We start from the raw sequence: 72,089 nt of genomic DNA on the forward strand, positions 1-72,089 counted from the left end.
AGGGCTATTAAATTATATAATAAAATCTGCACATATACATTTATTAAGAGGGACTATAGCATACTGATTAAGAGTAAGGACTTTGAACTTTGAAGATATATTTCACATCTATTTATTAGCTATGTGGTCTCCTTAACTTCAGTTCCTTATCTTTAAAATTGGATCTTGGAGCCACCACATAGAGTTGTAAAAGTTAAATATGCATATAAAGTACTTAGAGTGATACCTGGCAGAGAGTAGGTGCTCAATAAAAATAGATATCACTCATTAATATTACCACTATCATTATTCTTATAACTCCATGCTGGAGAAGCAAAGAATAAAACAAGCACCGATGGGAATTCAAGGTGCTAGAGACAATAAAATGTTTCTTTAAAATGCTTAAAAGCCAACCTAAATGCCCATCAACAGATGAATGAATAAAGAAGATGTGGTACATACATACAATGGAATATTACTCAGCCATAAAAAGGAATGAAATTGGGTCATTTGTAGAGAGTGGCTGGACCTAGAGACTGTCATACAGAGTGAAGTAAGTTAGAACGAGAAAAACAAATTTTGTATATTAACGCATATATGTGGAATCTAGAAAAAGGGTACAGATGAACCAGTTTGCAAGGTAGAAATAGAGACATAGATGTAGAGAACAAACGTATGGACACCAAGGGGGGAAAGCGGGGTGGGGGTGAGTGGTGGGATGAACTGGGAGATTGAGGTTGACATATATACACTAATTTGTATAAAATAGATGACAATAAGACCCTGCTGAAAAAAAATAGTAAAATAAAATTTAAAAAAATTAAAAAGAAAATTAAAAAAAGAAAACAAAATCTGAAATATGCATTGTGTGTTCAATAATTACTTATTGGGGACCTGCAATGAGAAAGCACTCTTGGGGCAAGAGAGTCTGAAGATAAATAAGAACACAGTCTCTGCCCTTTGTGAACTTACCATCTGGAAGAGACATCAGGTATGTTTACAAATAATGAAGGGGTGATGGAAGAGAGATAAAGCTCTATATGTGGGCTGTGTATGGAAGTAGTCCATCTAAAACTTCCTAATGGCATCATCAATGCAATGGTGCCTGGGGTGTCCCAGGGAACCAGGTATTTTTAAGGAATGTCTTTTACTTTGGAAAATCAAAGTCCTAGAAAAGAAATCTGTATTATTGATTTCTCTTTCTCTAAGGCGCTTATGGAATTCTTCTTCATAAAATGAGATGTTTTTAAGTGTAAATAAATAAATAAATAAAATGCTTAAAAGCATAAAAATAAATCAAAACCATTGAAAATTTTAAAAGATAGGGAGAGGAAATAAAAGTAAAAAATATTCATTTTATTAAATATATGAAAATATAAAATGAAGTACTGATATCATATATGTAGAACCAGTACATTATTATATGAGTATCTATATGTATAACTTATGTATAATATATATCATATATCAGTACATTATTATACCAGTACATACATATAATAAAAACACAAAGATGAATTTAAAGGCAAAATAGATACAGCTGTGGAGAGAATTACCATGAACACAGCAAAAAGAGATAACGATAAGTAAAGAGGTGAGGTTGAGAGGCATGGGGAATAAAAGAGGAAGGTCTAACAGATGTCTAGTAAGATTTCCATAATAAACAGGGAGAATGGGGGTAATGTAGTGAAGAGATAATTAGAAATAAAGACTGAGATGATGAATAAATGAAAGACTGAAATGATGAAATAAAGTGAATCTTCATATTCAATAACTATACAAAGTAGGATATAAATAAAAAATTTATTCAGACAATAGAACAGTTTATAGGGCATAAATAACATAGTATCAATATGAATGCATTTCAAAAACACACTGTTGAGTTTTTTAAAAAGTATCAAAAGTGTTCATCTAGTGTCGACTCCATTCATATAAATTCAAAACTGTGCAAGAAAACTGTTTACAAATATAAACAAAATGTAAAAAAGGGCTTGCCAGGTGGCGCAGTGGTTGAGAGTCCGCCTGCCTATGCAGGGAATACGGGTTCGTGCCCTGGTCCGGGAAGATCCCACATGCTGCGGAGCGGCTGGGCCCGTGAGCCATAGCCACTGAGCCTGCGTGTCCAGAGCCTGTGCTCCACAACAGGAGAGGCCACAACAGTGAGAGGCCTGCGTACTGCAAAAAAAAAAAAAAAAAAGTAAAAGAAAAAACTTATTTCATTTTTATTCATACAGTTTAGGGATATAAATGTAAGGCAAAGTTCAAAACCATATTTGGAAATAATATACACTGGATTTAGTAGGGCTGAAAGGGGTATGAGATTTAAGCTATATCTCAAATATTTTATGTCTTTGAAAAATAATTTAAAAAGGGAACTGTGGCCAATATAGCAAAATATTAACATTAGTTTATTGGTAGTGTTTGGTGCATTAGGATATGTTATATTCTTTTCTGTGCATTTAAAATATTTCAAAAAATATGTTAATCATTGAGCCCTAATGAGATTTAGGATTTAACAAAAGACAATTCTTAAGAGAAAATCCTATGGGGAATTCTTCATTAATTAGGTGGTTAACACAGACGTTTGGAAACAGAAAAATTTTTTTTCCCAAAAGACCCAAATAAGCTGAACTACAAGGAATGTACCTTATCTCTCAGAAAATTAGGGAGCTATGTCAGTCCTGCCAGGAACTGAAACTGTGGTTCCAGAGAGTCTAAGAATTTCAGTACTGATACATATTCTACTAAGGGTAATTTCAAGAGACATTTATAAACCAGATGTTCCAAATTCAACCTTTACCAGCACAATTATAAAAATGATTTAATGTAGAGGATCTATAAATAGTTTTTCCTAAAAATTAAAAATGTCTTTACTGAGAACATAAATGTTAAAGTTGAAACAATGAAAACAAACACATGCAAACTGAGTAAACCCAAATCACACAAATGTTCTTTCTCTATGCTTGAAGGCAAGCATCTGTTTCCATAAGAACAGAAAAAATATTCAAGCTACTGTCAAGCAGTATGTAGTGATTTCACTATATTTTCTGTTTACAATGTGGTTAAGGTTCAGTGATAAAAGAAATTTTATAGGGGTAAGAATTGTGTAGAATATGAGATCAGACCATGAATCAGGTCCCCTCTGTTTTCAATCCTCCCTCTGCTACTCTTATGCTGACACAGCATAACCTTTCTAGAAGCAGGAGGAGTGAGCACTGCACTTTTCATGGTGTCATCTTTCAGTCATAATGTTAGGCTATGGTCCTTTCTGCTTGATTCTCATGACTGATGGAAGGAGCTGATCAAATTTTAAAAATCATTACACCAAATGATGTCTTTCAGCATTACACCAAAGACAGTCTGTATCTTATTGGCACAATAAGAGAGATAGAAAATGGGAATTAGCTCTCTATGTCTTTACAGTGCTGTTTCCATTATTAAATTTTTGTTTTGAAATTATGCACACACATATATATTCATTTTATAAAAATTATGATGTGCTTAAGAGTATCTATGTCTATACCTGTATCTATTTCTAAAAGCTACAGTCTCACCACTTAGAAATAATCATTGTTATTCATATAAGTATTCATACTTATTATTCTTAAGACATAAAAGCTCTTATTTTCTTTCTTTCTTTCTTTTTTTTTGTGGTATGCGGGCCTCTCACTGTTGTGGCTTCTCCCGTTGCGGAGCACAGGCTCCGGACGCACAGGCTCAGCAGCCATGGGCCACGGACCCAGCTGCTTCACGGCATGTGGGATCTTCCCGGACCGGGGCACGAACCCGTGTCCCCTGCATCGGCAGGCGGATTCTCAACCACTGCGCCACCAGGGAAGTCCCATACAGTCTTGATTACTGTAGCTTTGTAGTAAAGTTTGAAGTCAGGGAGCCTAATTCCTCCAGCTCCATTTTTCTTTCTCATGATTGCTTTGGCTATTCATGGTCTTTTGTGTTTCCATACAAATTGTAAAATCTTTTGTTCTAATTCTGCAAAGAATGCCATTGGTAGTGATAGGGATTGCATTGAATCTGTAGATTGCTTTGGGTAGTGTAGTCATTTTCACAATATTCATTCTTCCAATCCAAGAACATGGTATATTTCTCCATCTGTCATCTTTGATTTCTTTTATCAGTGTTTTATGGTTTTCTGAGTACAAGTCTTTTGCCTCCATAGGTAGGTTTATTCGTAAGTATTTTATTCTTTTTGTTGTGATGGTAAACAGGATTGTTTCCTTAATTTCTCTTTCTGATTTTTCATTGTTAGTGTATAGGAATGCAAGAGATTTCTGTGCATTAGTTTTGTATCCTGCAACCTTACCAAATACATTGATTAGTTCTAATAGTTTTTTGGTGGCATCCTTAGGATTCTCTCTATATAGTATCATATCATTTTCAAACAGTGACAGTTTTACTTCTTCTTTTCCAACTTGGATTCCTTTTATTTCTTTTTCTGTTCTGATCACCATGGCTAGGACTTCCAAAACTATGTTGAATATGAGTGGTGAGAGTGGACATCCTTGTTTTGTTCCTGATCTTAGTGGAAATGGTTTCAGTTTTTCACCATTGAGAATGATGTTTGCTGTGTGTTTGCCATATATAGCCTTTATTATGTTGAGGTAGGTTCTCTCTATGCCCATTTTCTGGAGAGTTTTTATCATAAATGGATGAATTTTGTCAAAAGCTTTTCCTGCATCTATTAAGATGATCAGATGGATTTTATTCTTCAATTTATTAATGTGGTGTATCACATTGATTGATTTACATATATTGAAGAATCCCTGAATCCCTGGGATAAATCCCACTTGATCATGGTGTATGATCCTTTTAATGTGTTGTTGGATTCTGTGTGCTACTATTTTGTTCAGGACTTTTTCATCTATGTTCATCGGTGATATTGGTCTGTGATTCTATTTGTGTGTGTGACATCTTTTCTGGTTTTGGTATCAGGGTGATGGTGGCCTCGTAGAACGAATTTGGGAGGGTTCCTCCCTCTGCTATATTTTGGAAGAGTTTGAGAAGGATCAGTGTTAGTTTTTCTCTAAATGTTTGATAGAATTCACCTCTGAAGCCATCTGGTCCTAGACTTTTGTTTGTTGGAAGTTTTTACAGTTTCAATTTCATTACTTGTGATGTCTGTTTATATTTTCTAATTCTTCCTGTTTCAGTCTTAGAAAATTGTACCTTTTCAAGAATTTGTCCATTTCTTCATGGTGGTCCATTTTATTGGCATATAGTTGTTTGTATTAATCTCTTATAGTCCTTTGTATTTCTGCAGTATCATTTGTGATTTCTCCTTTTTTGTTTCTAATTTCATTGATTTGCATCCTCTACCTTTTTTTCTTGATGAGTCTGGCTAAAGGTTTATCAGTTTTGTTTACCTTCTCAAAGAACCAACTTTTAGTTTTATTGATCTTTGCTATTGTTTTCTTTGTTCAGATTTCATTTATTTCTGCTATGATCTTATGATTTCTTTCCTTCTACTGACTTTGGATTTTCTTTGCTCTCTCTCTATTTGCATTAGGTGTTAGGTTAAGTTGTTTATTTGAGATTTTTCTTGTTTCTTGAGTTGAGATTGAATTGCTGTAAACTTCCCTCATAGAACTTCTTTTGCTGAGTCCCATAGGTTTAGGCTGTCATGATTTCATTGTCACTTGTTTCTATGTATTTTTAAATTTCTTCCTTGATTTCTTCAGTGATCTCTTGGTTATTTAGTAGTGCACTATTTAGCCTTCATGTATTTGTGTTTTTTGCAGATTTTTTCCTGTAACTGATTTCCAATCTCATAGCGTTGTGGTCAGAAAAGACGCTTGATACGATTTCAGTTTTCCTAAATTTTCCAAGGCTTGATTTCTGACACAAGATGGGATCTATCCTGGAAACTGTTCCATGTGCACTTGAGAAGAAAGTGTAATCTGCCACTTTCGGGTGGAATGTTCTATAAATATCAATTAAATCTATCTGGTCTATTGTGTCATTTAAAGCTTGTGTTTGCTTATTTAGTTTGGATGATCTGTCCATTGGTGTAAGTGGGGTGTTAAAGTTCCTGACTATTACTGTGTTACTGTCGATTTCCCCTTTTATGATTGTTAGCATTTGTCTTGTGTACTGAGGTGCTCCTATGTTGGATGCATAAATATTTATAATTGTTATATCTTCCTCTGGGATTGATCCCTTGATCATTATGTAGTGTCCTTCCTTATCTCTTGTAAAAGTCTTTATTTTAAAGTAAATTTTATTTGATATGAGTATTGCTACCCCAGCTTTCTTTTGATTTCCATTTGCATGGAATATCTTTTTCCATCTCCTCACTTTCAGTCTGTATTTGTCCCTAGGTCTGAAGTGGGTCTCTTGTAGACAGCATATATACGGGTCTTGTTTTTGTATCCATTCAGCCAATCTATTTCTTTTGGCTGGAGCATTTAATGCATTTACACTTAAGGTAATTATCGATATGTATGTTCCAACTACCATTTTCTTAATCGTTTTGGGTTTGTTTTTGTAGGTCTTTTCCTTCTCTTGTGTTTCCTGCCTAGAGAAGTTCCTTTAGCATTTCTTGTAAAGCTGGTTTTGTGGTGCTGAGCTCTCTCAGCTTTTACTTGTCTGTAAAGCTTTTGATTTCTCTATCAAATCTGAATGAGATCCTTGCTGGATAGAGTAATCTTGGTTGTAGGTTTTTCTCTTTCATCAATTTGAGTATATCCTGTAAATTCCCTTCTGGCCTGCAGAGTTTCTGCTGAAAAATCAGCTGATATCTTTATGGTGATTCCTTTGTATGTTATTTTTTGTTTTTCCCTTGCTGTTTTTAATATTTTTTCTTTTAATTTATTTTTTGATAGTTTGATTAATATGTGTCTTTGTGTGTTTCTCCTTGGATTTATCCTTTATGGGGCTCTCTGCACTTCCTGGACTTGATTGACTGTTTCCTTTCCCATGTTAGGGAAGTTTTCCACTATAATCTCTTCAAATATTTTCTCAGACCCTTTCTTTTTCTCTTCTTCTTCTGGGACCCCTATAATTCAAATGTTGTTGTATTTAGTGTTGTCCCAGAGGTCTCTGAGATTATCTTCAATTCTTTTCATTCTTTTTTCTTTATTCTGCTCCTTGGCAGTTATTTCCACCATTCTGTCTTCCAGCTCACTTATTCGTTCTTCTGCCTCAGTTATTCTGTTATTGATTTCTTCTAGTATATATTTCATTTCACTTATTGTGTCGTTCATCTCTCTTTGTTTGTTCTGTAGTTCTTCTAGATCTTTTTTAAACATTTCTTGTATTTTCTCAATCCATGCTTCCATTCTATTTCCGAGATTTTGGATCATCTTTACTGTCATTACTCTGAATTCTTTTTCAGGTAAGTTGCCTCTTTCCTCTTCATTTATCTGGTCTTGCAGGTTTTTACCTTGCTCCTTCATCTGTAACATATTTTTGTCATCTCTTTTTTTTTTTTTATTGGTCAGATTGTGTTCCTGTCTTACTGGTTGTTTGGCCTGAGGCTTCCAGCACTGGTGGCTGTTGGGTAGAGCTGGGTCTTGGTGCCAAGATGAGTACCTCCAGGAAACCTCACTCCAATGAATATTCCCTGGGGTCTGAGGTTCTCTGTTAGTCCATTGGTTCAGACTCAGTGCTCCCACCACAGGAGCTCAGGCCTGGCCCTGGCTTGTGAACCAAGATCCCACAAAGAGTAAAAAATAAAATAAGATTAGAAAACTAACAGATATGTTAGAAAAAAAATAACTATATAGATGAAACAACAACAAGAATATAAAACAGAACAACAGTAGTAAAAAAGAGGAGAAAAAAATAAAAGCCAGAAAAGGCCTTGGCTGTGGGGGCTAGGGCTTAGGCAGGGGTGGGTTTTAGGTGGTAGGCAGGGCCTATGCTTAGGACGCACAGGGCAGGAAAAGACCCTGGAGACGAGAGGGTTTGGCTTAGGCTCAACTCAGCAGGAACGACCCAGGAGTGCCTCTGGCTTTGGAGGACAGAGGACCAGGTCCAGGACCCCAGCAGTTTCACTAGGCCCAAGTGAGCAGGGGAAATGCTAGGCATGTTCTCCCCATCCTCTGATCCCAGAGGTCTTCTCCCCATTGTCCCCTCTTCTTCCTCCCCCACTCCATTCCTCCTATGCTCCTAGGACCCATGTGGCCGGAGGCAGCCTGGGAGGGTGGAGGACCAGGCCCAGGCCCAGCAGGCTTCCTGTGGCCTGATTGGGCAGGGTAAATGCTAGGCACACTTCCACCTGATTCTCTGAGCCTCTGAGGGTCCCTCCAGGCATGGGAACCCCTCCCCTCTCCCAGACATCCCTCAGGGGCACCGGTCCTGTCCAGTCTCCACTTCTCCTCCCCACTCACTACCTCCCACATCCTACCCAGTTGCGCAGGGGTTCCTCCCATCTCCTTGGGCGTCAAGGTCCCCCACCAGTGTCTGGCAGGTACCCTAGCTGTAGGGAGACTCAAACTCCATGTCCTCCCCCACCTCTGTCTTGACCAATCATATTTTTCTTTTAAAAACATTACTCCATGCCCTTTTTCTGGACAAATAAATTCCATACAAGAAGTTACCAATACTGAATGAATAACACAACACTGTACAGATGCATCCTCAATAGCTTACAACTGCACGCCAATTTGAAAAATTGGGGTCTTTAAGTAAAAAGATGATAATGATGATGATCATTATTATGATATACTGATACTACTATGTAAAATACTGAGCCTGGGTTAACAGACTATGAATTTAGTAGATATTAGTATTGAAATGCCATTTTGTGGATTTCACTCAAATATATAAACTTGATGTTTCCTTTTGAGAGTCTTATTTGAGGTTTATAAATAATAAAATCAAAAGATTATATTTTAATGTGGTTGGTTATTTATGGATACGAACATTTGTGAAAAATATAAGTATCTCTTATAGAGCTATTTTTCCAGCATGTCAATAGCATAGGGTCATGTGAATAGTTGCAAAACTGAGGAATTGTTAAATTGATATATTATAGGAATAAAAATTAATGCTAAGTATTTTTCTACTAACTCTTGCCAAATTTATAGATATTATCAATCCACCTACCTATGATAGATAATACTTAATTTTCTGCATGTGTTTTTAATTGTAAAATAAAGACTTCCTGACATTATAACAGTTGCTATAAAAGTTGACATTTAAGCAAGATCTATTACACAAGATGTGAATGTAGAGGGTCTTGTGTTTTACCAATTACTTTTATTAAAATAGTAGATAAATTGGAAGTAGCTAATATTATAAGCTGCTTTTCCTCCTGTTATTGAAGCCATGTAAAAGTGATGTTAGGAACAAGGGCTGTTGGGAAAAGCTGAAAGAGATAATATTCTTCACCCAAGTAGGAACCTCTGCCCAGACCAACAGAGTGTTCTGCACAATATCATACTCCTATGTACCATATTATCAATTACAACAGATGGTATAATTGGGAGGACAAAATAATCATTAATTACAAAGCACTCTTCCCCAGGCTTTCAGAAATAAAACATGCACTGTAGGGAGTATGCTTATGTAGTCTCATCCAGTATTCATGAAGATCAGCTACTCTCAACCTAAGATGAATGACAAAAAGGAGTATTAACCCTGTAGTTATAAATCAGCCTTACTACAAGTTTCTTTCCCACTAAAAGATCAAAATATGTCTTATAAAACTTGATGATCAGAATCAACATATTTGCAACTGGTTGCTGCTGGTTTAATGTTTACAGTTTTAAAATAAGATGTATTTAAAACCAAGGAATGATGGCATTTATTTTGAGGCTTCCTTTTGATGCCAGCAATGTTTACTAAACACCTGCTATGAACTAGGCATGAATATAGGTGTTAGTGACACAATCGTGAGCAATAGAAACACAGACCCTATTATCTTGGAGCTTGTAGTGAAGACAGGGGAAAAAAAAGAATAAAGAAATAAATACAAATACAATAAATGCTATGAAGAAAGAAGAATGAAATAAGAAAAAATGAAGGAAGAAAGGAATGCTACATAATATGTGGTCAGGGAATCTTTTCTGAGATGGCAGGGATGATCTGAACTATATACAAATGCAAAGAAACTAGGCATATGGTGGTCCCATGGGTAGGACTCCACACTCCCAATGCAGGGTACCCAGGGTTCGATCCCTGGTTGGGGAGCTAGATCCTACATGCTACAACTAAGAGTCCGCATGCCACAATTAAGACCTGGTGCAACCTAAATAAATAAATAAGAAACTAGGCATATGGTTATCTGGGGATGTATATTTCATACAACTAGCATGGGCTATACCATTCCTGAGGTGAGAGTGAGTGTGGCTAATTTGAGATAAAATAAAAATAGCTAGTTTGACCAGAGATGAGGTTAGAATGGTCAGCAAGACCAGAGCATATAGGTCTATACACAACACATAAGCTCAGATTTTATTTTCAGGGAAACAGGAAGCCATTTGAGGATTTTAAGTAGGAGAGAGTAATACAGTCTGATTCATATCTTGACTATATCACACTGGCTGTGTGAGGTAAGTGTAAAAGCAGAGACCTCTCATCCACAGGTGTGAGGTGAAAGGCAGTTCAGAAAAATGTGACCGTAGTGGAAGTGGAGGAAAGAGCATAGATGACAGAGAAGCCAAGACAAGTGAATGAAAAGGAACGAGATGAAAAGTGTAACCAAAGATGATTCCTAGTATTATGTCTTGAGAAATTTGGGAGAAGATGGTGCCATTTTCTGAGACAGGGAAACCTAGGAGAAGAGATAAATTGGAAAGTTAGTAAATCAAAACTGCCTTGGATATTTGGGGTTTGAGGATACCTATTATAGTTGAAGGAAAAAATACCAAGAATGGAGTCTGGAGCTCAAGGATGAAGTCATGACTGAAGATGTGAATGTGGGTGTCATGGACATAAAAAAGGTATATAAATCCTAGGGACTGGAACCAAAAAGATCAAGATTGTTGGAACAGAGTGAGCACATAACAGGAAATAAGGTTCATATGGGGCCTTATAGGTCATGTTAAAAACTTTACTTTCACTCCAAAGGAAATCGGGAGTGATTGAATTATAGGTTTTGTGTTTTCAAATATCCTTGCTGTGTGGAGAACATGCTGAAAGGAGTAAGATAGAAATTGGAAGATCTGTTATGATGTTATTGCAGAGGCAGGTGAAAGTACAGTTAACAATGGAAGTATTTACAAGTGCCCTGATTCTATATATATATTGGAAGTAGAGACAAGAGAATTGCCTGAGAGGTTAGATGGAGGGCTTGAGACAAAATGCTGTGTCAAAAATGACTCCCAGGTGTTTTGACCTGGGCAACTGAAAAGATGAAATGATCATCAACAGAAAGGTAGAAGGATGTGGGAGGAGTGTATAAGGGTTCTCCTGAGAAACAGAACCAATAAAAGATATATATAATATTGAATATATATGCCTGAGGTATATATAGTCTGAAGGCTTGAGAACCAGAAGAACGGAGGGTGTAAACTCCAGTCAATAGGAGGGGAAAATGTGAAGGGCTGTCTCAGCTCAACTAGTGAGGCAGAAAAAAGGGGCAAATTCCTCCCTTCTCTGCCTTTTGTTCTATTCAGGTCCTCAACGGGTTGGATGATGCCCTACCACATTGGAAAGGACAATCTACTTTACAGAGTCCATCAATTTAAATGCTAATCTCATCCAGAAACATCACCACAGACTCAGCCAGACATAATGTTTAATCAGGATACCCCATGGCCTGTCAAGTTGACACATAAGATTAACTATCACATGCAGCTTTGGGTAGAATATGGGGAGTTCAGTTTTTATGTGTTTACTTTAAGGTATGTATCTAGATTACCAGGTGGATAGTTTTATGCTGATGAAATTGGCAGAAGAGAAAACAGTAGTCCCAGTGGGTTAGTTACTGCCCCATTGTCATATAAGTTTACCAGGTTTAGCATGATAAAATAGAGCATATTTCACTTATGTACATCTTAAGCATAGGGGCTCTTCCATGAGAGTAGACAGTTGCCTGAATATTCTATTTAGTTTTTTCATCTTGGAAATGTGTACAGGTATGCTCTGAGAGATTTAGAGACTTGGTCTCTAAATTTCCTAAAGTTTGACAGCCATAGTCTGTGAAATAGAATTCATGTCAACAACCATTATATCTATGGTGACTCTAGTAAAGATAGCCATTTATTCACTGTCAATAGATGTTCCCAATCATAACGTAATTTTCTGTATGATGTCTGATGAATAACCTCAGTCTTGTAAGGGATTTCATCCTATGTTCTAGCATTGAACTTCCGTTTTACATGTTCCTATATTCAAACTACATATATAGTTTGGATGCAGATGGTGATTTTCATGGGGTGGGAGGAATTTTCTAATATAGGTGCTCTCAAGGAATGACATTAGAATCACTACACTGATTTGTCTTAGAATCTCAGGTTGGGCTTCTACCATTATTATTTAAAGTAAAGAAGTGTGATTTAGACTGTCACTATTCTTTCCCCCACTCCACCATACAGTAATTCTTCACAAGCCTATCTTGACTTCCTGTTTTATTAGACAAAGGTTTGATTCCATCCTAAAACATTAGCTCAGAACGAAGTAGCCATATGGGACACATTCTACTTTGAGATAAATAATGCTGGACAGCTTCTTATTTGATATTTTTCTTTCTATATTCTGTTTAAAGTTTGTCTACTACATAAACAAACTTCAAGTAGGACATAGCAATCTATAGGCTGGGTTAAGTTCAGTTCAGCCAAATAAAATGTTAAATAACTTAGTTAAAGCTTATCTACAACAAAGCTGCCAAGTGAGAAAAACTGGGTCCCAGAGCTTCTCATAAAACAGACGTTCTGGTGGGATTTCTTGTTCTTATTTCCTTATGACTTTTGGATATTCTAAGAACAGCTTTCTGTGTCTTTTCTTCAAAGAACAAGTGCATAGTGGCTTGATAAAAATAAAAGAGAACTAATGATGATTACTATTTTTGGTTCTCAGTGGGTTTCATTCAGCATACTTGGTTTATGCATTTTAGAGTGGAGAACACTTAGTAGAAATAATCTGTGTGTTTCTATTTATGTTGTCCATGTTTATTGCCTTGTATTAAACCTAAGGGGATCTTTAAGGCCACCAACATTTTTGTGATTTACACTACATCTGAGTGAGAAAAAGAAATTAAATTATCTTCTACAAAGAACAAATACTTTTCCTATTTGCTCTACTTATTATGTCCAGGCTTATTTTTACAAGATGATTTGAACTATTTCCACCAAAGGTGTATGAATACTAAATTTTATATCTTAACTACAGTAGAGAGATACTATATAATAAGATGAAATAAAAGAGTTCTGCATTTTTAATGCTTTTACTTTTGATCAATAATGACCTTATACAAACCATGTGTTCCCTATGATTTTCTGATATTTCCTACTTTAATGTAGAGGAATATTAACCTCTTTATTCAGTGAAAACATGAACTTCTCAGGAATTACTTAAAAAGATAATTAAAAATAAAAGAGAATAATAGATACAATAAATAATTTAACATAATACATGTAGGCAGGAAGGATGATTTTCTATGTGGGGGTATAATCTGATAGCAGGGAATAAAGCAATAAAAGATGTCTCATCTTTTAAAATATGTAAATAGAATATGTAAAAATATACCAATACTGCATGTGTGTGTATTCACTTACTGGGTAAAGCCTGAACATTACTGATATAGAAAGTTTCACGATACTGTGCAAAAAACTAGGAACATAATACGTTTTTACCATTGGACTAAACGTAATGCTTGTTTATTTATTTATTTTTTTACCTGCATCAATTTATAAACTTGTTTAGGTCATTATCCTTAAAATATTGATGTTATTTTATTATCATCTAAACTTGTTACTACCTATTCATTGACAACTTTCTAAAGACTGAGCCAAAGAACAGGTTGGTTCATTGGGTGAATTCCCTACTTTCTTTTCCTGCTTAACTCTAACTAATGACGTATTGCAGAAAGTTACTCCAATTAAAAAAATTTTTTTTCCCAAAATAAGAAAGAATAGTCTTATCTAAACTCTGGTGAGTTATTACAAGAAAAGAAGCCCATTCCTTCTGTTCTCCTATAATTCTTGAAGTCAATTGCAGCTTTTTCTCTTAATTTTAATTGTTAATTCATATTTATCAAAAAAGAAATATATAATAACAAGGAGCACAAAGCAATCTTTGTAGCTATCCCTTTAGCTTCATATCAATTTATAATTATTACAAGGCACATATATAAAAATAAATAAATAAGCATATATATATATATTTATATATATATAAACAAGTAGAAGATAAAAAGCATACATGATCACCTACCCAGAGAATACCACTGTTAATGTTTCATTGTTTGCCTCCCAGTAGCCTTTCTGGGTTTCTAATAATACACACACATATACATACACACCACACACAAAGAACATAAATTTCTCATGTCACAAGCTGAAGAAGGCAACAACTCCAGCTTTCATTATTTTTCCATATCAGGGATTCATTTCTGTCTTGAGTTTTTCATTTACTCTTGGAAATAATTAGATTCTGGCCATGTCATTCTAGGACACTAAAAAACATAAGGGGATATTTTTGATTTAATTATCTAGGTACTCTACACCACTATGTCTGTTCTACTCCTAGGACATCAACTAGATTGGTGGGTACTCTTTTTAGGGGAAGGTTGTTTTGGACGCTATTACTCCATGGACTTCCCCAAGGAAGCAAGATGCCCATCCCTTCTGTGCTTAGATATTCAAACACATCGACCTGTTCTATAATCTCTCCCCAATGATTGATGTCTGCAGAGAGGTGGGGTGGGGGAATGGGGACAAAGTGTAGGCCCTCTCAGTTAATTCTTTTTCCCCTCCCAGACTCAGATTTTTGAAAAATCTTGATGTGGTAGCATATACTACCACTTCTTATAGACTCTACAATTTACTTTGCAACATTTTAAGGCTTAAAAGTTTAAATTTAAAAAAATTCAAGTTTTTGCAGCACAAATTTGTTTCTGTCAGCAATAACTGATAATTTCAAAGGCTACCTAGAATTTAAATGCTGTGAATTAGCTTCTTTCACACTAGTACATCATACTTATCATCTTTTCTCTGCTATATCTCATCATCATCTTCTAGTTTTGTTGTTGGTAGGGGAAAGGTGTGGGGTTGAATTAGATAATGAAGAACTGCACTTTAAAAAATATTTCAAAATATTTTCCTTGTACTTAGTCTTTAATATACTCTAAGTATTTTAATTTGTGGATAATCATGTGCACAGGGCCTTTTGTAACATGTTTTTATGACTTAACTATGTATTGTGAACATCTCTCTCACATACTTTTAAATGGCTACCTAGATATCAAACAAATATGTGCGATTATAAATAATTATATATATATATAATTTTGGTCATTTGAAGTTAAGCTTATACAACCAATCTTGTTCCACTGAGGCAGTTCAGTACCACCTAGTTTTAAATTGAGTTTGATGCTTTTTATTTAGGTTAGCTTCTATAAAACTTTTAAGGATTTTAAGAAAGTACTTGAAAATGTTTAGTGTGTTTTCTCTAATAATTACCATATTTCACTCTTATGAGGCCAGCATTTAAAAAATAAAGTCACTGGAACATTCTCAAATTATGTCTGTGCTTTACATGTAAACCATTGACTAAAATAAAATTTGTTTATTAAAAAAAGAGAAAATAATTAGTTTGAAGGTACATGAGTAAGACAGTGTCTCACCCTAATAGTTCACAATAACACTAAAATATATTCTTGCTCATTTATACAACATTACATTTTGCTATGTTGCTGGATGTTTGAAAAATGCATGATCCATGACAGTCCTTAAACATAATTACCATATAGTAAGCTCACAATTTAAAGGATAGTGAGAATGTTTATGGTAATGTGTAGCATATTCTGCAGGCAGAAGGTTAATCTGTGCTTTCCTTTATTTTTAGATGTGTAATATTTACTGCTGTTTTAAATTTTTTCTTAATTGAAAACCTGAGAATTTTTATTTGTAGTGATTCTAGTTGAGCTGATTCTAAGTATTCATTTTGATTGTAGTCATTTGATCCATCTCCTGAAAGATTATATGTTCTTCAGGTAGCAGAAACTGTTAATGAGGGCTTTTCCTGGTTTTCTTTGCAAACTTCATTAAAGTTCAATCTTAGTTTTCCAAAGGAATAAAAGTGAACCCTCTTTTCTTATGGTTCTGTACTTTAGAAGGTCCTAGACACACTTTTCAGAAGGTGGAAACTTTCAGTATCTAAGCACAGGTTGCCTTATTGCATTTGGTAAATATACTTTAAATATGGTTTCATTTACTGGAAACAAGGTAATTTTCTGGAAGCATTTGAAATCTATCATGATATGTATAATAGTCAGATGTACTTTTTCGGTATGAAGCATTTTTCTTAATGGGTACTTGTTCACTATTCTGTGCTATAGCTCTTGCTACTGTGGAGAGAGCAGGTCAATGGATAAGTGAATGGGTAGTCTTGAATATCAAGTGAAGGAATAATCCATTTTAGTGATCTTTGTCTCTGTCAGAGGTAGTGTCTTATTCTAAAAAAGTCAACACGTTCTGGGCTTCCCTGGTGGCGCAGTGGCTAAGAATCTACCTGCCAATGCAGGGGAAATGGGTTCGAGCCGTGGTCCGGGAAAATCCCACATGCTGTGAAGCAACTAAGCCCGTGTGCCACAACTATTGAGCCTGCGCTCTAGAGCCTCCGAGCCACAACTACTGAGCCTGTGTGCCACGACTGAAGCCCGTACACCTACAGCCCGTGCTCTGCAACAAACAGCAGCCACTACAATGAGAAGCCTGCCCACCGCAACGAAGAGTAGCCCCTGCTGGGCGCAACTAGAGAGAGCCCGTGCGCAGCAATGAAGACCTGACACAGCCAAAAATAAATAAATAAATAAATTTATATTAAAAAAAGTCAACACATTCGTCTATTTCTATATATTTTATAAAAAGGGGAAACATCCATATGTTTACTATGTGCTTTGAAATACATGGATACAAGTAAAATAATTCAACATTAGTATAATTATTATTTTGTTAATAAAATAGTTTAGAACTCAGCATGATAAATTTGATGAGTTGCAAAGACAACTGATTTTACAAGTTTATTAGACTTACTTTTAAAGTCATAAATGAATGCCATTGTCTTTATAATGGAAAACACAAATTCTCTTCAAACTGGCATTTGGTTGGAAAAGATAAAACTAAGTTATTTCCATTCTGTTGTTACAATTTTAAAAATGATTTATAAACTATGTTAGAGAGCGCACAAAACAACTCATGATGCCCACATACACTTATCCATTTATGTATATTTCATGTTATCAGATAATGAGAACATCCCTGAGTAGTTATATAATAGTTGCTAATGTTTATTAAAGATAAAATACCATATAATATACCTTATGAAATATAAGTTAAAAGACACAGTATTACATTGAAAGTCTTTGGAAGTCATCTTAGTGTAAATATTCTTAGTCAATTTGCCAAGCATAACAATATTTGCTATAACCGGCAAATAATGTCAAGTTTATAAATTTTTTCTTAGTTCATTTTATTTGACATGGAGTTTTTTTTAATTTTAACATCTTTATTGGAGTATAATTGCTTTACAATGGTGTGTTAGTTTCCGCTTTTTAACAAAGTGAATCAGCTATACATATACATATGTCCCCATATCTCTTCCCTCTTGTGTCTCCCTCCCTCCCACCTTCCCTATCCCACCCCTCTAGGTGGTCGCAAAGCACTGAGCTGATCTTCCTGTGCTATGCGGCTGCTTCCCACTAGCTATCTACCTTACGTTTGGTAGTGTATATATGACACGGAGTTTTCAAAGTAAATATAAGCTTTGGACTCATAAAAAGTTCAGAATTCAGTTATAATCAATAATGTGCCACTCTTTTTTGATTCATCTAGCAATAACTATAGATGGAGAAGAAGTATAACAGTTTTTGCTGTGATTTTTCTGGAAGAAACATTTTGAAGAAATGAAAGGTGGGAAAGCAGCATGACATTGGGCTGAAGGGTACTTTTTAACATGTGAAGTCAAGTTGTGAGCTTCAGCTCTTACCTGTTCAAACTCAGCTCCCCTTACTCATGTGCACAGAAGTTCTTCAAGGTCACCTTCTCACTGTGAGAGGAGAGCACTAAATATTCTCCCCATGATTCTTTTTTAGAATAAATTTTAGACAAATAAGTCTTGAATGAAAGGTTATTTGGAATTAATCAATGAAAACTGGAAAGGATAAAAAGGGATGTTTGGGAAATGTATTTTTTAAAGGTAAGGGGAAAATGACAGTAAGTGAAAAAAGAGATGATTTATTTGATGATCTTTTGGGGTTGGGTATTCTATAGGTCTGATTTATGAAAAAGGAGTAATAAATTCTAAATAATGGTATAATTTATGAAGGGTTTTGATGTGTATGTGGGTGTGTAAGTGTGTGTATGAATTCTAATTTGATATCTAAGATTTTGTCCTGAACTTTGTTAGTGTGGAAAATATTATTTTCTAGTGTTGCTACAGACTCAATTCTAAAGAGAAATATTTGGAGCTAGTATTTACTTTGGGTGTTAACAAGTGCTTGTGGGTGTACACCCTGTCAGAGTGGACTCCACCCTGTGTTTCATTGCATATTCAACTTGGTTTCCTTCATGCTCTTTGGACTAAAAATTCAACCCTCTTATAGGAAGTTTGGGCATTCCTTGAAGGTCAGAGTTTGACAGATATTTAGGCCAATAGCCAGCCTTCCTCTCCCTTAAGGTTTTTTGTTTGTTTGTTTTTTCTAGTGACTGAAGAAATAATGAGAATTTGCTAAGTCTAGCAGGCAAAGATACAATGTTTTTGAGTAGGGATACCTGAGTATGCCTGTGGACTTCTTGGAAGAAAATAAAACTAAGAAAATGGCTAACTATAACTGAGTTAATACTACATACATACATACATTGTTGGAAAAAGGAAAATTAAGGAGAATTATTATAGATTAAGGATGTTGTTAGATTAAGAAATAGCTAGTTTGCTATATCCTATTTATGATTATACTTACACTGTCACCTTTTCTTATTTTTAGTGGTATTCTTTTCCTTGAGATCCACATTATGTAACTCAAAAATCTCACTTGCTACATTTGAGATCTTAGAAACACTAAGAATTGTTAAAGTTTGAAATAACAAAAAGGAAAATATCCTACATATCATGAGAAAGATTCTGTATTATTTTCTATACATTCTTTTAGTATAAATTAATCTAAAACAGAGTTCTTCACTAAATTCCTCCTAAGTTCCATGCATGTCTTTTTTTCTGCATCAAAAACCTCTCTACTTTCACTCTTCTAAACAAAACAGAACCACTCTCAACTAAACATATACATTTATTCTTGCCTTTTAGAAAGATGCAATAGTTGAAGCCAAGAAAATGAACACATATAGTTTAATCATGTAGACCAAAGAACAGGGTATACCCAGGGTCATAGTGCTAACTTTGTTACTTGTAGGCAGCCAATTTATTTTCACTTCTGTTTTAATGTCTTAATTGAGAAAATGGAAATTATATATACATGTCTTAGCTTAAGGTATGTACAGGTGGGTATGTATGCATGTGTGCGTATATTTGAGAATGTGTTTATATGTGCACATGTGGAGGCTATTGCAGGATAATGCATGTGAAATACATGTGAAGAGCTTTGTTCATTTGTTTGCTAGCAGATGCTTACTCAATTTCAGATACCATTATTAAGTGAGTTACTCCTGTCTTTGAGAGTTCATTCAATTCCCATAATACTCTGCTGGACTTATATTACTATGTTATGAAGAGAACATTATAAATAATTAGAATTAAACTATGATTATAAATGCAAATGAACAAATTCTACATGAATAGTGGCTTGCATAGTGCTTTCTCTGTTGATTTAATAATTTCCAGTGGTTTCTTGGTTATTTTTGACAATCACCTCGGCTCCACTCTGGAAAGAACACAACTTTTCCACTGAGAGGACCATCCAGATGCTCCTTCACTCCCCATCCCTACTGTAGTCTAAACAACTAGCTGCATTTTACCTCCTAAACAAATTTGTAGTCATCAGTGTATTTTCAGTGCATTCTTGGTGTGCAGAAATAAATTTTGCACTTTCTAGCCACCACCTGGGAGCTACAGACCACACTATGAGATCTAAAATAGGCATTAATTATTGCCTTAAATCTCCCTCTTTGGGAGGAATATACAAAGAATATTTAGCACTTAGCTAAAAAGTAGAAACATATCTTAGGAAATGCTCTCTTCTAGAGTCAAGGCACGTGTGTCCTGTTTGGCAATCTTTATATACTTTTCCCTAGCAGATCAGTTTTTATCCTTTAAAGCTCTTTAGAATAACATTTGGATACACATCATAATAGTGTAAAGGATTAGAGTTCTATTTTCTGTAGTTAAAAGAAATCTGTGTTAACAAGTGACTTCTTATCATTGCAGATCATTTTAACTTCTCATTAGAATTGGCCAAAAGTGACAGACGCATAGCAGCATTAAACAGGCTAAAACAAAGACAAACAGAATGGATTTTGGTCACTGTGCCTTTCCTTACTGATGAATTATTATGTATGCAGACATTGTACTTCTAGCTATGTAACCACAATTTCCTTTCTCCTCACATTATACAGCCTAGCCATTTACACTATTTTATAGTGAGGAGGTTAACAGCAGGATCTTGGATAGGTCTGAGTCCAAGACAGTATTCTGCTGTTTTCCAGATCCATGACTTATTCTCCAAATGCCTCAATTTTTTCAGGCTTAAAATAGATTAAACAATGGTAAATTAAGCACTGAGTCAGATTGTACATTTGAATTATTTAGCATAGCTTGGCACTCAATAAATACTACATTTTGGACAGATGACTATGATAATAATTGTGATGATTAGAATACCTGAAAACAAACAGAAGTAAAGCAACCAAAAGTAAAGGATTATAGTGTTAAGAATCGGATTCCTAGTCACTTGTCTTCAATACAGGCAGAAGACTCAAATCATGATTAGTGTACTATCGTTATCTAGGTTGAAGGAAAAAAAAAACAACAGTTCTGGTTCCCCCTTCTCACTGATTTCTAAAATGAGGAAATGTGAACACTGTTCTATTATTTCCCATCTCACAGATCAAAATTGGACTATAAATAGGACAACTCCCCTCCTGCAAGGAAAGCCTTACAGGACAGGGCCTCTCTTTTTGGCCCCAAGTTCATTTTGTGGACCTGAACAAATGATTGTTATCCTTACTTCAGAGGTGGAGAAAAAGGTCTATAGTAATGAACTTTGAGTGGAGAATTTTTTAGGGATTTCCTCTGATGTTTCATTAGGCTAATGATGTTGAGAATTAAGTCATAATGCATTCCTGTTGCTGAAAAAGAGGTGAGTAAATATAGTGGATGCTGTTTTCCTGTTGATCTTTCAAAGGCAGTTTAATTAGCTAATGGTCGACTCTCCAAAGCCAAACCTAGATAATTGGACTGGGGGCGGAGTAAACTGACTTTGACAAGTGTGCTTATTTAGAGAATTATTTTAATTCCTTTGTTCATTACAGGGACCCTGTAAGACAAGGCAACCCTGGGATTTCATGGAGATGCAAATAATTGCTCTGATTTATTTTTATAAATCTGTCTTCAGTTTCACAGCTCATTATTAGTCTCTTGTGTGCTGAAAGTATAGGCATCTTATGGTGCATAAAATAATTAAAATAAATCTAAGACATCTTTTGCCTTTTGTGGCATATAGAATTAGTCTGACTTGTTTTAGGGCAACATGAGGATCTTATTATGATAGTTGATTTTATGGTCTTTAGGAGAAAGTTCCAATATCCTAACCAAAATCAAATTAAATAACCTTTGTTCTCTTTTCAGTGTCTCTAATCACTAGAGTAAGACAAATCATAATTTTCCCTACCCTAATCGGTTAGGTGAATGTCCATATTTATGTATTTCTGTGTTTGATCAATGTCACTGCATCATTTTCAGCCCAAAACACCAAAAGAAAAAAAAAAACCCAAAAGGAAACAAAAATGACAATTGGAGAAATTTTAACATTGAAAGCTTAGTAAGACATCTTAATCCTTCAGCTGGAGGAAAAATAGAAAACTCGATTAGCACTCAATTACCAATTTGCTATATTCTGCAACAGCAATCAACAATAAACAATATATCAGAACCGGCATACCAATTGAACAAAATACCTATTCTTGGATCTCTCAACATAGAAAAAGCAATAGACTGGAGCAACCTCTAAAAAGAATTATTAGTTTCTAAATCAGATGAGATTAGTATAACTGAAACTTGAATCATCAATATATTCTTAATATGAATATATATGCTTTTATCATAATCTCTGTAAATAAAAAGAGCATTATAATACCTATATGCACTCATTGAAGATGAGGATAATTAGAATAGAGAGAAATATAAACACTTAATACACAATAAATTTTAATTGAAAGTGCACTATGTGTAGGAACATTGCTTAATAACAGAAATAGCAAGATGACAAAGATATGATACTGATACTGCTATTTAGGGACTCACACCTTGATGAAGTGAAAAGTAAGCAGATAAACTGTAACACAACATGGAAATCTTACTAGCATACACATGAACCAAGTGATGTATGAGCCTAAAGGGGAAGCAATTCATTCTGCTTCTCAACAGTGCTTTATTATTCTGGTGTTCTGGGTTGGCAGAATCTGAAACTCTGACCATGGTATTGATCAGTTGATCTAAATAATTCACTAGAAATCTGGTGTTTGTATTTTATAATAGAGATAAAATTTTATCTAAACAAGGAACATAGATTATTGTATTTTAAATCTCTACTACTTTTATTGCATTGGGTTTGTAATTAATTAGGTAGAAAGTTAAGAATGGTGCTTTCAAAATCTCTTCTTACCAATTCTGAAAACATGAATAGATTCATGTATTTTAGGAAATGTAAACTGATTCACAGGAAATCTGAGTGTGTGTGTTACACATGTTGTATTAAGTACTTTGTTGTTATATATGTACATATTTATCAACATCTCCTCCATGACTAGTTAGTGGAGTTTTTTGAAACACCATGATAATAAGGTCAAAGTCATGGATGTGGGTTTCCCTCATTTTGTTCCATGGCTACAGATAGATTTTTCATCTCTGCTAGGCTTCTTGAACAAAACTACATCTGATCACAAGGAAAGGTACTTTAAATAAATCAATGCAAATCCATCAGCCGTGCTTACACCTGGCGTTGAATAAGTCACCCAGATAAACTTGTTTGCAAGCAAAATGGGATGAAAAGAATGTCCTACAAATGCTGAGTGTAATTTTTTTTCAAAGTAGTTTGCAAACCTTTTCAGGAGAGGATGCTGTATTATACTCTCATGTCCTCTACATCCACCAGTGTAGTATGATACACAGCTACTTTTTTTGTTGTTGGATGCATGACTGTAATACAATAAAAATCTCTCTACTTTGATAAGAGAGTGGCATGGCCATATATACACTACCAAATGTAAAATAGATAGCTAGTGGGAAGCAGCCGCATAGCACAGGGAGATCAGCTCCATGCTTTGTCACCACCTAGAGGGGTGGGATAGGGAGGGTGGGAGGGAGGGAGATGCAAGAGGGACAAGATATGGGGATATATGTATATGGAGAACTGATTCACTTAGTTATAAAGCAGAAACTAACACACCATTGTAAGGCAATTATACTCCAATAAAGATGTTTAAAAAAAAAATCTCTCTACTTTGAAATAAACTAAAATACATAGTGATCATTTTAAAACCTACATTTTTTGAGTCCACAGATGCAAACTCACATAAATTATTTAAATATCAAAGGAATGAATTTGAAGGAATATATTTTCATTGAAAAAGAAAAAGGAGAAATACAATTGATTTCTCTTTAAGTACGGCTTGAATAAAATAGTCATCACTAATGTGAGCTTTTATACTGGCAGTGGGATTTGTGTGTGTGTAAATACAGCAGCATAGAAATTCTGATTACCACAATCCTTTTTATTGAAGCTCCATTGTACAGTGAAACAGAAAAGCTTGATGGCTTAATTCATATCCGGTTTGCATTTTCCTCTCTGACTTTTTTGGTATGTACTTTAGAGTTTTTTGTCCTGTATCTCTATTTCCCCATCTTTAAGGATAATAATTTGTAAATAGCCTTTAAAAAATGAAGTATTAGAGTTCCAGCTTTAACCTCAGACTTCTTTGTACTTCACATATTATCACCTATTACCTAACTTCAAACTACACTTTATACTAGTTCCTCTATCTCTCTCTAAAATTTTTTTCATCTCTAAAGCTAACAAAAACTCCTCTCCGACTTCTGTCCCACTAGAGATTGTCTACCTCTCTATCACTCTTTCAGTTTATAGCTTTATTTCTTGAAACAGTAATTTAACTTCTTTTTATTTTCTTACGTCATATTTACATAAATTGAGTGCATCTCCTATTACTCCTTTAAAATGACACTTGGTAAGATCACCAACAATCTTTCATTTGACACAATTTGTAGAAAAATACTGCTGCTTATCTGATCAAACTTTGCTTAAAATATCTCTTCTTTTAGGGGCTTCCCTGGTGGCGCAGTGGTTGAAAGTCCGCCTGCCGATTCAGGGGACGCAGGTTTGTGCCCTGGTCCGGGAAGATCCCCCATGCCGCGGAGCGGCTGGGCCCGTGAGCCATGGCCGCTGAGCCTGCGCGTCCGGAACCTGTGCTCCGCAACAGGAGAGGCCACAACAGTGAGAGGCCCGCGTACCGCTAAAAAAAAAAAAAAAAAAAAAAAAAAAACAAACTCTCCTTTTAAAACTACCCCTGTCTCAATGAAACTATTTCTCTCTTCAGTTCTTTTCTCTATGAATATTCATTCTCCATCTTTCTCTGACCCCTTGATACTTCCAAGGGCTCCTTAGAACTATGTTGCTTCATAATCCAATTCACTCTTCTTGCTATATAATCTTTACATTGATATGGCTCCTAACGCTCAAGATAAGCTGGTGGCTAACCATTCCAGATCTATCCTAGACTTGCCTCCTAAATTCCACACATACTTTAAAATTACCTACTGGACATCTCGGCCTGGATCTCCAATAGGCAACAGAAGTCAGTAAACCTAAAACTTTCTCCTTAAAGACTGTTCTTATTTTTGAGTAAACTCACCTAAAGTAAAAACTTAATTTCTCTAGTCATTGTAGGATCTACCTACTCCCTTTATAACTTCATTACTTAATGGATTATTGTCTTCTAGTTTCAACCCCCTATGCCAATTATAATCTTTCCCTGTTTTTATTACCAACTTGTTTAAATGCAGATTAATTTTTACTCAGTTGACTCTATCCAATCTACTTGTGTCTAATATTTCTCATCCAAAGAAACCTTCCAAACAGCTCACCATGTCCCTACTCATCTTGGTACTGGGTCTCTGTACCATCCCCAAGAAAAACCTAGTTTCAAATAGAGATTTTTTTTTCCTTACACTTTGTCTTAGAGAAGTTAACAACTGTAGTCCTTAGAAATAAAATGGCTGATCAACTTGACTATAATATAGCTATCAAGTCTGTGTTTGAAATCCCAACGTGTAATTTGTCTTCTATATAAGTATGTAACGGCTTTTAAGAGTACGGCCTCTGGAGGCAGACTGGCTTTTTGTGAATCTTGACTTTTCCCTTTATGACTCTGAAGAAGTTACTTATTGTCTGTGTCTCAGTGTCCTCATTTGTAACGAAGGAGTAAAAAACCATACCTACTTCTTTGGGTCATTTTGATAATTACATTTACTACATATGAAACTCATACCAGTGTCTGGAACATTGTATGTGCTCAAAAATACTCACTAGTATTTTTCTAAGGGTATGCTTTAAAGATGAGTTGTGTGTTTTGTTTTGGTTTTTTTTTTTTGGTTGTTTGTTTGGTTTTGTCTAGAGGAACCTCAGATCCTGAATGTCCACCTACACTTGATGTGCATGGGCAAAGCAGCCTCTAAACCACTCTTGATGCCATTAAATTGCCCTTTCCCAACTTCCCAGGTCACTCCCAACTTCCCAGGAGACAGAAACACACTCAGTGAGCCCTACAGGGATGAGAAATGGACTATAGACTCTCTTTAACCACATTTGGTCTACCACTCCTACTCCCATACCAAGTCAGTGCTACTGCTCTTGCATAAGGAATCTCAAGTATTGTACTTTTTCTGTCCATGTGTGAATGGATCAGCTTTTGGACACAACTGCAATCAAAATTCTCAAAATCCTTCTTTGTCATCAGAATTCATTGTAATTTTCCTAGACTAGATCTCAAGATCTAGAATAAGAAAACTTGCATGTAGTTTTTATTAATAAGGAATCAGTATTACTCTCTCTGGAACAAGAACACATTAGTATAATATAAAATTAGTATACTTTCTTAAAATCCTTATTGGTTCCTACTATCTTATGGCAAAGCTCAAATCCTTAGAATAAGATGGGTCATTCATAATCTACCCAGCTCATTTTTCCAGAATCATTTTCTAACCTCTCGTATGTACTCCATGTTCAAGAAATAACAAATACTTGCAAACCGCTGAGTATACCATGATTTTTCTCATTGTGTGCCTTGCCTACTTCCATCGCCTGCACCTTCTCCCACCTCTTCTATCTATACTTACTACAAACTTACTTATCTGTCAAAATACAGTTTAAAATTAACCTCCTCTGAGAAATTCAGAGTCTGTGTTCCTGGAAAAAGGTCCACTTAGATAGACACCTTTTGGGCCAAACCAAGAACTTCTTCCTGTCTCCTGCTTGATCTTTGTATGTACTTATGTTATAATGAAACTGATGACTGACATTTATGGTAGCTCTTTTTCTTGATTGAGAGGCCCTGTAGGCCAAGGCCCTACAAGGGCCAGTGACCTTGCTTAGTGACCTTGCTTGCTTAAGGTTTAATCCTCAATGCTATGCATGGAGTCCACAAGGTAAGGACTAGAGAAATGTTACTAAATAGGTATATATCCATAAAACCTACATCATTTTCCATTGTGGAGAGAGAAAAACGATTATTGAGAAATTCAGAAGACTACAAATATTGAAAGTTGGGTACATTTATCTTGGTTAATTGACTAATTTACTAGAGAGTATTGGAGGACATTCTCCACAGTTCATGTATGACTTGTGCAGATTCTGTCTGTCATGTTTCCACACATCTTGTGATGCATGGACTGCCTTTGTTTTAACCATATTTTCAAGCATGTTTTTATAGCAAACAGCTTTGAAGGTAGAGATAGTTTTTCCCTCTGGTCAAAGGTACCATCCAGTATAATATAGATAATGCCTTCCTTCAGGACAAAGGTCAGGAAGGTTACTTACTGCCCAGTATAAAAGATTTGGGTTCCCTAAATGCAGGCTTCCCATCCTACAACCAAACTCAGTGTGTGTTCAGATGTTGCCTGGTCCAGTTTTCCCTTCATGTATCATTAAAAAGTAGGACCTAGATAAAATAAATACTCTAAATTAAAATGCGTTTTATTTATTGCTAGTGAAAATAGTACTATAAGCTTGAAATGAGTTTCTGAAATAGGCAAAATCCACACTCAGGTTTCCTATTTTCTGTCTTCACTGCTGTTGCCCAGATAGTTACCACTGTGCTTATCATTGGAGTGTCTATTTCTTCTTTCTTTATTTGAATTGCTGTTGAGGAAAAAATAATAGTATGATTAGATACAGATATTATCTTGCTACCTCTAAACTCTTATTCCTTTTTGAGTACAGCCCAAATTGTTGCCTCGTATTTCCTTTTGCAAACCACCTTCCATAATCCTAGCCTTACTCCAAATAATAGCAAACAAGAAAAGGAAGAGAAAGATAAATTGACAACCATAGATTCTATCTTCCGTAACAGATATGTGTGTTGTTACTTTTAGATATTATTAATAACATTTCATTTTAATAATCTCATAAATCCCATGAAGTTGTAGTAATTATTCCCATTTTATGAATAAGGAAAGTGAGACTCAGAGGGTTGACTTAATATGCCCAAGAAAAAGCCCAGTAAGTAAGTAAGTGGCAGAAGCTAGGAGTGTTAGACCCTGAAATTCACCAAAAAATAATTTCAAGAATTTCATTTTATCCTTAGGTCTTCCAACAAAAATTCCATTCCTGCTTTTCCTTGTCACTTTTCACTATAAATATTTAGTCACTGGGCTAACTCCTCTACCTTCTATCCAAAATTACTTTCCTCTCTCTTCTGTTTATACTCTCTTTTTTCTCTTCAATCCCCTGTTCTCATGTAAAGAGTTTATATTTGAAATATAATATATCCATAGGCCACACTAAGCATTATGCAACCTATGGAGATATTATATTTGCTCAGCAGAACATTTTCAAAATTGGATATTTTATGAAAGAGTTCAGGTTAGCAACTTTTCTTGAAGATTGACAAGATCTAATAACACTGGACCCACATTTCTGTATAACCATCGGCTTGGGCTGAACAGTGGCAGTCCCCTTTAAAAAGGGCACTCTAAAGTGTGCAGTAGGCTCAGTTGCTTCCTTTGTCTCACACCTGGATGCTTCCTCATTTATGTTGTAGGCCAGGACCCACAGGCATTTGAATTTGTGGTGCCTGATTTGTACAGTATTGGTTAGCTGTACAGATGGCAAGGAACTACTTCCCTGTGCCAAGAAATTATTACAGCACATAGAGTTGTTTCATTTAAGAGCTTTCTGGTGTCAGTGGAATAAAACACCCCCTTTACAGTCTATTAAGTGACAGGAAAGAGATCACTTGCTATTGTTGTGAGAGATGCTATTGTTTAGCATTTTGATTTTTGTGAACTTATGAAGAAATTTGTGGGATTTCTTGATTTTTTTTTTTTTTATTGTCAAACACTTACTTCAGTGAATAAATTGTATCCTCTGGGATTTACCTAATGAGAAATTTGACAAGCCATTTATCTTTTAAGTAATTTTTAATGTCTGACCATTAGCTCTAGCAAAGAAAAGTAACTTTAGTGTTACAGATGACAAATCACATTAGTTAAAACCAGGAACTTCTACAGCAAACTTTATGGCAACACCATTGATTTGTCTCTGTGGTATATCTTGTATATTGAATGGCACATTTGACATGTATAAGTTGCTACTAAATGGGGAAGAAAGAATTTTAAGTGTATTTAAACTTCATCAATGAGATTAAATTAAAGCTAATAGAGATTTTGTCTTAGGTTTTTTCTCATATTAATTAAAAATCATTTCTTTCTTCATTATTGCATTAAGATATTTATTCTCATTTGAATTTCCCATTATATTAAAAAAGAAAGACGACAGAAGTCTTTAAATGCAATAAAGTATTGAGGCTCCAAAGCCTTAATTTTAATACTTGACAAAAACATTCTACAGACAAGTATCTTTCATTGTATATCACAACACAGAAGTTCACATAGAAATATTCTATGTACATTACCAAATTTTTCCTGAAATCAGACAAGAAAATAGAATGTGTTCATAATTATAAGCATTTCTTACTTCACAGTATTCATCAAATCTAATACTGAATTTATAAAATTAAAGGAGCTTCAAATTTATTTGGGGCAATATTACTTGTACAACAGAGAATTTTGGGATTGTATGTTGTGATTTTGCTCCCATGTTGACTACAGGAGATGGTGAGGGCAAAGATTCTGGAATCAAACTGATCTGGATTTAATATTCTGGTTATACTATATTCTGTGAGTTTGATCCTTTACTATTTCTTTAACTTATCTTGCCTCTGCTCCATTCTCTCATTCCATTTAAAAAATAAACCACGATGAAGAGTAGCCTCCGCTCACCACAACTAGAGAAAGCCCTCGCACAGAAACGAAGACCCAACACACCCAAAAATAAATAAATAAATAAATAAAATTTATAATAAATAAATAAATAATTATTTTTGTCTTAGATGCCTTTATCCAAAATAAATTGAGTAATGAATTCATTGTTCAAAATATAGGAAATTCTCAATAATTGATTGTTAATTCTTTTTACTTATATTTATTAAAATATCAGAGAACAAAGTTTTAGAAAAAATAACCCAAATGTTATCAATTAAACTACTGAAAACATGCAGGATCACATACAGAAAACAGTTGTATTTAATTTGAAAAATTAAATTTTAGTTAAATTAAGATGTAACTAATGCCTTCAATAATTTTAGAAATTAAAATACTTTTCTATATAATTTAATAATCACAGAAGATATAAAATAGAAATTTAAAAAATTCTAATCTTACAAATAACATGTGACACATTTATGAGTAAAATTACAAAAGAGCTAAAAGAGATGAAGGCATATATCCATGTTCATGGGAATATGATGCATCAGTAAGATGTGCATTTTTTTCCTTGACTCATAATTTGATAGTTTCAATTAAATTCTTTTTTTGTTTGTTTCTTAGTATTTACTTATTTATTTATTTATTAACATCTTTATTGGAGTATAATTACTTTACAATGGTGTGTTAGTTTCTGCTTTATAACAAAATGAATCAGTTATACATATACATATACCCCCATATCTCAATTAAATTGTAATCAAAATTTAAAATAATTTTATGGCTTTGATAGCAAAGCCATGAAAGAGCAAAAATGTTTTTGAAGCAAAAGATTAGGATGAGGTTGCCCTAAAAGATATAAAAATCATAATAAAACTAAATTAATAAGCATACGATGGTACCAATACCAGGTTACCATGTAGCAAATGTAATGTAATAGAAATTCCAGGGTGGGTATTGGCAAGGATAACAAATAGAAAAAAACAAAAGAATAGAATTTAACATAAACTTATCAGCAAATCAATGCAAACATAAGGAGACCCAATATATGACAGCAGTGAGATCAATGGGGAAAGGTAATCTATTCAATAATGGTACTGGGGCTGTGCTTACCTATACGGAACAATGAAATAGGATGTCTATTACATAACATACTCCATGCGAAGTAAATAATTCTTTGTGATATATAATACTATAATGGTTTTAAATAAAATAAAGAACAAAAAGGGAAACATTAATAATACTGATTATATTAATTTTTTTCACAAATAGAAATAAAAGAGTAAAAGTAAGTAACTTAATGGGAGAGGCTGTCACATATAATTAGCAGTAAACTAATATAGAGCATGTACAACATTTAAAAATCAATTAAAATGCAAAACGATTGAACAAAATATAAAAAGAGACATTTCCTAGAAGCAAGAATATGCGTAGCTAATACAAATAAAACAAAAGGTCAATCTGTTCAGAAATTAAAGAAAAGCAAATTAAAACCATAGTGAGAAACCAGTTCAATCACTTAATTGGAAAAAGACCTGAAAAGTCTGAAAATAGTCATGGCCATTGCTTACAACCAATTAGAATGTCTTTCAACCATTTGTAAAACAATTTGGAGTTATAGATACATTTAAAAACTGTGCTTGTATTAAGGCGCAACTATTTTCTTCCTACATATATATTTGTTTGATAAATACTTATACATTTGCACCAGGAGACAGAAGAATGTTGATATCAACATTATTTCTAATAGCAACACAACTAGGAACAACCTAAATGTAAAACAACAGGAGGATGGATTAAAGCAAATGTAGTATATACAACAATGGGAGAGAATGAGACAGGGAATTCATGAGAATGAGACAGTGTAGTTCATGTTGTGAACTACCACATGTATCATATGTTTGCATTTCACCAACAAAATATTGAGCAAATAAAGCAAATCACAGAAGAATTAATTTAACATGGCATCATTATTTGAATTTCATCATTTAAAAATTTAAATAATATAAATATTAGCATATGTAGCAAAACTATATTTAAAAACTAGGGAATGAGAAATATAAAATATAGTAGTTCTGTATTCAGAAATGTTAAACACAGTGGGAATGGGATATGATTTGCCACTACTTATTTGTCAAAATAAAAAATTTGGATAATTTCTCAAATTCCAGGTGTAGAGAAATAGACAGCCTTATATGTTTGGAGAAAGTATGTAAGTTTTTTAGACACTTTTGCAAAAAGCATGATCTCTTTTATACAGCAATTGTATTGCTAAATCTACAGTCTATAGTTACATTCATCCAAAGCAATAAAGATGTATACATTACGATATTTATTATGGTATTTAATAGAATATTAACTGGAAACATTTTTCAAAGTCAATTATTAGGATATAAGTTATGTTAGATGTATGGAATGGAATACTATGGAATCATTGGAAAGCATTAGGTAGATCTATATGTGTTCATATCAAGAGATAAACAACCTATAGTATAATTTTTTTGAAGTATGATATATATAATACTACTCAAATGCTTTTGATTTTTTAAAATTTATTGAGGGTACCCCACTCTTCTTTTTATAGTTATTTTTAAGATTTTCTTATTTTTTTCAAGACATAAATAAGGAAAAACTTGTTCTAAACTTGTCATTTTGAAAGATAAAATCTAAGTATTATTTTAATATTTTGTTAAATGACATATTTTAAAGGGATGAGTAAATAAATTCAGTATGATAGCTTCTGACACAAAGGTTTCACATTGAAGGAATTCTCAAGAAGAATTGGCAACAAACTCCAACTCATATACAGAATGTATCTTACACTTAGATTTTAATGAAAAACAATTTGAAATAAATTATTCACCAATAAGATATGGTTAATTACTCATGGAATGTACATGCAATGGAATATTATGCATCTAATAAAAATGTCAGATAGGTATTATATCCCCTATATATAAATAAATGAAAAAGTATGCAGTACAACATATATCATATGATCTTAGTGAGGAGAATGCACAAAGAATTTTTAAAGGATTTGAAACAAACCACTGTAGAAAATTTTATTCTTTCAGGTTTAAGAAATTGTATAGAAATCCTTATAGTTTGATTTATTTTTTACAATGAATATCTATTACTTCTATAGGCAGTAAATAATAAAGTTGTTTCTATTTACAAAAACAAATCTTCACAACTACATATGTAAATAATATTTTTAAATACTTTAAATAATTCTCAAATTCTAAATAAATATTGTATTATATAGAGACTGTGAAAATGGAATTACAAAAAATAAAAGAATTTTTGTTCAAAATATTAAGTGCCTACTCTAAGTTTGGCCCCCTTATTGGCACTGATATAGCAAGCAGCGCATCGCAGGATGAAGGCTGGGGTTTTGGGGAAACAGAAGTCAGTATAGTCTGTGAAAACTGGTTTAGCCCCGGGAACCTGATCTGACCCAGTATAGGGAAGCTGTGAGCAAAAGTTAAAGTGGCCATTTTGATAGGAACTGTTTTAGACAAAAGGCATATTCAACATCACCTTAGGGCCCAGTTAAAAGGGTAACAGCACCAGGGAGAGGATTTTTCTCTAAATTGTTAGGAAGTAGTTTTGGCAACATAAGTTACCAGGACAGCCCATGGCAGAGGACTTTCTTTGCCGAGTTGACAGCTGCAGGAGATAGCAATTATACTGCTAAATATGTTTCTAAATTAAACTGCTAAGTATAGCTTATAGATAGGCTCACAGAAGGGGCAAGTCACCTTCAAACAGTCTATTGAGAAACGGAAGACACCCAAGAGGGAAGCTGGACTTGTGGAAGAGCATGACAAAGGCTGCATGCCATTTCTGAGCACCTATAAGACATACTCTGTGACTTGGGAAAAACCTTTTAAAGGAGAATTTGCAGGAAACCAAAACTCTAGCATGAGCAAGTATGAACAAAAGCCAGGAAAGCCACTTAGGATTAATCATTTAGCGCCACAGGGTGATGAGGCTGAGCCTTTGGATTGAATGTAAAAGAAAGCAAAGAGAATTTTTCCAGAGGAAAGTTTTCCGAAAAGATAAATCTTGAATTTTAGCGGGGTGGTGGGGTCCCAAAACTAGATGCATCTGCCTTTAGGCAACAATAATTCTGAAGACATTGACTAGTCCTTTGTTTTTTTACTTCAGTTTTAGTTCTTAATGACATTCTAAATCTCTGACATATGTTGCCTCAGCTGTTTTTAAGTGACATAAAAGAGAAAAGGAAATTGAGGAGTACTGATGTTTTAAAATGTCTTTTTTTCCTAAATAACTCTTAGTGTTAATGAATACTAGGCTTCCTTAACCAGTAAGTAGGGGAGTCAATTGCTTACTCTTAGAATGTGAATCAATACTTTCAAACATTGTGGGATGATGTGATAAACTACCACATGACATACTTCTAAATTATACGTTAGTTTACAAACATCTCTCATCATAATAATATACTATTTTTAGGCCCTGATATATACACACTTGTCCAGTACATACTACTAAACAGTGAGACAGATATAGTGTCACCCCATAAGACTATGCTGTTCAGTACGGTAATCATATGTGGCTATTGAGCACTTAAAATGTGGCTAGTCCGACGTTAGATGTGTTGTTAGTATAAATTTGACACCGGGATTTGAAAAGGCAGTATCAAAAAAGACATCATTAATGAATATTTTTATAATGAACATTTATTGAAATAATAATATTTTGGATAAATTGGGTTAAATAAAATACACTTTAAAATTAGTTTACCTGTTACTTTTTATTGTGACTACCAGATTATATAAAAATGTATTTATGGCTTGCATTTTACTTCTAATAGACAGTATTACTCGAAAAGACTAAAATCAAAAAAGAGGAAGAAAAATTTCTAGCCACATCCAGATAATTATATCTCTAGTCTTAACTATGTTCCAAAAGTGGGTAACAAGAGATGCTGAGACATAGCAAGTTTAAGCAGTCATACAAACTTCTGGAACAGTATCCAGGTGTTTTTTTGGTGCTTTGTCATCACTTTTGCTTGTTGTATCTTATATCAAGGAATCTTTCAATGTCCTTGAAACAATTAAATCGATTTAGCTTACGCTTTCTTAAAAACAAATCATTTCTTTTCTTTGGTTTTGTATATGCAGAAAGAGACTCTGAAACAATTTCACAATGGTTGTTGTTAAGAAAGTTATTAGATTTTTTTTGAGTGAAATTATAATCTAAGTGCCTTTCATACCTTAATGATGGTGTCTTTAAATCTGAATTCCAAGGTGACCTGTTTCTTCCATCCTCTTTAGTGTTTATTCAACATGAGACAATTAGTGAATTCTAAGGGTTCATATCCCCTGTTTTCTTTGGAAATGGTTTTGCTGGTAATCAGTGTTAGGAGATTCACTGGCATGTTCTACTGTACAAATAATGTTGGCTGGGGAAGGATGCTGATTATTTAACATCAGCGTTTGACAGAAAGCTTGTGTTTATAGTGTGAAAATGTACAGGCTTAGAAAACTGCATATTCAGATGTTAGAAGGGGTTTTTAGGGAAGGGTCTTCTGCCAGATCAGCTTCTAAATGTTGGAACTGGCTTTCAGAGAGTTCACAATCTTTCGGGGTCTGTTGGCACATCCATCACAATGTGTCATATGATGAGGCATAAACTAAGGCTGCAGTTGGGACTGCATAGTTAGATGTTGTGTTGACGTGCCAGGAGGCATAGGCACCTTAGCTATTCCTGGTTGACAGCCCCATAGAATAAGATAAATGCCAAGATCTGTTAAAAAGATGGGACTGTGGTTGGCTTAGAAGAAACACAATTACATGTAACATAAAGTCCATCTTATAATCAAGCTGCAACCTACCTTTCCAGGGCTAATTTCTCTTCCTACTATACTGTAAGCTCCACGAAGGAAGAGATTTTGTCTGTTTTCTTTACTTTTAACCACAGTTCTATAATAGAACCTGGAATATAATGTTCTCAATAAATTCCTGTTAAATCAAAATTATCTAACTAAGTCTCAGAACTGGCTTTCTCTTTATTGTATATGCTTCTCCGTGTATCAGCTTTAAGGAGCTGGCTACCTAAAGGGTATCCACATGACCTTCTAAAATCTTCTGGGATATCTAATAATTAAAGATGAATTAGTTATTTGTATTGTCATATTTTTTCTTAGAGTCACGCTAAGCTTTATATGGTGTATGATTTATTTTAAAAATGGCCAGTTACCTGATCTGTTTGCCTTTACCGGGTGAAATTCCTGTGTACAGTAGGAAACTCCTACCCACATACCTTACAGTTGAGCACAGAGAGTTGTTTAAAACAGGGATCCATGTCTGCATTTATGGAAGATAACCTTTTCTGGTCTTCAAGATAATGTTCTGAATTTCTAATGTGCAGGTTTTAATTTGTATTATAAGGCACAAGCTTAGGCTTTGAAAGGATTACTGAAAATAGAATTATGTAAGTTTTGTGGGTTTAGTTTAGTATTCCTATGACCATTGGAGGAATAATAAAGCAGGGAAATAGGAAGGTATTGCTCCAGGGAACCTGTTTATGAGTCTGGTAATTCTTTATTTTGTATTGTGCAAGGAGTGACGTCAATAAAACATGTGAAACAGTATTTGTTTCTGAAGTCAGAATTATTTTTAAGAATGAAATTTTAGGTAAGTGGTGGGGTATTTTTTTGACCCTAAATGCTAATGGGTGTTTTGAAGTACTTTCCTGAGTTATATAAGAATTCTCATTTTATTGACATCAATTTGGCAAATGATTTCTAGCCCAACCATGAAGCAAGCACTGTGATGTACTTATTCAAAGATTAACAAGCCATGGTTCCTGTCCTTAAATATCTCATTCTCAAGCAGGAAAGGCAAACACACGCACAAACACACACACACGTGCACACACACATACACACACGAGGCAACAGAGGGAGTACTGACCTCTTTTGAGAACAAAAGGCTAAGGGAGCACTTCAGCTTCATTAGGTGGGCTCACAGACATGGCAAACTTTAAATTAGGCATTTGAAATATAAAGAGGGTTTAACCTCATTTAGGGAGTCTGGAGGTTGGTGGTGGGGTTACTGGCACAGAACATATAATGGAAGCAAAGGAACAGATAAGTAAAAAGGTGTGATGGGTCTAACCATGATACGGAAGTGCATAATTCTGGAAGGCATGTTCCCACTGTAGTTCATGTGAATGACTATGCCTTGCAAAACTCCAGGGGTATTGTTCACATAGTTTATACGAATGTATCCACTAGAATTGTGTAACACAGCAGCCCAGGGTTCTGTCAACAGCAAATAGTTTAGCCATTTGTGATTACTTGAGGAAGAATTATGGGAATTGAGTCTGTAAATATCTGTAGTATGAATTTTACAAGATATAGAGCTAAGGATTATTAATTTAAACAAATGCGGCTAATTAGATCATTAAGATGAAAAAATAGGTAATTATAAATTATTTTGAAAATTGTAATTGTAAAGCTAAAAATATCAATAGAATTTGAGTTTACTTACATTGTTTCTTCAGGATTTAGTCACCATCGAGTCTGAATTAATATTTCATCACTTAAAACAAAATAAGTCACAAATAAGCCTCAGTATATTTATAGAACACCCTGAGCATGGAGTTGTTATAAGATATTTAAAAAATGAAGGTTCGAGTGCCTATGTGAAATTATCAGGGAAATTAGAGGATAGAGAGTAGGGAGAAAACAAGGCACAGAGATTTTAGAACATTGTAATTTAAGATATATTAACAATAGTGCCTAAGACTTTTCAGGCAACCTTGATTCATTAGTTCAAATGTTTCTCTTTGTATTACAGCTCTTCCTCTACCCCCCCATACCCTTTTTCACTGAATTGGATATTCTTTAGCTGCCTTCTAATTACGGGATATGTGACATTCATCTATTCAAGAGAAAATAGCAATTTTTTTAAGTAGCAAATATAATCTTTTTAGAAGTGGCAACCTGAGGCATTACTTGTGTGGTCAACGGCAAACCCTAAGTAGATAATTGCTGACTGGTTGCTTCTCAGATTGGTTGTATGTTTGGAGCACTGTGTGGATATTGGTCTGTTTGCTTTCAGATGAATCATTCTCCTAATGGACTATCAAGTATTTGGATAAATCTATCAGTAATGCAGACAATGGCTCCTGTACTTATTGAAGTGCCTTCAAACCAATTTGGTAAATTACACCCACTGTGAGAGTTAGATGGCATGTCATGAAAGATCAAGCTTTTTGGTAAAATGTCATTTCTTTGAAAGTCTTATATCCCCCTTTTAGAAATAAAGTCTTTTGAAAGAGAAAATATACCATTAATATGTATTTTATATGTTATCTTAAATTCCACACAGAAATGTACAGCATTTAGAAAGTTCAAGAACACATATGAGAGCTGGATAAAGAATTCTCTTTACTTGTAAGAAATTTTTTAAACACTACTTTTTTTTCTCACTATTCTTTTTATCCACCATAAACAGGCAAGTTTATACACAGCTATAGTAGAAGTAGAAGAATTGTTCCAGAGTAATAGCCTCTATTATCTGAACATTTGAAAAATAAAATCAAAATTATCATTTTTCTCTAGCTTTGAACTCTACTTATGGAGCATGCGTACTAAATTAATACCAAAATCAAAATATGCTTGCACTTATTAAAGATTCTCCAAGTGTTTACTTGGCAAAAATAATAATAATAAATAAATAATTTATAAAAAATAAATTAAAAATAACTTTTTATTAACCACGGGGCACACAATTTTAAAAAAAACACTTTAAAAGTTTATGAGGTGGTGTATGTTTCTAATTAGAAAAGTAATATATGTTCAGGGAAGGAAATGTTGGAGAATGCAGAAAAAGGGTAGTACATTTAATATTCAACTTATTAAGGGTTTTAATATAAGGTACAATTACTGTATTTAAACTTCAATGTGAAGCATAACTTTCAGTCCTTTATTCAGTCTGGTAGTAACTAAATGAAGCATGGAAAGAGATAATTGGCAAAATGCTCTCTCTTCTCAGCAGCTTTGCAAGATGCTTACAGACATCTCCATCTAGGAGAGGAGAGGATAGGGAATCTGTTTGGCTTTGTGAGAACTGTGTTAACCTTATCAATCTGCATTCTTATACCCATCATATTTTACATAAAGTCTTATTTTCTTTACTGTAAGTAAATTTTTAAATGTTTATTTTATTTTTTATTAAAGTATAGTTGATTTATTTACTTATTTTTTATTTGGCTGTGCCCCACGGCATGCGGGATCTTAGTTACCTGACCAGGGATCAAACCCAGGTCCCCTGCATTGGGAGCACAGAGCCTTAACCACTGGACTGCCAAGGAAGTCCTGACTGTAAGTAAATTTTAATGTAACTTTTGGTTTACTTTCATTTTTGCAATGAAAAGAACCCATAAATTCTATCTTATTATCTGAACAAAGGTAATTGGTAAGGTAGGTATCTTTAGATTTGAAAGATGTAATTGGGGACGTCCTTTTGAAAGAGTTTGATAGAATATTTAAAAATAGCCATGCACAGCATCTATTGTCTTTTTAAAGTCTTCAAGTAGAGAAAAATCCTGATGTCCAAGATAGCGTTAACCAGTTTCTCACTATCCAGCAAGGATTTTAGTCTGAAGATCTCAAATGGAGGCAGAGAATAGTCTGCCAAGGGGATTGATATGAAACAGGCTTTTCATACTGACTGGGAGAGGTGACTGCAGTAGCCACTATAACAACGGGAAAAAAACATCAGCCAACAGTATGGGCACTCTGACCTACTATCCTAAGTGTACACCTTGAGAGGCTTAAGGCAGATCTTGCTACTATTTTACAAACTTTATCCAGCTTAGTTATTTTAACAAAATGTATGGAGAGAGCTTACCTCAACAATTTAACCAAGTTAAAAGTTAGATTTAACTAAGTTAGAATGATTTTAACTAACTTAAACAAGTTAACTAAGTTTAACTAAGTTAAGAAGTCTAACTTGATAAACTTCTAGGCTGGTATCTTATTCCTACAGCTCTGCCCTAGGGATGTCGGCAACAATGCTGAATACTCATTCAGTAACTTATGAAAAAGATCATTTATTTAAAAAATATCTCTGAAACAATATGGTCTTTCAAAACAATGTTGTAAATATACTTTTTTTTGTGTGTGTGTGGTTCGCGGGCCTCTCACTGTTGTGGCCTCTCCCGTTGTGGAGCACAGGCTCCGGACACAAAGGCTCAGCGGTATAGCCAGACACAAAGGCTCAACGGCCATGGCTCATGGGCCCAGCTGCATGTGGGATCTTCCCGGACCAGGGCATGAACCCGTGTCCCCTGCATCGGCAGGCGGACGGACTCTCAACCATTGCACCACCAGGGAAGCCCGTAAATATACATTTTTGATGCAGAAGGATCCCTAAGACATTATAATGAGGAGGTGAGAGCATAAACTCTGGAGTCAAGAATGTCAGTTCTTGTACCCTGGTTCTGCCACTTACTAGCTGTGTGACCTTGGGTGAGTTACTTAACATCTCAGCACCAAATCTTAGAATGATATACTAAAAGTTTCTAATGGGAACATCTCGAGGGAATAGTACTGAGGAAATGGTTTTGATGGTGAGGGGGACTTTATGTATGCTTTTAAGTCTTTATGTAGAAATTTACATTTTTATTATATGCTTGATTTATTTTTATATAAATAAGTACATTGGAAGTAAGACATACTTTTTTTTTATCCCACCACCACCCCACCCCCTCTTATCCCCCTTGTTGTCCATATGTTTATTCTCTACATCTGTGTCTCTATTTCTGCCTTGCAAATGGGTTCATCTGTACCATTTTTCTAGATTCCTCATATATGCATTAACATACAATATTTGTTTTTCTCTTTCTGACTTACTTCACTCTGTATGACACTCTCTAGGTCCATCCACGTCTCTACAAATGACCCAATTTCATTCCTTTTCATGGCTGAGTAATATTCCATTGTATATATGTCCCACACCTTCTTTATCCATTCATCTGTCGATGGGCATTTAGGTTGCTTCCATGACCTGGCTATTGTAAATAGTGCTGCAATGAATATTGGGGTGCATGTGTCTTTTTGAATTATGGTTTTCTCTGGGTATATGCCCAGTAGTGGGATTGCTGGGTCATACGGTAGTTCTATTTTTAGTTTTTTAAGGAATCTCCATACTGTTTTCCATAGTGGCTGTATCAATTTACATTCCCACCAGCAGTGCAAGAGGGTTCCCTTTTCTCCACACCCTCACCAGCATTTGTTGTTTAAGACATACTTTTAAAAGTTCCTATTTATATAAGACACACTGAGATGTGTATCACCTTAAAACTGTGTGTGTATGTGTTATATACCTTGACGAGAGTAGGGTACATTTGTTTTTGCCCTTTTATTTATCTATATTTGAGAATCAAAAACTCTGGAAGGAGTTCTTTTTTCTGTTGAATAAAAGATATAGAGTCCAAGATTACAAATTGTTTAAATTCTATGCAGACTGATATTAGGGATAAATTTAAAACAATGTTTTTTTTCAGGTTTCAGTGCCTAGGGGTGAAAATTAAGAATCAGAACAAAAAACGCACAGTTTTATATCATACAGAATGGAAATAAAAATTTCTATAAGGACAAAACCAAGAACAAACAACAAAAACAAAGGCTGTAGTTGTCACTTAATTAAAAAGGGTGCATTTGCCCAGAGATTGTGTTCTGTGATCACTCAGCACTTATTTCAGGTCCTCTGTACCCTGGAGGTTTGTGCTACGATAACAGGCATGCAGCTGGCCAAAGCAACGGGCACAAGGAAACCAATGATGCATTTTCTAGTAGAGGTATTGTATTAGGTCTCTCCAGACTGATCTATCTAAATCTATCTCTCACCTATCAAGATAAAGATTTTAAGGAATTTTCTAGGAACAGTGTGTGTTATATGGGTATCCTTATAATCACATATCCAATTCATCCTAGGGAAGAATTAGGAACTACAATAGTCATATTTTCCTTGAGAATAATGTAAACTCAAAATACATGATTGTGGGCTTCCCTGGTGGCGCAGTGGTTGAGAGTCCGCCTGCCGATGCACAGGACATGGGTTCGTGCCCCGGTCCGGGAAGATTCCACATGCCGCGGAGCGGCTGGGCCCGTGAGCCATGGCCGCTGAGCCTGTGCGTCTGGAGCCTGTGCTCCACAACGGGAGAGGCCACAACAGTGAGAGGCCTGTGTACCGCAAAAACAAAAAATAAAAATCAAAAACCCACATGATTGTAATTTTGTAGGATGTCATATAGACAATTGAAAAACAATGAACAGGGATAATCAAGGCAAATATTTAAGGCAATTTACATTGTCTCCCTAGGTCTCCTCTTCCATCCATGTCCATCCTTCCCACCTGTTGAATTCCCATTTTATCCTCCAGTTCCACCTCCCAGCAGCATCAGCTTTTTCCTCAGACTTCTTTATCAAAAGTTGCCTTCAGAGACTTCATTTATATGAAAAGGGCAATTACAATAAAGACTTAGAGGGTTGCATCCCTCTATGGTATGAGAGATCAATCTTAAGCTAAAGGAATGAGTTTTGAAAATAACTCAGTGTTAAAAGAACTAAACAGTGTTGTTTCCCTGTGGTTTTGCTGGATTTCCTAGGAAAATATTTGTATTTTGTACCCATTTTGGTTCAACCAATGAGTACGACTTTGCGCCAGAAGTGAAACAGAATTGAAATAGCATTGTGAGGTAGAATTGTTTCAGTAAATCGATGTGGTTTTCCCCAATTTAGGATTTGGTTTTTATTCTTTTTAAATAGAATTTATAAATTATATAAAATATATTAAGCATAATATCGGTATATAATAAATTAGTTAATTTTAATTGTATTGTTTTCATCCTTCCTTCTTCTGCAAGGGAATTAGCTGATAGCAGTCCTTAATTTTGACTTTACAAAACTATCACCAAATTTTGTCACTGTCTAGAATTACTTCCAGTGACTATTTAGTGCATCTATACTGGCGCTCCAAGTCAGAATAATAGGATTTAGGTAGAATGCCAATATACTCCTCAGTCTTTCAGTGTGACAGCAAAATCCCTGAGCAATTCCCATTGGTACCAGAATATGTGATCTTGCTATCCATTAGAATTTTCTATTTCCTAAATATTCAGTGCATTTCACACCACTATGTCTCTGCATGAATTATTTCTTCTTAAAATGATAGACTTCTCCTGGAGAAGACATCCTGCCTTAACCTAAATAATACCACTAGCAAGATTTCAAAAGACAACTCATTTTATTATTAAACAACCTAATGCTAAAACATAGTTTCCCTTAAGATGAAATATGCACCCCTCTCATAAATCTGTATGGATCCCTTCTGAAGAAACAAAATCCTTGTTTATTGATTATAGTTATGTATTCATATATCTACTTTTCTTCTTTTTTTTTATTTTGGGCTAAACCTCATTGTTTCTTGACCCCCTTATAATTCTAATTATTCTCCAAATGCACTTAACTTTTTAAAATCCATCTTAAAATTAAAGTAAAATGAAAATAAAACTTAAGGTTAGTGAATAAGACAGTTAAATTGTAACACTAGAGGCTACTATGGCATTGTGAAAAAATCTTGGTCTTTATAGTTATACAAACTTAGTTTATATCCCAGATTTGCAACTTACTGGCTCTGAGCAATTGACTTAAAGTCATCTGTAAAATGATGAGAGCGATATGTCAACTATAATGGTTATTATGAAAATAAAATGTAATAATCCATGTAAAGCCCTGGTACATAGGAAGTACTCAATTATCTTTATCAATTCCTCCATTTACTTGCTCCTTTACCAAGGAGAATTTACTTCTGTATTGTAAAATAACTATTCTCCTAAATGTTTTACATGCCATTGTGTTTTATTGAAACATATTAATTTTCTTAACTTTTTATATTGAAAAAATTTTAGATTTACAGAAGAGTTATAGTGCAGAGAGTTCTCATATGCCCCACATACACTTTTTCCAATGCTGACATCTTATATAACTATGGTACATTTATCAAAACTAAGAAATTAACATTCATATAACACTATTAACTAAACTACAGACTTTATTCATATGTCACCATTTTCCACTAAAATCTTTATCCTGTTCCAAGATTTAGTTCAGGACTCCATGATATATTCAGCATGTATTAATTTTTTAAAATTCAGATCCCAATCTCTTTTATGATATTCTAAAGAGCCAGTTTTTAACTGCTCTGGACCTATTTCAAGGTTTTATTTTTACTCTTATATTTTACTTTGGTTTATGTCCACCATTTCTATATATATATATATATATATATATTTTTTTTTTTTTTTTTTTTTTTTTGGTGGTACGCAAGCCTCTCACTGTTGTGGCCTCTCCCGTTGCGGAGCACAGGCTCTGGACGCGCAGGCTCAGTGGCCATGGCTCACGGGCCCAGCCGCTCCGTGGCATGTGGGATCCTCCCGGACCAGGGCACGAACCCGTGTCCCCTGCTTCGGCAGGCGGACTCTCAACCACTGAGCCACCAGGGAAGCCCTATATGTTATTTTTAATCTTGATTCTATCACATGTGGCATTAGCTAAGCAGCTTGACATTGTGTCATCATGCTGTTTTTTTTAATTGTTTTTTATGTCTTTGCTCAAATCATTGATAAAAAGTTTGAATATGATGGGACCCAAAAATGACTCTGTAAAACATCTCTTGTGAACAAACTGAGCCACTGAACTATCTCAAACTAATCAGCTTCAGCACAGAAAAACAAATAAACAAAATGAAAAGGCAACCTATGGAATGGGAGAAAATATTTGCAAGTCATATATCCAATAAGTTGTTAATACCCAAAATATACAAGAAACTCATACAACTCAATAGACAAAAAAAACCCCAATAAAAACAACAAAAAAATCTACAAACCCAAATTGACCAATTAAATAATGGCAAAAGATCTTAAACATTTTACCAGAGAAAACATACAAATGGCTGACAGGTACATGAAAATGTGCTCAACATCATTAATCATCGGGGAATGGAAATTAAAACCACAATGAGACATCTCTTTACACTTCTTAGGATGTCTGTTATAAAAAAGGCTAGAGATAACAAATGCTGGTGAGGATGTGGGGAAAAGAGAACCTTTGTGCACTATTGGTGGAAATCTAAATTGGTGCAGCCACTATGAAAAACAGCAGGAGGTTCCTCAAAAAGTTACAAACAGTACTACCATCTGATCCAGCAATTCCACTTCTAAGTATATATCCAAAGGAAACTAATCATTGTCTCAAGGAGATACCTGTACTCCCATATTCATAATAGCATTTTTCACAGTAGCTGAAGTATGGAAACCACCTGAGTGTCCATTGACAGATGAATGGATCAAGAAAATGTTGGGAGAAATGTTAGAATGTCAAGCAAATTGAGGCTATTAGGATGATAATTTTGAATGTCAAATCTGATCATCTCAAAGAGTTGACATTGTTTATCCAAGATTAGAGACAGATCAAGGGACCTAGGGGCAGTAATCATCTTCTTAAGTTTTCTCCAGCCATAGATAGACATTCTAACCAACACTGCTTTATAGACAAGGGTCTCCAAGTCTGCATACTATTCAACTGATATTCTTTATAATAAGATATTCTTTATAATGTAATCTGATATGGTTAGATGAAAATCTTCACACCTATTCAGATTTAGCAAACTTCATTGATTTCTCAGCAGAGTCTGCATTTCTTTAGCTTTAGGCAACAATTCTATATTCATTTTAATGGCATCCCATTGAATCTTGACTATCGCTCATATTTTTTCTTCCTCTGAAATCACAACTCTAAAGTTCTGCTAATCACAACTCTAAAGTTCTGCTAGTGAAACTTTCATAAACATATAAACTATTCTAGAATTTTCTCAGAATCTACCTGTCATTTCTGGCTTCTATTCCTGCCTTCATTTTGAAAGCATTTAACCATCATTAGTCTTATGGCATATTTTCCTTTTATTATGAGTTTGTTAGGATTACTGACAGGTGTTCTGAAATTACATCTATGAATTCATTTGATATTGTAAGATAAATTTTCTGAGTTTAGTGTCCTAATCTTATTTAGACAATTACATGTGTTCTCATCCTTTCCTCACCCAACTTTTACCTCTAATTTTTAACTCTCTCTAATTCTTAGGGTTTAAATGTTATATGATAAATATAAGTTAAACCAACAAAAAAACAAATAATGCAAAAGGACTTTTGTTACTAAACAAACAAAAAAATCCTTAAACATATTGCAAGCTATAAGTATATGTTATTTAAGCTCAAGAAAGGACATCATGTTGTTATTCATATGAAACCTTTAGGTATCCTGCCATAATGACATGGAAATATTAATCTGTCCCAGAAAGCAATTTTCTTTTCTTATGAACAAGAGTAATTTGTGACCCATTAGTAAAGAAGGGGAAATTATTTTAATGATAGTAATCATGAAACAAATTTTAATGCTAGTGTACTTACAAATAGTCAATATTCTGGTCTACAAAAAAGTTTCATCATGATTATATGCAAAGCGCAACATCTCTATGCTTGCCATGGAGAGTGCAAGTATAACAGATGATAGCATACAATTCCTAAAATATATTATTTATAGTAAATTAGTAAAAGAAGAATGAGTTATTATACATATTGTTACTCAAACTAGGTTTAACATATGTATATATGTTTTATCACCAAATAGAAACATGGTTTTAGTCATAATTAATAGCCTAAGTATGTTAAGATATTTTTACCAAATTAACATTACTAAATAAAGCAAATTTTCATAAACTGTGTATGTGCATACTGTGAGAATTGCAAATGACACCATTTTTGAGAACTTAATTTGGCACTTATATTAGGAAAAAATACACTTGAAACACCTAATGTTTGGCACCCTATGGTGAACTTTTGCTGAGATCTGATAATGCTGGGCACCAGCAGCCTCTTGGAGTGGGAGCACATCACAGTGTCACACAGCACTCCAAGCCTCCAGGCCTCTGAAGGCCTGTTTCTTTGGTTCAGCATTTCTGCACTAGGATGGCCCAAGAACATGAAGTTGAGGATACCCTTCAATCACTGGGTCCTCTGCTTTATTATTTTGCAAACACAATAGCTCTTTGCTCCTTCAGTATTATCTTCTACATTGTATTTATATCTAAATGTCTTCCATTTCTTGAAGCTCTGGGAAAGAGAAAGTGATTCAGGTACTATATCTTTTTACAGATTGCTTTCTGATAAATACCAATGTGATTGGCAAAAACAAATGTGAAGTATAAATGTATTTGTCTTTCACAGTTTTCAATTTTAAATTGAAGTATCAATATTTAATTTTCTTACAAGTTTTCTGGTGTGTTGTATTAAGTACAGTTCTAATTTTATTTTATTTTTTAAAGTTTTCTCAACATTTTATTAAGTGCATATTTCATAATACATATTTGAAAACTGCCATTTTAAACACAGAGTCTACTGAAGTGTATACATCATTTTAAGAGAAATAACTGACTTTCATATTAAAAATAATTCTCTCTTTTGGATGGATTATGGAGACTTTTTCTCATCTTTATATTTTCCTCATTGAACTTATTTTTATAATTAATGAGTAGCCCATTGTCTTTAGAAGTGGATTTATACTGTAACATTTAATTTTTAATGTAGGATCTCATTCTTATAAGATTTGTGCTGAGGTAAATCTAATCAGGCAGAAGTAAGAACATATAAACAAAAGTCCTTTATCAGGACCAAATTACTATAAGATAACTCTATCCTAAAATTCGACAGTCTAAAACTATAGATGTTCAAAAGGAGCAATATAATAGAATCAGTCATTTTAATACTTCTTGCCATATATGAAATACATTTCAAATTTCAATATTCTTGTCAGATATAAATAAATTAAAAATTTTTATAACATAAGCCAATAAGAAAAATAACATACTACTTTAAAATACACGTAATTTTTCAGAAATGCTTTTGAGTTAAATATTAAACTTAATATATTTTTGAAAAATGTGTGTGAAAACAGCTAATTAGATAATTATAGAATTTTTAAACTTTTTTTAAGCTTTGAATGTACAGAATTTTGATGAAACCATCTATAGAAAACCATCTTACACTGTTTTAAATTGATTAAAAAAATAATGATACGGGACTACCTCATTTCTCAAATGCATATTGATGTTATATTAAGTGTTTGAAAATAGTTTGATTTCCTCAATAATCTAAGCCAGAAAATGTGCTGTATCAACGTTTTTTAAATGTCCAGGCAATATTTTCAGCTAGCAAGTATATCTCACTCCCCAACTCCCACCCCAAGAATAGACAGTTATACTGACATTACAAGGTCTTAATTCAGTGAGTTAGAATTAATAATGTTCCACTGTATCTTGTAATTGGTGGAAATCTGTTTACTTCTACTCTGCACTCCCTTTGTGCTTAAATGTTCTGTTGACTTCACGATGAACTTCGAGGTGAACTTCAGAGGTTCAGTGAGAGGTTTATTCATTTTGGCAGAAAAAAGGGCTGACTCTATACATAGCTAACTTTTAAACTACATTCCTGTACCTTGCAAAACTACCAACATTTTCTCCACAACTGGCTATTTTCCATTTTTGATACGATGAGAGCCAAAACAAGAGTTAGTTAAGAAACCAGAATTCTTTTCAGCTCTGGAAATTAAAAAAAAACCTCTAGGAGAAAATTTTGGTTGTATGCTCACTGTATTGATTCTCCAACCTAATTTCATTTTAAGGTAGAAATTGGATTATCTTTGTTTTTTCTTCCTTTGAAAGCTGTTGAACTCACTATAAATACAAAAATCTATTTAATTTACCTATACTAATCAAGTAAGTGATCTTTCTATTGGTATTTGAGGAAGGAAGATCAAGTGTAATTCCCAGTGTCATATATACACAGAGCTGTATATCACTTTGGGATGCCAATTTCAAGACTTGAGGCACAGTATGCTTTCACTCATCCTTGGCCTCTACTTATTAGACAAGTTAAGTGCAGCCCAAATTTGAAAGCCTGGGGATAAACTATTGTCTTTCCATTTTATTTATGGACACGTTTAGTAAAACATGAACTTTTCCCCTGAATGTTTGAAATATGGTAGTTTTAACACACCCTGTGTCTACTACCTTCTTCTTCTTATGCATATTCTCATGAAACATTACCATCTGAAAACTTTAGGGGGAAATTTGTAGATTCCAGTAAATAATTGTGTAATTCAGTTAATAAAGCCAAAATATTCATATTAAATTAGGAAACTTAGTTTTCTTATATTTGGATATTTTAAGCAATGGAGAGAACAATATTGTCCTCAATCTCTGATTACTATTTCTAGAACCTAATATAGAATTCTGAACTCTAGACCCATTAACATGTGAAGTATTCTATGAGGGTATTGCTGTGAAAATTAAATGTAGCTGATCATTGTAATGCTTTTAAATGCTCTGCCATTCTTAATTCACATCAATCAATTGCAATCATTAATCATGTTGAATGCAGTGGTTTGGGTGAACACTTAATATTGATTCTAGCTTAAATTTCACTGCAATTATAACTTAATGGTAAGTAGTATGTGTAATATTTAAATATAATCTAGTTTAAAGTGTCAATGAAGTGACAGCAGCAAGAAAGGACAAGTCCTGTGACCCAGACAGAAATTATAAGTAATTTTTTTCTTAAATGGAGAAGGAAAGAAGCCAATGGATCAAAAGATCAAGAGGAAGGGGATGTTTGATGGTACATGTTAAGTACAGTGTTTAGCTATGCTAACACTAGCATATTTACAGAGGTGCTCTAAGACACAAATGGAAAAACAAGTGCACCAACAAACAGAACAGGAGTCATTCAGGTGTTAGAAGATGACAGATTTCAAAGGCCTGGGCATTTTCTGCTAAAATTCAAGATTGCCTTCCTAAATGGAAAGTCCAGACACTTATTTATTAAAAAATCCTACATTTAAAAAAGAAAACTGGTCACAATTTATCTCCTGCTCCAAATATATTACTCAGGTTTCCCTGAGACAACAAGTCAACCAGCTTTGTTCAAGTCCCTTAATTACACTGATTCTAACTTTCCTCATCTGAAAATAAATGTTTTAATCAAATAATTCATAAGGCTTAAGGCATAGTTTCAGCAGTTTGAGTTGATAATATACATACATATAGACTTATTTGAAGGGATACTCTAAGGAGTGATGCTCAGAATGTGGCTCCCTGACCAGCAGAACTGGCATCACCTGGGAACTTGTTAGCAATGCAGATTATCAGGCCACACCTCCTACATGCCAAATTGGACAGGTGATTCTGACACAGGCTGAAGTTTGAGAAGTATTGCTTTCAGGCATGGTATGCTTCTATGTTAGTTAGGAACAGGAGGAATCAAATGCAAAATGGTTAACTTCTCTCTCCAAAATCCCACCAAATTGACAATATTTAAGAGGAAAATAACAAACAGAACAAGTAACTAAATACTCAGCAATATCAACATTCTGGGAAGTTATCAACTTACTATATCTGTGAGCAATTTCTTGGAAAAAAAATATAGATAAAATCAAAATGATGCCAAAATCCAATGGATTTGAGGAATTATTTACCAAGTATAATTAAAATAGTAAACTTTAAAACAAGTTAGTTTCTTTTTCTGAAGAACTGAAAAATCTAAACAACAAGATTCTTGTGTTGGGACCAGGGATAATAAAAGTGCTAATGGGAAGTTGATCCAATTATTATTTAAAGGCTGAGGAAGAGCTGATCAGTCCCATTTTCAGATGAAGAGCCATAGAAAGAGCTGTGAAATAGTTTTGACATTGGAAATGGTCAGAGATCCAGAGACTTCTGAATGTGCTCCAAGTAATATTAAGCATTATGGAAAGAAGAAAATATATTCCCAAGTGGGAAAACATACTGCCAACCTGAATTGAATGTGTAATCCCTTCTATCTCCAACCACACACTTATGCATAAATTCATCAAAGCCACCATTGTCATGCATTAATCAGATGTGACATGTACATGCAGAAGAAGTGACAGGTGCATAGGCTACTAATACCACTACTACCAGCTATATATATACACATACTCAAATCCTAAGTATTTTAAGAAATCTAACTGCATAAGAAAAGGCAAAAAAAGGAAAAATAAAAAGTAAACACACACACATACATACAAACCAATACTAGGATGACTAAACTCCGATGGAGAAAGGTAATACAGGGGCAAAATTTATCAGACTTCATCTCATAAAGCTACAGAAATAAAAATATATAAATAATATATTAAAAGAAAATTATATGCTTAAAGAAGAAATTAATAAATTACATATCAAAACTCTAGATTTGAGCAATAAAACAAATACCTCATCCTTTGCAAATATCTACAAGGACAATATAGTCTTGAAGGCTGAAGATATTAAAAGAATTAAGGAAGCATGACTAGAACCTGATGAGAGTCAGAAAATAAATATAAATAAGAGGATATTAATTTATAAAAGAACTATAATCAAATTATATCAATAATTTTGAGAGTCCAGCTGAAACGATTAATTTTCTAAGAAGGATTATGTAACTTGCTAAAGTCACACAGTTTAGTGATGGATTCAGTTTGGTCTGAATATAAAGTTTTTCCTATCAATGTCTACCACACCATCCCTATCCTTTTTCTGGTACTGTTAGAGATGATTTTGATCAGGCATCCATCTTATTTCACAAGGCCAAATATTTCAGGGGAAGCAGGCTACCTTAATAACCATAGAGGGAGAATCACATGGGTTTAATCCATTTTTAGTACCATGTATTAAACCAACCATCCTTTTCCCTCTAACTTGAAATAGCAGCTTTGTAATTTTTTACTATCTCACATATATGCAGATCTATTTCTGAAATCTCTTATTTTATTATTTTATTGATCAATTTGGATATTCCCTGTATTAATACAATATTCTTTAGAAAACAGAACCTTTTTACTAAGTTTTAGTATGTGGTAATAAAACTCCCAGCTTACTTTTCTCATTTTATACTAATCATTTTAAAGAAGTAATAACTTTGACCTCAGTAAATATATTTTCATAATTTGCCTTTAAAATCCCTGAAATAGGGCTTCTCTGGTGGCGCAGCGATTGAGAGTCCGCCTGCCAATGCAGGGGACACGGGTTCATGCCCCAGTCCGGGAAGATCCCACACGCCGCGGAGCGGCTGGGCCTGTGAGCCATGGCTGCTGAGCCTGAGCATCCGGAGCCTGTGCTTCGCAACGGGAGAGGCCACAACAGTGAGTGGCCCGCGTACTGGAAAAAAAAAAAATCCCTGAAATAACTATTCATTTGAAGATTCTTGAAACTTGTAATTCTACCAATTTTTGCTTTATGTAATGTTTCTTTTACCATTTACCTACCTATATTCCTATTATTCCAAATAATTTTAGAACAAAGGAAAATGAAGTTGTTTTAAATAACATGGAGGGTTGTCAAAAGTTGAATTATTTCCTTATTTTAATATTATTTTTGTTTGCATTCATCATGTTTAAAAAACTATTTTGATAATTCCCTGTGTGTGCTAGAATGTTCATGTTTCCTTATCTTTATTATTTATTCCTCAGTGTATTTAGAATATAATATTTCTCCCATTTTAGATGAAGTAAAAAAATACATTAAACACCTCATAAAGTCAATATCAAAAAAAACCCCAAAACCCAATCATAAATGTGCAGAAGACTTGAATAGATATTTCTCCAAAGAAGATATGCAGCTGGCCAACAGGCACATGAAAAGATGCTCAACATCTCTAATTAGAGAAATACTTATCAAAACCACAATGAGATACCATCTCACACCTGTCAGAGTGACTATCATCAAAAACTCTACAAGTAACAAGTGTTGGTGAGGATGTGGAGAAAAGGGAACCCTCATGCACTGTTGGTAGGAATGTAAATTGGTGAAACCACAATGGAAGTAGGGAGGGAGGTTCCTCAAAAAACTAAAAATAGAAAAACCATATGACCCAGCAATTCCACTCCTGGGTATATATCTGGAAAAAAATGAAAACACTAATTTGAAAAGATGAATGCATCTCAATGTTCATCCAGCACTATTTATAATAGCTAAAATATGGAAGCAACCAAAGTGTCCATCAACAGAGAAATGGATAAAGAATACGTGGATATATATGGAGACATATGCGCACACACACACACACACACACACACACACACACAAAATGGAATATTACTCAACCATAAAAAAATGAAATTCTGCCATTTGCAGCAACATGGATGGACCCAGAGAATATTATGCTTAGTAAAATAAGTAAGACAAAAACAAATACTGTATGATATCACTTATATGTGTAATCTAAAAAAACAATACAAATTAATGTATATGCAAAACAGACTCATAGATATAGAAAACAAACCAGCAGTTACCAGTGAAGAGAGGGAAGGGAGGAGGGGCATGTTAGGGGTAGGGGGTTAAGAGATACAAACTATTATGTATAAAATAGACAAGCAACAAGGATATACTGTATGGCACAGGGAATTATAGCCATTATCTTGCAATAATGTAACAGGGAAGAACAAAATCTGACTCCATGCTGGATCTGTTTCTTTTACATTAACTTTTTCTCTCCATTGTTATTTTGTTACTATAATCACTAAAAGGATGTTGTCTATAGCTATTGGCATACATAATGGCCTCCCTCGGGGAACCCTGCCCCTCTGCCTAAATGTTAAACTAAAGGGCCTTTGTTCAGCTCACAGGGAAACATTCTGACCCTGCCCACCTGTGAATGGCTGCAAGCAAGAAGAAATTAACACATCCCTTCCCAGAGGCTGGCCAAATCAGGAGACGCTTTGCAAGACTTATGGCCTTTTCACTTTACTTCTTCACCTCCTCCCCCCTCTCTGTTCTATAAAAGAAACTAGCATCCAGACCCTAGTAAGATGGTACTCTAGGACATTAGTCTACCATGTTCTCAGACGTCTGACTTTCTGAATAAAGTCACTATTCCTTGCCTCAACACCATGTCTCCCAATTTATTGGTCTGTCATGCAGCGAGCAGAGCAAGCTTGGACTCAGTAACAATAACTTTTAATGGATTATAAACTGTAAAAATACTGAATCACTATACTGTACAAATGAAACTAATATAATATTGTAAATCAACTATACTTCAATAAAAAAAACACATGAAGACATGCTAGTCTTCTGAGAATCATTCCACTTAAAATTTTCAGTACCTTGAATTTGTAAAGCTATTTCTAAAATACTAAGATGTAAAGATATCTTTTAAAATGTGTAGAAGTTTAGTCTATTAGAAAAAATATGCAATTTAGATGAGATGGTTAATACCTCTAGAGACCAATAGTCCATTCCAGACTGTATACCACTCTGCCTTTGTGCAGACTTTGGGGAGAGTCTAGAGAGCAGGGAGCAGAGCCTCTGGGTGGTTTGTCCCTGTCAAGACCATTAGACATAGATTGGAGATCAGAAACAGGACTTCAGTTAAGCAAGAAAATGACTGGCAAAAAAAATGAAGGACCCCAGCTGCAGAGAGATTTGGGAGCTAGGTGAATTTCTAAAACGAGAACTCAGAACAAGAACAAGAATGATACCATTTGAATAACTCAGGATACATAAAAACTGGGGAAAACCTGTTTGGAAACTCAATCATTAAGAGCCTCAGCAGAGTTGACTTGTATCTTTGAGTATAATGCGGAAGTCCCAAGACTAATTTAATTAACTCCCAGTGATTCTAAGCCCTCCTGGTTGTGCATGTGTTAGCAGTAGTGTGGGAATAAAGGGAATTGATGGTAAAGCAGACAAATGGAATTGAATATACTCATTTTGATTTAACATTCATTAAGTTGGCTTGAAAACTGGGTCAAAGCAGATTTTGCAAATTAAGAGATCAATAGCTCAATTATAGCAGAGCTGGAGAAGGCAGATCTAAAGAAGTTAGGTAGTGAAGAACAAGGAGAGGCTGAATGGCACCGTTATACTTTGCGTCTTCAGTAAACTGGCTATTTTGCTCACTGCTTGCTGTTCAAATGAAGGGATTCATCATGAAGTTGATCTGACTCTAGTGTAAATGTATTAAAAATATTGATTCATTTAATTCATTTTTTCTCCAATATAAATATCTATGGTTAAGCTGTCTTATACTTAGTTTACTAGGCTGACTGATTTTAAATTTTTCATTTAAAAAAAACACAAAACTTTAAATGCCAAAGTATATTTCTAGGAGTAGAAAATCCCATTGACTTTGAATAAATTTGGATCAAGTAGGTGAGGAAAAGACAATGCTCAAATATACAAAGTAACTGCTTCAACAAGAACAAAAAGGATTATACAGATTTAGCCTCAGTACTTGAATCTTTCCAATTCAATCACGTTAGAATAGTTATGTACAATGCAGCCTACATGAAAGTGGTCTAACTGTGAATATAATGTTGTGTTCTTAATTCTTTGTTAATCTACTTCATTTTCTCCTGCGACACAATACCCCGTGCTCACAAATTTGCACTTGAATCAGAAAGAACAACGTAAATTCCAGAACAGCATGTCTTCTTTCACATTTTGATATTATATTATCCAGTTCTTTGATGGGGCAGCATGGAGGGGGGAGCAGACTCACTGGGGAAATTTAAAATATATGACAGCACTTTTTAATACAAAGGTTCCCTGAATCCAGGCAAATTGGGACTTGCAGTTATCAACATCAGCTCACTGTTGGATGGATCTGCTGAGATGCTCTGGGTGGTCTTTATGAACTTCCTAGTGGGCAGCTTGTTAGGCTAAAGGCAGAGAAATAGCACTTAAAGGATTTTGAAATTATCAGGAAGATAAAAAGATATGAGAGAACACCAGCCAAGGGCAGTACTGTGGTTTACAGTTTGGAGCAGGATACCAAGGAACTTATTTGGAGAAAAGACCAAGAAATAGGATCAGGGAAAGGAGATTTCTGTATTTAAATTTATTCTCATTTTTTTCTGTAACTCTTAAATCTCCAGACTCACATGATTATTCTGTTTAGTGCTTCCCGAACCTTACAAAACGCAAGAATCCACTTTTGTCTTACCTTAACCTACTCCAATCCCATCCACATTATAAGTGCAGAAGCAGAGAACAGTTTTTTTCCAAGAATGTGCATCATCAGTTCTCAGATTCGATGTGTAAACACATGGCCCCCTGGGAGATGCCTGTACAGTTCAGCAAGTCTAGAGGCCAGACGCACAGCTGGAATATTACCTGTCTACTACCTCCTGTGCTAACGTGCCCATTAAATGAATATTATTAAACACAGGACAGAATAAAGCTAATTTCCCCCCTCAATTTTAACCTGTGATTTCTTAATATAAAATGAAGAGAAACTTGTGTCCTGGCATGAGTGAAATAGAAAGAATACTTCAATTCTGTATGAATGATCAAAGTCTACATCCTTGAATAAAAATCAGAGAACCAGTATTTTAGTTCATTCTATGCAGAAAGAAATCCAGATATTTAAAAATATAAGAAGTTAAGAAAAGACATTTTATAGAAATATGTTATATTGAACAACACTGACTAATTAGTAATGGTTTCCAAATATTCCTTCTGTACCTTGCATTTAACTAAGATATTACTGGTTGACACTGAGTAAGATTGTAATGGTTAATAAGATTTTTTTTGTTGTTTTCAAATATCTAATATTTATGATCTCTCTCAGAGTGACACTGACAGTGCTAAACATATAACTTAATATCAAAAGATAAGAGAATAATGTAAAATGAAAAATGGAGTATAATGCAAAGAAAAATGGACTGACATGAGAACAGAGGAATTCTACTTGTGATGAAGCAACTCAGTGGTTTTATTAAGTTGGAAAAGTTATGTAACCTCAGGTTCCTTATCTGTAAAATGCGGATATTAAGATCTGACCTGTCCATCTCATGGGGTCATGTGAAAATAAACAGATAATAAATGTTTAAAACAAAAATGAATTTTAAAGATGCAAGATATTATAAAACAGAGCTAGGATATGGAAGGAGGTCAATGTGTTTAGTCTGGTGAGCTTTTTTACAAATGTTAAGCTTTATAAACTCATTTAAGGGAGGAGGAAACAGCAATGCTGATCTTAAAAGTACTAATTCCATTCTTGAATTTTCCACATGCAGTATACAAAGACTATTGAGACAGTTCAGACAGCTGACTCAATTACTTGCTCTTCTGTCAAAAAAGGTACACTCTACCTGATTTCAGGATGCTCATATTTCTGAATTGAAAGAAAGGCTTTGATGACATCCATGTTAGACGTGTGCTTTGCTGAAGCCTAGACAATGCCATGGTTATCAGAAACCAATGAAATTCAATGGGTCAAATATTTTTTTCTTCTTTTTTTCCTATATGAATTGCCCTTTTAAAGATAGCTTATTATTAAACATTTTTTCATATTTTTATGCAACATTTATAATTGCATCCTGAAATTTTGAGACCACTATTTTATATATTTCAGGTAAATGTTATTTTTGAAAATTATTATCTTTATTGTTGGGAAGGAGTAGACAGCTTACTTGTAGAAATTCTTACCTGGTACAGTGTTCCTATATAAAAAAGTACATATAAGTAGTATAAATATTATACACATTTAATACACACACATACACACATAATAAAATACCTAATGTTTACCAGGCATTTTCTATGTGCATGGGGATATCCTTGTATTTTATAAGTATTATCTCATTTAATCCTCATCACATAAAAAGATCCTGTTTTTTCCTATTGTGCATATGAAATCAAGCACAGAAAAGTCAAGTGGCTTGCCCAATATTGCACAGCAAGTAAATGGCAGAGTCAAGATGAAACTCAGGCAGTGCACCATCAGAGCCTACACTCTTAAATCCCTCCACTGTGTGGCCTCATCAAATAATCTTTTCATAAACCACAAACTTTAAGACAGACCTCCAGTGTATTTAAGATAGGAGTGGGGTTGTGCTTTTGGGTCCTGGAACATGAAAGTGAGCTGGTTATACCAACCTGAATGGGCTGAACTCACCTACACATCCCAGTACTCCTGCGACTGAAAATGTTTCCCTTCCCTTAAGGAGCAAGTCCCCACAGACTCCCTATCTCATATTTATGTAAAAACTACTCATTCCAGACAGCGTCAGAAGACTTCTTCAATGGCAGGCACTCTCGGAACAGTGTCTTTTCCCTGAGTTTATCACAGGAACATGTTGGAAAATTTGTATCAAGAGTAAAATCAGAGGCTGATATTAGAGTTGGTAAAGGTTAGCCTTTGGCAGAATTGTGAAATAGGTTAAATGTGCCTGAGGCATTTTTCCTCTTTCATGATTAGTTCTCAACCCTCTCATTTGATTCTCATGACCCTACTGGGATGATAATTAATTATTTGTTTGATTTTCTACTTACTGCTTAACTCTGCTTAAAAGCTATAATTTTCATATGTGCGGGAACCATACTTGCCTGTTTTGCTATTTTATCCTAGCCCCTAATATGGTACCAGATCATGGAATATGCTGGCCATTTATTGAATGAGGAATAAAATGTTTACTAAAAAAGATCTTGACCCCTTTCTTGCATCGGTATATGGCACAAAAATTAGTTGCTTATTTACTATCTCTTAACTGAATGGATGAAAAAAATGACTAAGGGAAGTGGTTAAGATATGAATCGTTCTGGGATTGAAATTCCAAAGAAAATTCTCCAAGACTTACCATAGGAGAGAGGAAGAAGTGAGACCTTTTAATACACTGCATATTAATAAGAACTGCAAAACTTCCCATAGTATCTCTTCCTTCTTTGCAGCAAGCCTCAGGTTTCAACTTGCTCTCTCTACTTTCATGTTTACATTATCTATTTGATCTCTTGTGAATTGTGTCTCCATGTGACTGGTGGTGGAATAGATGCTATTTTTCTTTCTTCTTTCCTTTCTATCTGTGTATGATAGACACAAGTCCTAATAATTTTAATCCCTTGAGAAATTTACTGATGAGGGAAAGAAAACAACACATTGAGAATACATTTTACAATCTTGGGATATTTTGACTGTTTTAGTCCCCAGACCATAGCTCTAAACTCTTCAGTATGGAAGCGATAATAATCAACGATTGCTAATATTTATTGAATACTTGTTACATATTCCATTCACTTGACACTTTAAACTTGCTTGCCATTTAGTCTCAAAAGGATCTGGATTTACAAATTAGTAAGTAAACTGAGGTTCAAAAATTTAATAGGCTATTTCTAAAGATCATTCACCTCCTAAATGACAGAAATAGATATGAAATCCTGATCTCTGTTGTTCCAAAGCTTTTGTTGTTGCTGACCAAATACTGAATTAAGATAAAATAGTGTTGGCTTCTGATCTCAAGGTAAAAAATATTATTTATAAGGATATCCAGAATTTGTTAAACTTCTCTTCATGCACATTTGGTGACTTCTTCCTGTCTCTTTAGTATACACAGCAGTAGCTCAGAAAATAAAGTCTCTAAAATGAAAGAATACCTGTAGTCCCCTAGTGGCCTATGGATATTATCCACTTCATAGTGAGCTGGAATGCCTTGTGAACAATGCTTCATGTAACTGATGCCCCACCAAGAGAGACCCATGTGCAAACAGCAGAGAAATCTCTACTTAGTATGACTTGAGACTTGAGGGATATTATACCATTTTTTTAGAGCACTTTTTCCTCCAGTATCCATCAGTGGTATGGAGGTCACTTCCTCAATTGTATATCACTGTATTCCCTTTCCTTGCTAGACAAAATTCATCTGATGAGGGGAAAAGCGTAGGTTTGGGAAAATGCTAAGTTAAGAACAATAACAAAAAGAAAAAATAAAGTGACTGACAGAGTAATGAGTAACAAGGAGAAAGTTACAAATCAATGTTTTTTTCATTTATTGGTTCACTTAAAACATGTTTATGGAGAGGTCACTGTGGGACAGGGACTGCGTCTAATATTGCCTATTCAAAGACAATAAGACTGTCCCTACCATTAAGATCCTTACAATCTTGGGACTTCCCTGGCCTTCCACTGCAGGGGGTGTGGGTTCAATCCCTGGTCAGGGAGCTAAGATCTCACAAGCCTCGTGGCCAAAAAACCCAAAACATAAAACAGAAGCAATATTGTAAGAAATTCAATAAAGACTTTAAAAATGGTCCATATCAAAAAAATCTCTAAAAGAAGGAAAAGACCAGCTCAGTCAGTAATACTTATTTACTAATAATAGCTCTAGTCAATGAAATTGTAAGGGATAGCACATTATAAAAAGAAAAAAAAATCCTTACAGTCTGCCTTGGTCATTTTGCACTTCCATAATAAAAATACCGTAATATGAGTGGCTTAAACACCAAACATTTATTTCTCACATTTCTGGAGACTGGGAAGTCCAAGATCAAGGCAACAGCAGATTCATTGAGGACCTGATTCCTGACCTGTAGATGGCTGTCTTCTTTCTATGACCTCACACGGTGAAAAGCAGAGAGAGATTAAGCAAGCTCTCCTGGATCTATACTTATAAGGGCACTAATCTCATAATGAGGGCTCCACCCTCATGACCTAATTACCTCCAAAAGGCACCATGTCCAAATACTATCACATTGAGGATTGGGGTTTCATATGTGAATTTTGATCTGTCGGGAGGAGGTGCAAACCTATAGTCCATAGCACAGTCTAATAGGGAAGAGGAGATGGCAACAAAATTATAACACTGTGTGCTAAATACTATAACTTGTTCTGAAAAAGAAATGCAATGGGACCATAGAAGAATAAACTCCTAAATATGCCTGAGGGCATCAAAAAAGGCTACACAGATTAGATAAACTTTGATATTAGAGGATATCTAAGGAAGTTTGTTAGAAGCACAACTGGACAGAGAGAATTCCAGGCACAGTCAAAAGTTAGGAGAAAAGTCATGGCTGGACAGTCATGGATAGATAGATATTGCTGGGATATAAAGTGCAAGGCACAGTGAAGTGGAAGGTAAAGATGGAATAGCTAAAAACGATGCCAAATCATCAAAGGCATGTATGTATTGAAAAATATATTATCCAGAAATTTATAGGAAATAGTTGAAGTCACTGGCACCAAAATATTCCTTGCATTTTAGAACAGTATTCTGTCAATTGCAATGGAACACAATAGAAAGGATCAGGACCAAAAGTTGTGAACTTGGCTCTTAAGACAAAAGGGAGATGCAAGTAATGAAAAAAGTAGAATTGAATTATGGAGCAAACAACAATTGATGTGTTTTGATGAGGGTTTGGGAGCCTCAGGGAAGGTAATGTATGATCGTGCTTCCTCTCATGTGAGACGCTCACTCTAGTGACTACCCCTTTCTCCTCCAATGTTTTCTTTGTCAGGCCAGACCACCATCCTTCAGCTTCAAAACCTTGGCTGCTTTGATCAAAGTTGCCCTTCTTCTCTGAGTATTGCTCTACACTAAGAGCCACTTGGCCCAGGAAGTTATACTTCTCTCACCTTCCTGCTAAGTGCAGCCTTTAGTTCAAGACTGCCTGACATAGATGGTAGACTTGCTTCACGTTGGGAGTAATTTTGTGGTGCTATTTGTCCTCAAAAATTTTCCCATGGGGTCATACAGTAGCTAGTGTCTAGTTGAGATCACATTCTTCTTAGCCTGACATAAGACATCAGAGGTGACCCAAATTTTAGCCCTCAGTTTACTCTTCCCCTTTTTGCCCCTTCCCAAGGTAGAGACAATAAGAGAAAACTTGACAAGTCATAAATTAAGGAGCGTTCTGTCTTTAGAGAAGGTATCAGTCAGAGCACAAGGACCCTTAGGAAATATTTCAGTTGCTGCCTTGACCCTGGTTCCATAGCCGTCCTAGTTTGCAACTCTGGTCTTGACTTCATTAATTTACTAAACATTAACCTGTCTATTCTGTTGACATGACCTTGAACCCTATTCCTAACTATATCTCAGTCTGCCATGTACCTTGTTGTCGATAAACTTTTATATCAGCTATGCCCATAATACTGCTGACCCTCATCTCTGTTTGTCTAATCACATTTCACTAAAACTTTGCCAAAAGCATGCCTTGACACAAATTGATCCTGTGCACTTGTCTTGGGCTTATGCTCCATATTAGTCACCTCAGATTGCTAAAACAAGTTACTATACACTGTGTGGCTTATACAATAGATATTTATTTCTCACATTTCTGGAGTCTGGGAGAGTCTAAGATCAGGGTGCCAGTTGATTTGGTTTCTGGTGAGAGTCCGCTTCCTAAGTTAAAGATGGCTGCTTTGTTGCTGCATTCTCACGTGATAGAAAGAGAGAAATCTCTCTCTGTCTTTCTCTCTCTCTCTCTTTTTCTTTCTCTGTCACCCTTCTTATAATCCCATCATGAGGGTCCCACTTTCATGACACCATCTAACTGCCTGCCAAAAGCCCCATCTCCAAATACCATCACATTGAAGTTTATGGCTTCGACATATGCATTTTAGTGGGACACGATTCAGTCTATAGCAGATCCCCCCTAAGTTTGTCTTCAGATGTTGCAGCTAAGACTGGCTCTCCTTAAACAATACACTGTCACATGCACATTCATTTAACTCCCATGTATTTAGTACTTGCTCAATTAAGTCATTGTGTTAGCTGCCGGGGATATAGAAATGAGCCATATGAACAAGACTCACTTCTTGTCTTTAAAACAAGCCAAAACAAACCAAAACAATATAATTGGCCAACAAATAAGGGTTGGGAAATGAAGGAAAGGAAACATGTATTGAGCAGCGAACAGTTGAGTTTAGTGAATGAGCATGTGCTCTTCAGTCAGACTGCTTGGGTTGGAATCCTGATACCAACACTTAATAAATGTAATATGAGCAAATTATTTAACCTCTTGCTGCTTCAGGTCCTCTTCTCTAAAAAAAAGATAGTAAAACCTGTAGGATTTTAAGAATTGAGGAGGTATTTAGAAAAGTACCTGGTAGGAGTAAGCACTCAATATTGTTAGTCACTAGTAATAATATGTGCCATTTGCCATTCTCTATAGGCATTTATACCATTTAATCATGAAAAAGTCATACATGAAGACTACGGTTTTCCCATTTCACATGAAACCAACTTTTAAGGAACTTACATGATAAGTTGGAAGGTTGAAAATGGAGTTCATTTAAGAACTGATGAAAGCAGGGGAAGAAGTCAAAAGTATTTTGTAGGCCACAATTGGACAGAGTTGATGTCTGAATGAATCTAAAAGATGATATGTAAAGATTACTATGAGATTTCTGGGTAGACTACTAGAGGTGACAGTCTTAAATATTTTACCTAGGAATTCTCACACTGTAGTCAGGTAGATGTTATGCTTCAAGTAATTATTATGATTTAAATAAATAATGACTGTGATGGCCATGAGAGTTCACTTGCAGATGTTGAACTGCAGGGAACGAAATTAAATGATGGCCTCAGGTATTGTGCTTTGAATCTATTGCTTCTGAGGTAACATCTCCTCTCAGCCAAGGATGTGGTGCCACAGGAATGCTAAAGAAAACCCATTCTTGGGAGATACAAAACTGCTCTGACAGACAACTTTGGCTCAAGGACTCCCCATAACTTTGCCAAATCTTCCTTGGGCTGCCTGACAATCCAGGACAGTTCCATCCAACTTTCTCTCACGTCCTCCTTTACTTTTTATCAAATTTATGTCACAGTCTGATGGTCTCTCTGTGCCTTCCCCTGCTCATTTTGCTTTTCCCTGCAGATTTGGGAGAAGTTACTCCATCATCCCTGTGAGCCTTTCTTTCTAAAAGTAAACAAATCCCTTCTTCACAATCCAATCTTTTTTTTTTTTTAATTGAAGTATAGTTGATTTACAATGTTGTGTTAGTTTCTGGTGTACAGCAAAGTGATTCAGTTACACACACACATAGAATCTGTAATTAAAAAAAAAAACTCCCTGCAAACAAAAGTCCAGGACCAGATGGCTTCACTGGAGAATTCTGCCAAACCTACAAAGAAAAGCTTACACCCGTCCTTCTCAAACTCTTCCAAAAGACTGAAGAGGAGGGAACACTCCCAAAGTCATTCTATGAAGCCACCATCACCCTGGTATCAAACCCAACAAAGACATTACCAAAAGAGAAAATTACATGCCAATATCTTTGATGAATATACATGCAAAAATTCTCAAAAAAATATTAGCAAACCAAATCCAACAACACATAAAAAATATCATACATCACAATCAAGTTGGATTTATCCCAGGGTCAGAAGATGATCCACTATCCATTCTTAATTCCTTGAGCTTTCAGCTGCCAATTCAGATCTTGGTGGCATATGACCCAAACCTTCCCAGACAGAACACTTGATAGTCATGCCTTTCTCAGATTGGGGTTGCTCCACATGTTTGTTCACAATTACAATGGGACAAAAAAGTATCAGAAGGTACCCAAGTGGATCACCTGGGTTACACAAATATTCCTCCCAGTTCCCATTGTTTAAAAGCAGCCTTATCTCCTGCTGACTGGGGTCAATTACCTCTGAAAATATGGTGATTCCTGTTTTTGCCTGCTGGCCCTTGGGCACAAGGTGACTTAATTTATAGTTAACTGAGACTCTGGCTGTGTCTCTTGACAAGAGTTTGCCCTTTTGGGGGATCAGGACTTACAACTCTGTAGAAATCAGAGGTGTAGAGAGGAGAATCACAGTGAGTCACTGCAAGTGTTGGTAAATGGAGACATTCATGCTTCTATATCTTTGGTTCTGGACCTGTGCTTTTCCTTTTGCGGACACAGCATCATATGGAGGTCTTTGATTTAATAAATATATTGCATCCTGACAGATGATACCCCATCCTTTCATAGTGTTTCCTCCGAGCTGATCTTTCAGCTGCACCTTTAGAAAGCTATTCCTGCTTTCCTGAGGTTGGCTTTCAGTAGATAAAATGACACATGATATAACCAGTAGATTGCATTTTCTTGGGCCTAATCACAAAACTCCTTGGCTACCAAGTGGAGTGTGGCTGTGTTGTGTGGCATTTCCTCATCTTTGTAAATCAGGTATTCTGTAAGTCTTGGATGCCTGGTGCTGGCTGACACAACACACATACAAAATAGCTATCTATCCCTGTAAGGACAACTGCTGGAGCATTGGACCAGGATAAAAATGACCTGATATAGTCAACTTACACCAAATTGTCTTCTCAAGGAATAGTGCCATATTGGTGGCTCAACACTGGTCTGTGTTCTGATGCACTGGATATTCAGAAGGAGCTAGATTAGCCTTGCTAAGTGGAAGTATATTCTATTGGACCCATACGTAATCTCCATCTGTGCTGTCTGAGCCATTTGTTCATGTGCCTATTGTGCTAATTTTGGCAAAGTCTGCTTTATATCAACTGGCTGAGAGCATTTGTCTACTTGCTTCTTCAGTTCCTCTTCTATTATGGATGGTTTCTGATTAGTCTTAACATGTCTCTTCATGCTTTATGCCTACTCTGACATGTTTATCTACATGCCTCTACCCAAGACACTTAGGGCAGGAGAGTAGGACCAAGGCAGAAGGAGTGACAGGGTTCCTTATAGAAACTCTTTTGCTATTAGGAGGAAGTTTTCATTTATACTGTGACAGGCAAATAAAATGTTATTATACAGCCTTGTGTCCATGGCCAAATACTAGGAACTCTGAAGGGGTTGGTGCAGGGATGGAATCAGGTTTTAGCATGAAGCTCATATAATTTGGAAGAGGGGAACCCTTTCTAAGAAAAAAACCCCAAAATAACAAATATGAAATTAGATAAATATATAATTACTTATTTAGGAAAAGAACCACACCAAATTACTGGGCCTTTGGTGATTCAGATTCCTTTTTGTTTGTTTGTTTCTGGTAATTTTTTAGGCAATTTACCAAAATTCTTCCATTAAAAAAATGTTGAGGGTAGGGGGTATATGAGAAATCTCTGTACTTTCTGCTCAATTTTGCTGTGAACCTAAAGATGGTCTAAAAAATAAACTCAATTTAAAAAAAAAGGTTTTCTGTTTGTAACCAGGCTGCCCTCCCTAGCTAGAACACTCTATAGTTTTCATACATCTTCCAGGACTTATAGAGCCCAAGTCGGCATGTGTAACGTGCCTAGGTTAGGATCCATTAGCTTTGCAGAATCTACCAGTGGGCTGGTGACACCAACTCAGTCAGCATCATTCAACACCTTGAGCACTCTCTCCTGAAAAGCAATGGTATTTCATCCATTGTTTTCTAGGTAGTGTTGCCCTAGTGATTTTTCTTCCTCTTTGGGCTTTTTCCTCTTTAACTTCCTTTATTCAACCATCTAATTTTGGAGTTCTTCAAGGTCTGGTCCTAGGTGTACTTCACTTCTTATTCTATACTCTCATTAGACATTTATATTGACATTTACTTTTCAGTTACCTCCTATGCACAGATGAGTCACAATTTACATCTCCAGACCATATGCCTCTTCCGAGCATTAGATCTAAATGTCCCCTAGATATCTTCCCTGGAATAATTCTAAGTCTCCCCAAAGTCAACATGTTCAAAATGAAATCATAATCTGTCTCACCCTTCAAATCGAGTCATCTATAACATTACCAATTCCAGATAATATAATTTCCACTTCAGTGATCCCACACAGTTATACAAGCCTGAAATCTTGTAGTCAGCCTTGAGCTTCTCTCTTTCTCCCCATTTTATCCAAACAACTAAAAGAAACTGTAAATTTTACATCCTAAATATCTCTCAACCATTTCATTCTCTCTAACTTTTCCACTACTACCTTAGTCCAGGCTGCCGTCACATAAATTCTGGGCCTTCACAATAGCCTACTAAACAGTATACCTTCATCTATTCTTGCCCTCTTTTTTTATCAAATCTATACATAGAAGCCAGAGCGATTGTTTAAAAATGCAAATCTGATTAAATCACATGCTTGCTTAAGTCCGGCCAATGTTTTTCCATTGCATGTAAGATAGAGAATAAATTATTCAGCGAGGCCTACAAAGCTGTGGTGGTCTGGCCCTACCCCTCAAGCCTCATCTTACAATGTGTTCTTCTTTCCTTAGTCTACTTAAGCTGTACTGTCTTTCTTTAGGCTCCTTACACACACCATGGCCTTCCTGCCATGGCTTTTGCAAGTGCCAGAACACAATTTCTTCTTTTCCCAGGAAACTTCTAATCATTCTTAATATTTCAGTTCAATTGTTCTATCCTAAGGAAATCCTTTCAGACCTCTCTGATTAGCTCTTATAACCTACTAACTATCCTTATAATGATGGCAATTTCACATTTCCATGATTATTTGCTATCTTTCCCACTATTTGTCAGCTCTATGGCACTAAGGACATTTATGACTTCTTTTACCACTGAGTCTCTGGTGTCTAGCACAGTCCTTGACACCTGACACTCAATGCATATTTATTAATGAATTAATGAAGTTTGTAAGGTACTGTTATTGATAATTTGTTTATACAAGCAACGTGTATTTAAAACACTTATGGGTTACTATCTTGGTAGTTTTTTTCAAAAAATCTTGCCTTGAGGATAGTTTATCCAACTTGTAAAAGTGGCATTTTCTCCAGCAGAATGGGTTCCTAAAGTTTAGCAAAATGTTTATCTGTGTGTACAGAGTGAATACAGGGAGTATGCTGCATGAGCTAAATGTGTTACCTACCAATTTCCCTAATGGTTGTTTCTGATCATAAATGTTGGCTGTCATTTTTGGTCATCTAGTTAGGTTTCTAAGTGTATTTGCTACACACATATCAAGTTGATTAGAGATGATTTGCTGATCTGTTTTACTTTAGATAAATAGAAATCTAGTGTTCCAAAACATGCAGTTGACTCGATTTGGCAGACTACTAAAAGAATACTTAACACATGTTCTTCAACCCAAGGGTATCCAGCCTGAAGCTATAGCATCAGCCAAATTAAGTTCTCAGTGAAAAGCACAGAGGAAGCTGGTTCTATATTGGCTAGATTAGTGTTACATGCAAGATTTACAGAGAAGTGGAGGGTAAGAAAAGAAGTCAGTAAGAGATGAACATGGGCTTGGTGGGTGCAACCGTAGATGGCTATCATGTTCTATGGACTTTAAATACAATATCTCAGAAATCCTTGCAAAAGTCCTACAAAGAGTATTTTTATCCCAGTCTTACAAACAAGGAGGCTGATATTCAGGGATTAACTGATATTCAGGGACCATTTCTAAAATGGTGATATTCAGAGAATATTGGTGATACCCAATTCCTACACTTATCTTTTGGGCTCAAATATAACTTTTGAAAGAAATACTTCCTTTAACAATGAGGCTTATGATAAGCACTACACTATAATTATCTTATTATTCATCTGCATATCTCAGTTGAGTGCAAGTTTTTCAAAGACTCAGATTATACCTTCTCTATTTACCATTTTATCCCCAGTGGGAACATCTTGGCCTTAAAAGACTGCTGAATAAATGGATGCCCAAGATTATTTGACCTGCAAAAATTAGTTCTGTTTCTGACCCTAAACCATCTTTCTTCTTTCATATCATGTGTTTTAAAGTGTAGATTTTATTACTATTCTGGTATGGTGACCCAACGGACCAGGACACAATTACCCTTGAAAGATGGCTTGTTATTCACAGTTCCCAAGAAGAGGGAGCCTCATGGGGAAGCACCAGGGTCAGTCAGGAGGCTGAAGGAGTGGAGGAAAATCATGAGCAATAGCCTTTATTGTGGTTTTCTCAAGAAGGCAAGGCAAGGTAGGGTAAGCAAGCTTAGGATTTGCTACCTTGAAAAATTTTGGCAGACTCTGAGGCATAGAGACTGTCCCTAGTTATCTGAGGTGAGTAGGGCAGTGGGATAGTGGTCCTGTGTGTGGGAGCCCTGTGAGAGTCAAATAAAGGAAGTGGTTGGGGCATGGGTTCAGATTGGTTGTTTTGCACATGAAAGGCCTGCATGCAGGTAAGTCCTTCACTATTTCTAGGAATTAGCTAGCCCTGGAAAGTGCAGTCTCCTCAGGGTCAGTAAGGGCCCTGAGTGTCAAAACAACGGTATAAAATGACATGTTAAAGGAGTAATTAGTTAAGAGAAAAGAATCAGTGCTGAATTTAAGTTTTTGCACATGAAAATAATATTAAGTTGCTATTATTCAAATACTCAAGGATAGAAAGGGATCTTATAGATCTTCCATTTTACTGTCTTTTGAGAGTACCAAATTTAAATACTTTGAGGAAAATAATTTCTCCTTTCTCATCTGCCTTTAGAATATATTTCAATATATCACAACAACATATTACTCCAATTTATTACATTTAGATGAAGTTTGTATGTAGGTAGGAACCTCAATACTAAGTAAAGAGGGGCTAGACAGAGGTTACGATTGGTAGAAACTGGGTTAGGTAACATTCTAAGAAAGGACTGCTTTCATTCTAAAGGAGCAGAGCACTGTCAGACTCCTTGCTATGAGGGTCTATGATGAAACACCAAATAATTAAAAAATAAATTATATTAGAAAGCAAATCATTAATAAATATTTATAGCAGTAGACTTCATTGGTCTTTTTCATGACTTGCATTCTCAGTAAAAACATTATTGTCACTAAGCAAATATTTTCATGGTTCACATGATCTGAGAGAAGACTGAGCTCCCTAAAAAATTTAAGCAACGTTTTCCTCTTTATCAGGAAAAAACTCACTTTTTTTCTCTTGGATTTAGTTGAAAAGCATGTATTTGTGTGGCCATGCATGCATGAGTTTGTATGTCTTGGCGGATGAGGCAAACATAAGACAATTGCTCGGTTTTATATTTTTTAGTTGTTTCTTGTACTTCAGAGGGAAATATGCTAAACTGAGTTGTTGACCATTTTTGACATTTCAAAAAGTGTATTCCAGGTGGAAACTTGCAGGGAAGAATTTTAGGCTGACACAGTTGGAAATGTTTAAACACTCAACACAATGAAGTTCACAATGGAAAATCTGACAAAACTTTTACATTATTTGCAACGTGAGGTCCCACTGAAATTACCAAACAGGCAGCAAGTGCCATAATAAAAGCAGCTTCTGGAAATTGTGGGGGGAAAACCTGTAGCTGCTTTTAGAGAATTATTTTTCTAATCGTGTATTCCTAACTCAAGGGAGAACCTGGTGGTAACAGTATGTTCCTCTATTGTAGTCTATCCATTTAGTTTTCAAATAGTCGTGCTAGGTTAGCATTGTGTTTAAGGCTTGGAGTGGGGTGGTTTTTGTTGCAAAGGAAAAGTGTAATACAAAGAGCCTCTTTTAGCAATCTAGGTTCCATGTCTTTGAGTTAGATGGCAGATGATGAATGTTTGATTTGTTTTCACAGATAGTGGCCTAAAAAGCAAATCAAAAAATAAGTTCCCAGGATGAATAAAGAGGAAAGCCAAACACGAGCCTTTTCGGTATTTTTGTTCCATATAAGAAAGGAGATTTCCAAAAGGCAATAAAATAACAAAAGAACCATTCCAAGCATTGTTGATGCCTTAAGTTGAGGGTATGCGAGCATACAGCCAGCAAAAACTCACTTTTAAAAACATTAAATCATCATACAAAAGGCCTGGAAATATCTACCAAAGATCTAATGCATCTCAGGCAGATTTATCATTCATTTATTTAAAAAATATTTATTGAAAGACTGCTGTGCACCAAATCCTGTTCTGAGGTACACAATGGTGAACAAAAATAGAACACATGCTGTAATAGCATACATTTAAAGATCTCTCTATCTCCTTTGATGAAAACTTAACCAGCTTTAGCATCACACCATTTTGTAATGTGGGTATTTACTTCTTTATGCTTCCTTTCTTTAGGTCAAGTTTGTGTGTGTGTGTGTGTGTGTGTGTGTGTGTGTGTGTGTGTGTGAACATATGGATACATCTGCCTGGGGTGATGCAAGGGGTTTTTTAATAGCTATAAAGTTTGAAGCTACATCTAACTAAAAGACAAAAATTGCATTTAAAGACAAATATCTATGACAAATAATGTCTGGTTCAGTAAGTACTGGATTTTCTTCCTCTTTATCAGATCTTTTATTCTTTACCCTCCATTTTCATGATTGTGCTTTTCTATACTTCAGTGTTCTCAAATATGACTACACATTGGAATCACCTGGGGAGATTTAAAAATTATTGATTCTTGGGTCTAACAGCTGCCATCCTGAAAATTCTATTTAATTTGTGCATTGGTCAGTGTTCTCCAGAGAAACAGAACCAATAGTGTGTGTGTGTGTGTGTGTGTGTGTGTGTGTGTGTGTGTGTGTGTGTGTATAATTTATTCTGAGGAATTGGCTCACATGATTAAGGAGACTGAGAAGTCTCATGATCTGCCATCTGCAAGCTGGAGACCCAGTGGTGTAATTCCAGTCTGAGAGTGAAGACCTGGAAACCAGGAAAGCCAAGTATATAAATCTCCATCCAAGGGCAGGAAAGGACTGAGGTCCCAGCTCCAGATAGCAGACAGGAAGGGAAGGAATACTCCCTTCATCTGCATTTGGTTCTATTCAGGCCCTCAATGGATTGGATGTTGCCCACCCACAATGGGGAGGGCCGTCTACTTTACTGAGTCCGCCTATTCAAATGCTAATCTCATCCAGAAACACCCTCATAGACACACCCAGAGATAATGTTGAATCTGGGCTCTCCATGGTCCAGTCAATATGACACATAAACTTAACCATCACAATTGGTCTGGGGTACAACCTATACATGAGGAATTATAAAAGTTCTGCTAATAAATCTCATGTTTAGCCAAGGTTGAAATTCACTGTTCTGAAATTCTGGTTCTCAAAGTGTGATCCCTGCAGGCTCACCATCTCTTGGGAACTTGTTAGAAATGGAAATTCTAGGGTCTCACCCCAGACCTACTAAATCAGAAACTCTGGTGATAGGCCCCGCAATCTGTCTTTTATCAAACCTTCTAGGTGATTGTGAAGGATGTGAATGTTTGAGAAACACTGAGTGGGGCTGGAAATTAATTTGTATTTCTAATCAGTTCCCAGGTGATGTTGATTCTATCTACTAGTCCAGAGACGACACTGAGAACTACTGCTCTAAACCCAACTCCCATCTGATTCTTTCAGGATGTATCTGCTCACACTTGATGGAATGGATTTCTCAGGAAAAAAAAAAAGTTACATGCGATAGATTTATCTAATGCACAAAATCAGTGTTTTATTTCCAATGATATTCTCTTATCTGATGGATTACTGGGGGGGAGGGAGGGAGTTTAGCTTATGAATCAAGTTTAAAATTTTCCATGTGT

The sequence above is a fragment of the Pseudorca crassidens genome, chromosome 5 (genome assembly GCF_039906515.1).
Source record: "Pseudorca crassidens isolate mPseCra1 chromosome 5, mPseCra1.hap1, whole genome shotgun sequence".
Lineage (NCBI taxonomy): Eukaryota > Metazoa > Chordata > Mammalia > Artiodactyla > Delphinidae > Pseudorca > Pseudorca crassidens.